The sequence below is a fragment of the Magnolia sinica genome, chromosome 16, assembly GCF_029962835.1.
Source record: "Magnolia sinica isolate HGM2019 chromosome 16, MsV1, whole genome shotgun sequence".
NCBI lineage: Eukaryota > Viridiplantae > Streptophyta > Magnoliopsida > Magnoliales > Magnoliaceae > Magnolia > Magnolia sinica.
In genome coordinates, this window is record NC_080588.1 from 6,063,367 (window position 1) to 6,135,455 (window position 72,089).

The following is a 72,089-nucleotide window of genomic DNA, read 5'->3' on the forward strand; positions in this document are numbered from 1 at the left end:
TAGGGCCCACTATAACGTTTATTTTACATCCAACCTGTTGATAAGGTCACAAGTAACTGAATGAATAGGAAAAATAAATTTCATAAGGTCATAAGTACTAAATGAAGAGGAAAAACAAATTTCATATTGATCCAAAATTTAGGTGACCCTAAAAAGGGTTTCAATGGCAGATGTTTAATCACCTACTAATTTTTGAAGTGTGGTCTAATTGATGGTTAGATCTGTCTTATTTTTTGTCTCAAGCCTTAAAATAAGCTGACCAAATGGATGGACGGTTTGGATATAACACATACCTCGTGATCAGACCCGTTACACAGGCCGTTCCAACCAATCTGCTTCCGTCAACTTCGGGTGTGACCGTCAGTAAACAAATACGCCTGCATGCACCTGCTACGAGTACGACTCTCTCTCTCTTTCTCTTTCTTTCGAATTAAACTATACACCATTTCTCTGTGTATATTTCTCTCCAACAGAGAAATACCATGAAGCCACAAAACTTAACAGCAAAAAAATAAGGATTTGATCTATCAAAGAACATCTAATTAGCCTTCTTCTTACTTTTTTCTTCAACAGAGACAGAGAGGCAAATATAGAGAGAGATAGACATATATAGAGATAGAGTTGGGCGGGACTTTTTGGCACCAAACAAAAAGCCTGGGTGATGAAATTTTTGTTTAGAGATATATTTACATCTGGGTCGGGTCGGTTCAGACTATTTCGGTTCGAGTTTTCGGATCGGTTCTATCTGGATACACCTCTATCCAAACCCGACCCGAAAATGATCGGATCTGGATTGGCAACCTCGATCAGGGCCGATCTAGGCCGTCGGTTCTGTTCGGAACGATACCAAGTCGGGTCGGATCGGGTCGGATCCACCGGATCGGGTCCAACATGCCCACCTCTACCAATGACGCATGCGACTGTTGGAAAGATTTTAGGGCGTGTTTGGGCGGTGGGATTAGAAGGGATTAGGTGAGATGGGATTCACCTGGTCCTGTGCCAATTCCCCTCCATGTTTGGGTAGAATGGAAAAGCTTGGATTTAGAGCAGATGGAATTGCATTGGGTTCCGTGACAATTTCACTCAATATTAGCAAGTAGTGTAGATCCCACCATGATGTGTGGGCTATATCCACACCGTCCACACATTTTTTGAGATTATTTTAGACCATGGGCTAAAAAATCAGGTAAATTTAAAGCTCAAGCGGACCCCACCATAGAAAGCAACCAGGATTGAATACTTCCTGTTGAAAACTTCTTTGGGGCTACATTAATTTTGGATCTACCTCATTTTTAGGCCCTTACCATAGAATGAGGTAACAAAACAAATGAACTATCTAGGTATAACACATGTGTGTTATTCTCAATAATTTCAAATGATGGTGCATATATTCTTCAATGTACCACTGTATTAGCAGCAAAGCATGGCATTAAACAGGGGACAATCCCTATCATGGGTAATAATTATGTTTTTTGAATCCCACCCCACCTAAGCTCTTCTCATCCCACCGCCCAAACACGCCCTAACTTCGACCTTGAATTTAAAACCCACTTTGTGCCAAACATATTAGGGAATTAAAAACCCCCCAAATCCCATCAATTCTCCCAAAACCACGGTGGCTAACGGCCCAAGGTGCCAGGGGACCCATAACATGCCATTAGCTGAGTTATCATATGCTTTTCTCGTACTGAGTAAACTCTGCCACTGACACACTGGAATGTATGTGGTTTATCCACGCCGTCCATCCTGGAGCTGGATCCAAAATTGAAGCATATCCAAATGATTTCCACGTTAAAATCATCGTACGGCCCACAATGATGTTTATTTGTTATTCAATGTGCCCCTGCGATTATCCTGTAGAATTGAGCCAGCTTTATTCGAGACTTGTACCATTGCGACCGCATCATCACTGTGGTTCCAACGCCGTGACTCGTGCACCGATCCGATACCCTGGCAGGGAGATGTGGGCCGGCGTTTATTTCGAGAAAACACCGCGCGTTTGTAATCCCAAGAGAATCTCTACGACATGTCAAATCAATCCCATCAATCACCTCATGTCAAGTACAAGAGCACCCATGCTTTCTTTCTCCACAAGTTAAGCAACCACCAAAGTCAACCAATCCATCACCTCACCCATCACTCACATCCATCACCCATCTCCCATCACTTCTCTCCTTACAACTCTCTCTCTCTCCCTCATTTCCCAAGCAACAAATCCCAAGCAAAAGAGCCTCACACGTCCAAGCTCTTCCATGAGAGAAAGTGAGTTGTGTGGCCCACTTTTCCATCCCAAAATTCCTCATCCTAGCCATCCATTTCCCATCTTCCACCGTTAAAGTGAAGCACAAGGAGATCAGCTTTCCAACGGACTGACAAGATCGAACGGTGGATGCTCATTAGGCTAGATTTTTCATGTTTTGATGATGGGCCAAGTGAGGCCTACCGATTGATAGTATGGATCTCACTTTGGACCCTAGGTGTGGCCGACCCACCTGATGCTCATGATCAATCTATGATAGGGCCATTCTCCATGGACCCCATCATGATGTTTATTTTCCTTGCATGAAAAGAGGTCATCTAGACTGTCCATTTTGGGTGGAGAAGGGATCTCCACCGTTGATCCTTGATTTGATGGGCCCACGTGTAATGGGATCCACTTGATGTATGATTGATTTCAAAGGAGGGCCCATAGTGTCGGGGTCCCTCCATCATCGCGTGTATCCCTCTCTATCTCTTTCTCTCCCTCTCTCTCTTTTTGTTAATGTGATGAAATGGCCTGTGGCCCACCCAGATGGACCCCACCATAAGGTATGTATTTTATCCAAGTCACCTATAGGTGGGGCCCACTTTATAAGTGTGATATCCACACCAATCCATCATTTGGTGGCCCACCTGAGCAGGGCCCACCTTACATATATGTTTATGCCAAGCCGTCCAGTGTCTCTGGATGTTGGACGTGAAAAAAAAAAAAGAAGAAGAAGGGAGATTTCTCTTAGTTTTGGGGTGGACCGCTCCCACAGGCTCCACCTTGATGTATGTTTTAAATCCAAGCCGTCCATTTCATATTCTTTAGATCATTTTAGGCGTTGAGCCGAAAAATGAAGTGGATCCGAATTTCTGGTGGGCCATAGCATAGCAAACTGTGACTTTTACCGTTGAAAAATCACCTGATGATTTTATATGAAAAAACGCCTCGAATATTGGGCTTGTTTGGCTTGTTTTGAGCCATGGGAACCAATGGATGGGGTGGATTCTCATGATGCGGGCCCTACCATAGAAAAACCTCAGGAAAACCATGATTAAAAAAAAAAAAACCAAAACAAAAAAAAACTAAGAAGGCAGCCCTTGCCGCCATTGTCAGAGCAGCAGGCGCTGGGCGGTCCCTGGTCGACTGTGGACCCCAAAAAAAAAGTGGGCCGCACTGTGATGTGTTTATGTATCCACACCACCCATTTCGTAGGCCCTTAGGGAAGTGGGCCACCCTCCAAATTCCAGCCGTATATGTGGCTCAGGTGGCCCACATCATAGGAAGCAATGGTGATTGAATGGCTACCATGGAATCCTTTTTTTGGGTTCACAGAAGTTTTGGGTCATATGGAAATGCTTTTCCTCTTCGTTCAGGTCATGCGTGACCTTATCAACAGGTTGGACGGCAAATAAGCATTATGGTGGGCCCCACGTGGGACCCACAGTGATGCATATGTTTCATTCTCACCGTCCACTGACGAGAGAGATAGACATATATAGAGATAGAGTTGGGCTGGACTTTTTGGCACCAAACAAAAAGCCTGGGTGATGAAATTTTTGTTTAGAGATATATTTACATCTGGGTCGGGTCGGTTCAGACTATTTCGGTTCGAGTTTTCGGATCGGTTCTATCTGGATACACCTCTATCCAAACCCGACCCGAAAATGATCGGATCTGGATTGGCAACCTCGATCAGGGCCGATCTAGGCCGTCGGTTCTGTTCGGAACGATACCAAGTCGGGTCGGATCGGGTCGGATCCACCGGATCGGGTCCAACATGCCCACCTCTACCAATGACGCATGCGACTGTTGGAAAGATTTTAGGGCGTGTTTGGGCGGTGGGATTAGAAGGGATTAGGTGAGATGGGATTCACCTGGTCCTGTGCCAATTCCCCTCCATGTTTGGGTAGAATGGAAAAGCTTGGATTTAGAGCAGATGGAATTGCATTGGGTTCCGTGACAATTTCACTCAATATTAGCAAGTAGTGTAGATCCCACCATGATGTGTGGGCTATATCCACACCGTTCACCCATTTTTTGAGATTATTTTAGAGCATGGGCCAAAAAATCAAGTAAATCTAAAGCTCAAGTGGACTCCACCATAGAAAGCAATGAGGGTTGAATACTTACAGTTGAAAACTTCTTTGGGGCCACATGAGTTTTGGATCTACCTTATTTTTAAGCCCATGCCATAAAATTAGGTTACAAAACAAATGAACGGCCTACATATAACACATGTATGTTATTCTCAATAATTTCAAATGATGGTGGGTATATCCATTCAATGTACCACCATATTACCAGTAAAGCATGGCATTAATCTGATCCCGTGGCAGCAGGAGACGATCCTGCCATAGGTAATAAATATGTTTTTGGAATCCCAGCCTACCTAACCCCTTATAATCCCACCGCCGAAACACGAGTCCTGACTTCGACCTTGAATTTAAAACCCACTTTGTGCCAAACATATTAGGGAATTAAAAACCCCCCAAATCCCATCAATTCTCCCAAAACCACGGTGGCTAACGGCCCAAGGTGCCAGGGGACCCATAACATGCCATTAGCTGAGTTATCATATGCTTTTCTCGTACTGAGTAAACTCTGCCACTGACACACTGGAATGTATGTGGTTTATCCACGCCGTCCATCCTGGAGCTGGATCCAAAATTGAAGCATATCCAAATGATTTCCACGTTAAAATCATCGTACGGCCCACAATGATGTTTATTTGTTATTCAATGTGCCCCTGCGATCACAAAGACAGGAGGTGAAGAGAAAACACAAATATCATCTTGATCCAAAACTTTTGTGGCCCTAATTTTTTTTTTTTCCAATGGTAAACATTTAATTTACACTGTTTTTTAGTGTAGTCCACTTGAGCTGTGTATGTGCTTTATTTTTTTGGATCAAGCTATAAAATTATCTGATAAAATGGATGGATGGAGTGGATTTCACGGAAGGGGATTGGCTAGTGTACGACACGACCTGGCTGGTGTGTTGACGCCTCAGATCCATCATGAGATATGTACTATATCCGAACCGTCCGTGCATTTGGTGAGCTCATCACAAGGCTTGATTTGGAATATAAGACAGATCCAAAAAGATCAAGTGGACCACACTGCAAAGAACGGTGGGGGATTGAACGTCTGCCATAAAACTCTTATGGGTCACAGAAGTTTTGGATTAATATGATATTTGTTTTTCCTCGAACACAGGTGACCTTATGAACACATTGGATGGAAAATAAATCTTACGGTGACCCTTTGAATATTTTAACAGTGAGAATCATTTTCCCACTGCTATTTGTGGTGTGGTCAACTTAAGCTTTGCATATGACTCATTTTTGGGATTATGCACTATAATGATCTTGCCAAATGATTGAACGGTATAGATATAATAAATACATCATTGTGGGGCCATGTGACTTTGATCTACTTTGAACCGTTCGTACAAAGGAGGGACAGGGCTCGTCTTTGCGGACCGCCAAGGAAAGGTACAAAATATATGGGGCTCACTATGAGGTACGTGGCTTATCCACACCGTTCACCCCTTATGCCATCTGATTTTAGGTTATGGCCCCAAAATCAGGCAGATCCAAATCTCAAGTGAACCACACCGTAGGGAAATGTAGAAATTGGATGCTTACTGGAAAAAAAATTGTGTGGCCCTCAGAAAGTTTTGGAAGAAGCTGATATTTGTGTTTATCCCTTGTAAATATTTCTGTGACATCGCGTGAACAGATTAGATGAAAAATAAACATCAATGAGGCCCTCAATGAACGCAATAACTTTCAATGGTAGATGTTTAAGGCCATTGTTTCCTAAAGTATGGGCACTTGAGTGTTGGATCTGACTCATTCTCACCGTCCACTGACCGTGGACGGTGGAACTCACCATGATTTACGTGTTCTATTCGGCACCGTCCATAGTACTGGATGGTGGGACCCACCCCACGTGTGGGGCCTGCACCTGCACCTGGTGTGCTGTGTGTGTGTGTGTGTGTGTGTGTGTGTATATATATATTATATTGTATATATTAATATATATCTGATGGTGGGCCCTTCGTGGAAACCACCCGTTTCATCCATGCCATCCGTCTATATGGGACCTACCATGATGCATGTGTTGCATCCAAGCCATTCAACCTTTTGGGCAAGCTCATTTTAAGGCTTGAAACAAAATAAGATAGATCTATAGTTCAAGTGGACCCCACCTTGGCATGTGCATGAGGCCCATCTTGATTTATTTATGGCCGTCCATTAAGGCCCACCTTGGTATATGTATGAGGCCCATTTTGATTTATTTGTGGCCGTCCGTTGAGGCCCACCTTGGTGTATATATAAGGCCCAAGTGATTAGGCTCATCTTGTCATATTTATAGCCGTGGTTGAGGCCCACCTTTATGTACTTTGTGGCCCATCCATTAGGCCCACTTTGATGTATTTCGTGGCCTAATCAAGAGGCCCACTTTGATATACATGTGACTCATCAGGATGTATCTTTGACCCATGACTGGGGCCCACCTGTTGTGTGTTTTGAGGCCCAGGTGCAGGGCCCACCTGTTATGTATTCGAGGCCCGTGTATTGAGGCCCAAGGGTCGAGGCCCATTGTGATGTATTAGGGCTCATGGGTTGAGGTCCATTGTGATGTATTAGGGCCCATGGGTTGAGGCCCATTGTGATGTATTTGGGGCCCATGGGTTGAGGCCCATTGTGATGTATTTGGGCCCCATGGGTTGAGGCCCATTGTGATGTATTTGGGGCCCATGGGTTGAGGCCCATTGGGATGTGATTCTGGCTCATATGTTGTGGCCCATTGTGATATATTTTCAGCCCATGTGATGAGGCCCATCTTGATTTATTTGTGGCCCGCATGGCTAGGCTCGATGTGGTGTACATGTGGCTCAATGCGAGGAATGTGCACCCGATGAAATGTGTGATTTCAATATAATGCAGGTAATAATATCTATGGCAGGCCGTGCTTAGGGAACAATGATGGTTTAACGTCCACATTGTAAGTGCAATGTTGGTTAAATGTCCACATTGTAACTCTCCCTAAGGCCCATTGATAGGCCCATACTTGTTGATAATTCATCACTTTATAGCATGCTTAGTATAGCTCCATGATTCATGCCCATGCGCATCATATGTATGCTTGATATGAGGAATGTTTGATCATAGCATAAGTCATTGGGCTGAAACATTTATGGGACTCCTTATGAGGCGGAGTGCCCCACATGATCGCGTGGTACATGCATGATTGCTGCATGATTGTACAGTGTGACTCATGCATCTCGCATATATGTGACTTGATCATTGTACGCCCTATCGACATCAAGGCCGTGGCCTCCACAGGCACATCGTGGATGGCTAGATGGGACACCAAAAATATTTGGTTCTAGCACTATGGGTACTTAGGATGTCCTTGGGTGAAAATTCCAGAACCTCCGTGACTAGGAGTAGCCCCAACGTCTAGACCGAGTGGAACATAAGCGCCCGAGTACCGAATACCAGTAGGTCGTGTCTCCCACTGTGTCGTGGTCGGTTGGGAGGGGGTGTGACCTTATCCGCACGAGTGAGGTGGCTATAAGCTAGGCTGAGTATGACCAGCTAATAAATAGGTCCGCTATCAACGAGTCGGGTAGGTATTAGCAGACTACTGGTCAGGCGGATAGTGAGGTCTATTCCGCTCGCTGGGCTGTGCAGCTAGGGAGGAGGTAGTCGGTGTCGAATGTAATAGACCCCGGTGATTTTCCCAGAGAGCAACCATATTGATATGTGGACTTATTGAGCAAGAATTGCATATCCATTCATTTATTCATTCACTATCCACTCGGGCTAGTGGTACGTAACTATTTGTTACGTGTACCATTGCATGGCCAGAATTTCGGTTGGGCGCGCGACTAACCTGAGATCATGAGTTTACCACTTGTGTCTGACTATCCAAATTTAGGTATGAGACTGGTTTGGATAGAAGTCCCTCGTAATGGACCCCATAGCCTGTGATACTTCGTACTATCATCCCGACTTCACATTCCAGCATGGTCATTTCATTCGCACTGCATATCACATTACATCTGTAGTACTTAGCATTTTGGGTTACTGTGTTTTTGCACTTTTACGGCCTAGATGAGGTTGATGGTATTCGTAACTCGTCAGGATTTGCATGCTGCATTGCATCCTCAGCATCTATTATTGTCTTATTATGTTTTGCATCGCATGGCCTTGGTATGACTGATAGCACTCATAGACTTAGCAGTATATTTCCGCTTACTCTGATATCGTATGATTCATGTCTTGCCAGTATTTCCACTTATTCCGATGATGTATGATTTATGGGCTTTATGGTATACTTGACACTTATCTTGTGCACACACTTTCACTACCCTCTAAGCTTTTGTAAGCTTATGCACGATAGATGCGTGCAGGTGGCGTTAGGTTGCAGCAGTGTTGAGTCTGGAGTGTGCAGCTGTCCTCTAGAGCTTTGATTTCGATATATGTATTTCCCTTTGAGTATTATATTCAAATGTTTATATTAATGGATATGTGGTGATAATGTTGCCTTTATGATTTGGGTATACTTATGGTTATGCTTCTTATGAGATCAATGTACGTTGGAAAATCCTCCTTGTAGGATCCCAAAATCGGAATCTGGCATATGAGTGTCGGAATCCGAGAATGGGGCACTATGGAGGCTGTCAGTGCCGGATTCGGCGATCGAGAATTTTGTGAGCCCAGTTTCCGAGTTTAGGACGTAACACGTATTGAGTAAACTCTGCCACTGACACACTGGAATGTATGTGGTTTATCCATGCCGTCCATCCTGGAGCTGGATCCAAAATTGAAGCATATCCACAGGAAACCGTGTGAACAATGATTTCCACGTTAAAATCATCATACGGCCCACAATGATATTTATTTGTTATTCAATCTGTCCCTATGATCACGAAGATGGAGGTAAAGAGAAAACACAAATATCAGCTTGATCCAAAACTTTTGTGGCTCTAATTTTTTTTTTTTCAATGGTAGACATTTAATTTACACTTGTTTTTTGTGTGGTCCACTTGAGTTGTGTATGTGCTTTATTTTTTGGATCAAGCCATAAAATTATCTGATAAAATAGATGGATGGAGTGGATTTCACGGAAGGGGATTGGCTAGTGTACCACACACCACCGACCTGGCTGGTGTGTTGACGCCTCAGTTCCATCACGAGATATGTACTATATCCGAACCGTCCGTGCATTTGGTGAGCTCGTCGCGAGGGTTGATTTGGAATATAAGACAGATCCAAAAAGATCAAGTGGACCACACTGCAAAGAGCGGTGGAGGATTGAACGTCCGCCATAAAACTCTTTTGGGTCACAGAAGTTTTGGATTAATATGATATTTGTTTTTCCTCTTTACACAGGTGAGCTTATGAACACATTGGATGGAAAATAAATCTTATGATTTTCCCACTGCTATTTGTGGTGTGGTCAACTTGAGCTTTGAATATGACTCATTTTTGGGATCATATCTTGCCAAATGATTGAACGGTATAGATATAATAAATACATCATTGTGGGGCCATGTGACTTTGATCTACTTTGAACCGTTCGTACAAAGGAGGGACAGTGCTCGTCTTCGCGGACCGCCAAAGAAAGGTACAAAATATATGTGGGGCTCACTATGAGGTACGTGGCTTATCCACACCGTTCACCCCTTATGCCATCTGATTTTAGGGTATGGGCCCAAAAATCAGGCAGATCCAAATCTCAAGTGAACCACACCGCAGGGAATTGATCTCAAGTGAACCACACCGCAGGGAATTGTAGAAATTGGATGCTTACTGTTAAAAAAAATTGTGTGGCCCTCAGAAAGTTTTGGAAGAAGCTGATATTTGTGTTTATCCCTTGTAAATGTTTTTGTGACTTCGCGTGAACAGATTAGATGAAAAATAAACATCAATGAGGCCCTCAATGAATGCAATAGCTTTCAATGGTAGACGTTTAAGGCCATTGTTTCCTAAAGTATGGGCCACTTGAGTGTTGAATCTGCCTCATTTTTTAACTTAAGCTTTAAAATTTCATGATAAAACAGATGGACGGTGTGGATATATCATGCACATCAAAATGGGGTCCATAAATTTAAGTCAGTTATTATTATTATTATTATTTATTTTTTATTTAACGATTTTTCAAATTTCAAAAACACTTAAAAATTAGTAACGATCTTTTTGCCAGGTATTTCGCTGATAAAAGAAAATTCAAATAATATCTAATGCAACCATGGTCCACTTGAGCGTTGTATCTGCCTCATTTTAGTAAACGTATCTTTAAAATGATAAGAGAGAAGAGATGGATGGCGTGGATAAATAGATACATCACAGTAGGCCCGCTACAGAACGGACCGTTCGTGGCTAGAGACCGCCGGCGGCGGGTGCGGATCAGGTACTACCCCGTACGTTCCAATCTCGGGACAAGCGGAGGCTTGATTGACCATGGACTTGCACCATGATGTATGACTTTTATCTACACCGTCCATCAATTTTTTCATATCATTTTAGTTTATTAATCCCCAAAAAATAAGGGAGATCTAAGGCTCAAATGGGCCACACCACATGAAAAAGCGGTGCAATGGATGCCTACCATGGTAAGCTTCTTAGGACCCACCGGAATATTTATTTGCCATCCAACGTGTTGATATGGTCTTATACACATGAATGAAGTGAACAAACGAATGTGATCTTAATCCAAAACTTTCTCGGTCCCGAGTTTAATCCCTTATGTGTGGTCCACCTGGATCGTTGGATGTTTCTTATTTTTGGTATCATAATCTATATTCATCTGGAAAAATGAATGGACGGTGTGGATGGAATCCATACATCACGCCATACCCTCGGAGCAGTCAGGGGTGGTACCTAACCCGCGCCCATCAAAATGGGGAAACGGATTGGCTACTCCCCCTGCCACGATCCGGTGTCTGGTGGTCGTTGCTCCGTGGGCCCCACAATGATGTATGTGTTTCATCCATTCCGTTCATCCATTTTTACAGATCATTTTAAGCCTTATTACAAAAAATAGAGGGATATAAATCTGACGTGGACCACACCACAGGAAAAAAATAGTGATTGGATATTCACCATTAATATCCTCCTAAGGCCCACTGTAAATTTTATTTGACATCCAATCTGTTAATTAGGTCATAAAGATACAGATGAAGGGAAAAACAAATATCATCTTGATCCAAAAATTTTATGGCCCCAAAAAGTTTTTAATGGTTGACGTTCATTCAACACTGTTTCATGTAATGTGGTCCACTTGAGATGATATGTATCTAATTTTTGGTCTCATACTATAAAATGATCTATAGAAATATATGGACGGCATGGATGAAACACATACGTCATGGTGGGCCCACGAAGAACCGACCAGCAGCCATTGGCTGGTGGCAGGGGGAAGTGGCCAATCCGTTTGATGTCCACATCAGATTAGTCTTTTGGCTGTACCCCATCCACAGCGGATCCCATGATTTGGACGGCTGGATTTAGGTATGCGTGCAGTGGAACGCGTGCATGAGTACGATATCCCATATGTCAGCAGTGCATGTTATAATATGCCACGGGTAGTTTTCTCCTTCTGCCTGGGAAGTCCGCAAAGCGGTTGGAATGCTTACGATCTTCTTCTGTTTTGGCCTTTTGGGTGTTTCCTTGAAAGGAGTTGTGCTTCTGCCCTGTAGCCATTGAATTCCATGACCATCTGATCTCATCGGATTCGTCTTCTGCTCAATCCAGTTCTTCCATTGAAGTAGACGAATTGGGTAAAGCTTAACTTTCTTTTCTTCTTCTTTTCTTTTAGAGTTTTTGAAGAGAATTATATTTTTATTTATTTATTTATTTTTATAGCAGAATCTTCTTTTGCTATTGTCTCTTAGGGCCTGTTTGGATACGATATTTTCAAAGGAAAATCAATTGAAAAACGTAATTTATGTATTATAGCAGCATTTGGATTCTAGCACTACAAGCTTCTTCTTTTTTTTTAAAAAATAAATTATTTTTTCTCTACTGACCGCGACTGCAGCAGCTGTCAGAGGAAAATCCTGTAAGAGGATACGAATCCACCGCTGGATTCGGACGTCCTTCACCAGAAGAGGAGATGACCCTTTGACTGTCACCATATCATGCTACCCTACCATATGATATTCACCCTCGCCTTCCATATAACCGCATAGAGGGATTTCTCTCAAGAAAAGTCCCCTTCTTCCATTTCATCTCCTCTCCAACTCCATTTACTCCGCCGTGGTTCATCCTCTGTAGAAACGCAGCGGGATGGAGGTTTCCGCATCTCCGCTGGGAATTCTCGAAGGCTAGGATGCGTAACTGGTAGATGGGTTTATTCTCCTTCAAAACTATAATTTGGAGATGTCATCTTGCCTTCCATGCTTAATGCTACGCTTTTTGGATATCACTTTTGCCCAAAATTTCGCCTTGGCCACTCTATCCAACCATCCACATTGTGCCACGTGACGCTCCCATTCCAGCAGCCAATCCCAGCCCTTAGAGCCCTTTTTACCCCTAGACTTCAAAGGAACTACAAAAAGACAATCCAAAGCACCTATAAATTCCCCTCTCCCTTGTTATTTCAAATCATCTTCATATCTCTCACTTCCCATCTTTCACCACTCACATTTTTTATTTTAATTTTAATTTTATTTTGTTTATGACAACAGGGTGTCCCCACCCCTTTTTAAGGCGAGACTAATCCTTGCAGATGCACACAATCACCTCATTCACCACTCACTTTTTTTTGAAAGGCAACTGAATTTTATTAACAGAAGAAAAGAAAAACAAGGCAAAGCAAAGCGAGACGCCGAGACGATGAATCAGCTACAGCCCCAGACACTCCATATTACACCCTTTAGCTTAGAAGCTAAAATAGTCCACTCTATAACTACAAATCTAATTCTTTAGGAGATAGAAGCTGCTGCCTTATAGGAGTTATTAAAACACATTCCGTTCCTTTCTTTCCCAACTGGCCACCAAACCACCGAAATAGATAATCTCCAAAGAGCAGTCTTCTGGCAGCTAAGACTGACCCCATGCCAGGCTACCAACCATTGATCCACTGATTCAGGGTGGCACCACCTAACTTGGAAGCGCTCAAAGATATCACAGTGCATATCACATTTAGTCAAGGGCAATGTAGGAAGAGGTGATCGACCGACTCTTCGTTTTGTATGCACAAGAAGCATACATTCGAGATCACCATACCCCTTTTGCGAAGATTGCCCACCGTAAGAACTTTCTTCCTACCCACGAGTCACCCGAATGCTTGAAACTTCGGAGGAGCGGGATAAGACCTAAGGAATTGGGTACGCAAACATCTCCCTGAGAGTTGGCACTTCGAAGAAGAGAATAAAAGGATTTTACCGAAAAGGAGCTGGTCTTTTCAAATCTCCACACCATTTTATCTGGATTGTTAACAACGGGCTCCTCTCCCTGTAAACGCTCCAAAAGATTCGCGTAGGCTTCAACCTCCTCGTCCCGAAGAGGACGTCTACAAGGGGGTTCCCAAACAATGGCCCCACCAATCCAAGAAAAACAATTAGCCACCAACATTGACGAGTCCGGTGCAAGACTATAAATATAAGGAAACTCACGTTTTAGAGTTACACCCTCTGCCAACAAATCTTCCCAATATTTGATTCTCTCAAATTTCCCTACAACAAACCCGACACCTTGCAAGAAGCTTGCTTTGACCGAGCAAACTCCTTTCTATAAGGCAGAAGCTCTATAGAACACCGAATCTCTAGTCCCCTAACCCCTTGTTTTTGCTCTTCAGGACCCTTTTCCATAAAACCCCATCATCTTCCCCAAGGCACCAAAACCACTTCCCCAAAAGCGCAATGTTCATGGACTTGAGATCCTTAATTGCTGCACCACCCTCTTCATATTCTTTACAAACCTCTTTTCAGTTGAGGTGGTGGAATCGCTTCTTCTCCTTTGCACCTTGCCAAAAGGAAGTCCCTTCTCAGCTTATCGAGCCTAGATAAAACATTTGTCAGGCATTTAAAGAGGGACATGAAGTATAGGGGGAGACTTGAAAGAACCGCCTTGATAAGAGTGATGAGACCCTGAATAGAGAGGTAGTGACCTTTCCAACGAGCAAGCATCCTTTCTACCCTTGCAATCACCTTATCCCAAAGCCGCTTTGGCGGCTTACCAATACACAATGGTAGCGCCACAAACGTCATCAGAAGAGAATCCACCTCATACCTAAACACCCCAGTCAAGTCCTTCACTTCATGAGCCTCCAACCTAACCCCAACCAGCTTGCCCTTACGCAAATTAACTTTAAAACACGACCTCGAAACATTTGACAATGGTTCTCAACCTGTCCACCATGGCCGTGGAAGCTTCACAAAAGATGAAAGTATCATTCGCAAATTGAAGATGAGAAACGAGTTGGGATAATCTACTAATTGGAAAGCCACGGAAGAATCCCTCTGCTTGAGCCCTTCCCAACATCGCACCGAGTGCCTCAACCACAAATAGAAAGAGAAACGGAGAAAAAGGGTCCCCTTGGCGAAGGCCTCTAGAACTTTTGAAAAAGCCGTGAGGGGAGCCGTTGATGAGAAGCGAGCTGAGCTAACAAATTCTTGGATCCAACGCCTCCACTTCAAATTGCATCCCATCCGAATAAGCATGTAGCCAAGGAAATTACAATCGATGTGGTCATAAACCTTTTCAATATCTAGTTTGCAAACCACCCCTTTCAAGCCGTCTTTATATCTGAAATCAAGGCATTCATGGGCAATGAGCGCACTGTTAAGAATCTGTCTTCTGGGGATAAAAACTGCTTGGCTGTCAGAAATGACATTCTTGGCGAAATTGCATAACCGAGCTCCTGGGACTTTATCTAAGATCTTATAGGGCCCTCTTATTAAACTGATCAGGTGGAAATCTCTCAAAGTTTTGGCTCTTGACACTTTCGGGATAATGGTTATGAAGGAAGCACCCATCTCTGGAGATAGCTGACCTTTGTTATGGAATTTAGACAAGAAGTTTATAATGTCACCTTTCATAGCTGAAATTGCGTGGATTGTCTACCATGACGCGTGCGGAAGTTTGGCAGAGCTTAGAATTACGACTAAGACCTAGAGGAGGGGTGAATAGGACCACTTTAAAATTCTTTGCCTAATTAATATAGTTTACCAATTAAAATTAACAAGGTAAAGTAACACTCAGGCTTCCAAGCCAAAGTGAGTCCAATCATATAGACTACAAAAGCTATAATAATGAAGCAACTAGTCTATAAGAATAGTGAGCTTGTGTGTGCTTACAAGTTCAGTGCCTAGCTTATAATCTAATTCAAGTATTCATATGATTTATCTAATCAAACACATAAGCATGAATAGAAATGTGCTCAAATGACAATCACAAACACAAGCATATATACTGGTTCGGTTTCCCTACTCCACTCTCGGCGGACACACTCTTCTCGAGTGTATTGGTATTCACTATCTTAGGAATTTTCAATAGGTTCACCCATAATCTTTACAATGGTTTCTCCTAGGCTAACTACTAACTTACACGTACACTCTCGTGTTGGAGGAACACGTTTCCACTTGTGTCGGTGGCTCCCGCAACCGCAAAAGACTTTAATTGATTTTCTATCGGTTAACCAACAACCAAGGCGCGCCTAATCCAAGGCCCTACGTACACTCCCATCGGAGGCTCCATATAGAGACTAACACGTACATACCCGTGTCTGGTGAATATGGTCCTAATCCAAGGTCCTACGTACACTCTCGCTGGAGGCTCCCCATGGAGACTAACACATAAGCACCCGTGTCCAGTGAATTTGGCCCTACACAAGAGCTTATGTCCTACACAAGAACCTATTCGAGTTTGGGTCACAAACTCTGCACTCTAACCTACATAAGGAAAGAGTATGAATAGACTCTACAATTGACAACTTACTTGTCAGATTGAGCCCCTTTTGTAACGCCTTCTTGAAATGCTTCTTCAATGCTCTCTCGTGCTTGAATCTACTTCTCGATTTCTCCCTACATTTGCTAATGCCGATGACTCAACTCGATGAACAAACACCTTGAATGTGATGCTCCAATGAGGTGACCAAGGTGATGAGAGGATGGTGGAATCTCTTACAAGTAATGGATAGTTGATTTCCAAAGGGAATTCACTTAAATGGGTCTTCCAGAAGATGTAAATAAGGATATACCCAGTGTTCGAGTTGTCGGTATCGCTACAAGTTTCGCTGGCCGGAGATAAAGATATAATATCGTTATCGCCGATAATATCGCCGATAACTGGAAATGCAGGGAAAAAGGGGGAAACATGGAGAAAATGGTGGATTTTTTCAGTGAAACTTCAGGACATGCTTAGATACACATATTTACATATTCAGGAATGAAAAATTTGCAAAAAGAATGCATTAAATTAGAAGTTTCCATTTAATAGGGGCCAAAAGGCATGCGTTGTTGCAAGAAATCACTCAAGTAGTAACTAAAATGAGTTTATATAATACAAATGCAACTATAGTACAATAATTAAGATTTGTAAAATTAAATGAACTCACAAAGCATACCTTTTTTGCCATCCCTCATCCCTACATGGAGTGATGAGGTGTCTTGTAGTCATGGTCTAAATCTTGATTGTTGGACCCACCTCAATGTATGCATTGTATATCCATGACGTTCATCTATTTTGCCGGCTTATTTTAGGGTGTGGACTCAAAAATAAAGTAGATACAAATTTTATGTGGATCACGCCATAGGAAACATTGGTTAATGACCACTAAAAGCCTTTTGTGGGCCATATAAGTTTTGGATCAAGCTGATATTTGCGTGTTTTTTTTTTTGTCCTTTTCATTCAGGTCTGTTTGACCTTATCAACAGGTTAGATGGTTAAAAAATATTACCGTGGACCTTAGGAAAATTTTAATGGTCGGCATTCAACCACTATTTCCTATAGTATGGAAGTCCTGTAATTTATATCTTCTTAATTTTTTTTTATCACGCCTTAACAAGTGGGCCCTACAGGCACCCACGCCACCGGTTCTGGGGTTACACCCAAGTCACGCTCTAATGAGGATTAGGTGCAAACTCACACAAGATGGTGTAACCCTTAGTGCGGGGCCTACCTTGATGTATGTCTTCTATATCCATGCTGTCCATCCAATTTTTAAGATATTTTAGGGTATGACCCCAAAAAATGAAGTAGATCCAATTCTCAGTTAGACCCTACCTTAGGAAAAAGTGGCGATTGTCTGTCAATGGGCCACAAAAGTTTTGAATCAAGCTGATATTTATTTATTTTCCTTCATCTATGGTCACGTGACCTTATCAAAATGTTGGATGTCAAATAAACATCACAAAAACATTATGGTGGGCCCAAGGATCACGTGACCTTATCAACCACTGTTTACCTTATCAACACGTTGGATGTCAAATAAACATCATGTGACCTTATCAACAGTTGTGTACCTTGTCTACGTGTTGTATGTCAAATAAACATCACGTGACCTTATCAACAGTTGTGTATCTATATTGTCCATTCATTTTGGCAGATCACAGAGCAACGAGCACTTCACGTCTCACGTGCGGTCATCCCGTAAAAGGGAGCTTTGAATGCAGGAAACCATTTTGGGGAAACCATCTTCCGAAGCCCTCGAATCTCTCAAATCCCTGAAATTTCTCAAATTCTCTCCAAAATTTAGGAAATATCCACCCATCTATGCAAGATTCTTTGTCGAAATTGCCGCTCCTTTGAAATCTTTCATTTATTTGAAGAAAAAAAAAGGAAAAATCGAGGTTTTTTCTTTACATATGGAAGAACAACGCTCGGATTTTGACGATCGATCGACTAGTGTGCTACCTCCAAATTCTGAATCCTCTTTTAAAGGTATCGAAAATATCCCCTTACATGGATCGGAATGATTTTTCATTTTCTTCATTTTTTTTTTCAATTTTTTTTCATATTTACGCACTCCCGAAATTTTCAGTGGGTTAGCTACAACAAATTTATTGCCGATAACTTTATTTATCGTTGATAACTTTATTTATTGCAGAAAAATCGCCGACAATTAGAAGAGATACGAAACTAGGGGGTTTCGGTATCGCCGGCTTGGCGACACCGATAATATCGGCGATATTATCGATTTTTCGCCGACAATTTGAACATTGGATATACCTATAGGCTTAATGTCTAATATCTACCCGATCCCTCCTTCAATCATCTCTATTCCCCAGAGACAGCCACTTGAAAGAGTGGAGATCAAGATCATCTTCACAATGGAGGTTGGAATTCTCATTAGAGTGGTAAGCTGAAGAAAATTACTTAGATCTCATTGGTTTAGACACTTAGGATGAGGGATATGAGTGGAGAATCACCTAGGCTTCTATTGCACCAAAAACCTGTGAAAATGCTCAAATGCCGTATGCCCTTTATAAAGGAAACAAGTTCCAGCGATAAAAAAACAAGCAGAAAAATGGCTCCTTCGATTGATCGAGCTATGCCTTTGATTGTTACCTTTACGATACGGATCATAACAGTTGTTACGGGCCCCGTAACGACCGTTACGGTCTCTCTCTCTCTCTCTCTCTCTCTCTCTCTCTCTCTCTTTAATTAATTAAATTGAAAGAAAAAAACCCAAAAAACCTGTATCTGGCCTGTAATGTTGAAAAAAATCCGAAAAACCTATATTTGCACCATAACAGACCATTACGGGGCTGTTATGACCTTTATAAGGGGCTTAACATGCCATTAATGATGGTTACAAGTCATTTTTTTTTCCCATAATGGTTGTTACAACCATGTAACGTGTAATGGTTGCTAGCATTACCTTTACATAATGGCCTTTACGGTTCTATAATGGCCTTTATGGCACACTATGTTTGAGAGACAACTGGAAACAAATCTAGCCAATTTGTGGAGACGAGGAATCTATCGATACTAGTCATGATTGGTTGGGCTTGACCATTCGACCAAGTGAGTTTCCTGCCTTCTAGAGGAAGGTCGACCAACTCCAACGATTCAATCCAATCCAAGAAGGCTCATATGCTGTTGGAAGTTTTTCCCCTGCTTGACTTCTCCGAGGGATACTAAACTATATTAAAATCACCCCCCTATACACAAAGGGCCACCGAACCTTGCCCGACAAGAGAAAGCTCGTCCCACATCTTGGATCTTCAGTCTTCCTGATTCGACCTATGACAGATGTGAACAACCAAACCGATCTCGAGGAAATGCCTAGTAGCATTACCGAAACATAAAAGGAGCCACACCAACAATCTACCTTCAACCAGAGCGAGGAATCCCATGCCACCACAACTCCTGATCTACCTGAAGCATCCAAAGACACCCAATTTGCTGATTTAACCCCCTAAACTGAAGACAAAAGATTCTTATCGAACACAGGAACCTTCGTCTCTTGAAGAGTGATCAGTTGCGGCCTATATCTTTTACAAATGTCCTTAATTTGGAGTCTTTCTCCTTATTACCAAGGCCCTTGACATTCCAAGATAAGGACATGATCTGCCACTTTTCCCATTCATTATAACCTCTTCTGTGGAGCCCGAAGCCGAAGGAATTAGCAAGGAAGATAAGCTAGCCAATTCTTTGCAACTTTTGGGGGATCGGGTAGAAGGCTTGGGAGAGAAGAAGGGGTCCCTCAGCCTACCCCTCTCCTCCACCACCCGAAATAGAGCACGATAATCTTCGGGACGAACTCCAAAGTGCATATCGATCAATCTGCGAAATGGCCTAATGCTTCCCGAATCCAACACTTCTCTTTCACAACCTCCACCATGGTAGCCCATTTTGGTTTTGGCCCTTGAGCTAACAAGAGAGGATTATTATGCTTCGTTGCTGCTACAACCTGAAGAGGGGGAATTAGAAGGAAGTCTTTGGCACTAATAATCTCCCCTCCACACGCAAGTGAGAGGTTGCGATCTGTCTCTTGGAATAGACCCACCATCACTTGCATATCAGTGGACTCCCGCTTGCTCGTCTCAGAGACCTATTTTGACTACAAATCTAGCTCACAATTGTCGAGCGGAGAGAGACCATCTTCAAAGGACGCATCTACCGACTATAGCAACTCTGTGAATAGGAGTTCCTCTTTAGGGATAGAAAATGGGATACTTATCGAGGGAGGGAAAAAGTCGTCGCACAGGCCGGAGCTAAAAACATAGGGCACACGCTTTAGGCTAAATGGATCAACGGCAGGCATCTTAGCTCCACACGAGAAACGAACAAGGAGCGTGGGGGTTGTAGAAACCAATAGCTGAAGCTGGCCCGGAGCACGTGGCGACGTATGAGCAACAAGTTAGGGGGCTAGCTTGGACCCAGGAGGCAATGCGAACCCGAAGCAGGATGCGTGTCCACAACATCAGGCTCCAACAGGCGCGGAACCTTAGGCTCAGACCTGATCGAGGGACCTAAGCCTACTTGAAGACTCCGAAGTGGGGATGGTGCGCCAGAAAGCCCTAAATATGGGATAGTTGTCGCATGCAAATTTCCTAAGGTGTCTATAGTGTACAAGAGCCATCGATCGCTCTGCCGAAGACGAGTCCTCTGTAGACCACGCATTCACTACACGTACCTTGCACGTGCTCGGAAGACACGTGCCCTACTTGTTGAAGCGTGGTTCGCTAGAGCAGAAAAACTGTACACCTTCCCTGAGGACACCTAGGATCCCTCTCGTAGCCTTATTAGAATCCATGCCCTGAACTGGCTCTAAGACCTCCTTCAGGATTCTAACAAGTAACAACTATCTTTTCATCTCCGACTGTGAGCGTTACCCTTTCCGGAGGGAGCTTCCTCTGGCACCTTCGAATGTAGACCCCACCCCACCTCAGATCTGCCTTAGAAATGGTCTTGGGATCAATGAAAATCACTTCTCCAAGGCATTCGCCAATGAGGGCAAAGGTTTCTCCTAGCCCAAGCTCTAGAGGCACCCCTACAACCTGGAAGGCCGAAACCAAGAGGTTTCCTTTGCAAAAGGGGAGGCCTCCAACCATCTCTTCAGATCAAGCATTGGTCTGCCTACGGCTGTAGCATCAGGGGACAATAAGAAGGAGACGTCCACTTTCGAACACAGGGGCAACCATAGGGAGTCAGGGGAGAGGGGCTTCAAATCCTCAAAATGCAGACCCGCCACACCCGGTTGGAGGAACCACCTAGAAACATCGGACAAGGTTGCACCCCTACAAACCCTGATGATGACGCTGTTCTTGAGCTCTAATTGTGCTCGATCTAGAATGGAGGGGTAAGACTAATCCTTGTAGATGCACACAATCACCTCATTCACCATTCACTTAAATCCCACAAGGAGAGGAAGAGTGCAAGAGGGGAAGCCCTTCTAGCCTTAGGTTAGCGTAACCAAGTCCTAATCTTAGCCACCTAAGTTGTCGAAAGGCTAATCCAACCCACTCAAGTCAATCCTTGCGACAACCCGTTCACCCACTTACCTAACTCTGTTCAACTTCATTCATATTCGCATTAGCGTCTTGCATCATCATCTCCACTCCCAACCCACCTGCTCGTCTAGTTGGTTTGAGTGTATGCTTTGTGGCTCGCTGGTATACCTGATCTTGCCGATTAAAAACTTAGATCAACTAGGCTGTTGACCGCTTCTCCAAGTGGGTGAGTCCGGGTGGAGACTTGTCTGACCTTCCATTGCTTGCAGTAGGCACCACATGGCCACACTACATTTCACACACATTTGCATCATCTGTATACAAGAACTAAGTTAATCCATAATATTTTGTCTTCTTGTGAAGTAGAGACAATATTCTTGTATGGGCTGAGAGTGTGCTTAACACCTTCCCTCTTTGTCACTGTGGTCCCTTATCCAGAATTTCCGGCCGCAGATTAGGAGTCATTTTAAAACAGGGAATCCTCCAATTCCCTCTCTTAAGGTTTCTAAAGGGTCTAGCTAATTGTGGAAATCTTAGTAATTGGTTAGCGACGACTCCAAGTCAAACATACGATAACTCGAGTCACAAATACACCATGAAAGCCCGGCACCCGTGAGCGTGATCCGCCCGCGATCCATCATCCATAGTTAGGTTGTATCCCTCGCATGAAGAACCCTTGATTGCTTGGTCAGCCTTCCAAGGGTCATATGTTGTTCCACGTGCAAGTACGAGTGTGGTGCTTCATCACGCTCTACACTGCGTTTGTGGTGATAAAGCTATCCAACCAGACTTGTGCACGAACAATTAATTGGAGAATGCTTGTTGTAGTTGGTATTCTTGTTAGTTTATTTGTTGTCATTGTTTAGCATATTTCATAATGAATACATGAAAGTTGTGCAACACTACTGATGCAGGACACATGATTTAATGCTAGCAAGCAATGTGGAGATTATGAAAGCGTCAATAAAGTAATTCCATTAACAAAAGATGCTAACCCACCAAGTAATTAAGAGTAAACAATAGGAAATAAAATCTGATTTAACCTAAATCACATGCCCACATGCTAAGAAATCACATAAGTCAATTAAAACTAGGGCCAATGGAAGGATAGAACTTCCAACTTAGCATAGTCACGTTCCGCACTCAAGGGACAGATTTGTAGGTTTTATAATTAGGGTTAAGAAATGAAAAATCTGAAATTTGAAAAATTAGGGTTCATGGGAATTGACAATTTTGGAATTAGTTTTTTATTATTATTATTATTTAAATTAGAGAAAATAGGAAATTGAAGATCTAGGGTTTAGAAGGTTGTAATGGAAGGGAAAAGAGGAAGATAAGAAGAAGAAAAATACCTTTCGAATAAGAGAAAGAGGAAAGATGTACCTTGGGTAATCCACCACCAAATGAGCTTCTACCCTTTCACAATTTAATTGGAAGGGATGGTTTTTTAAAAAATCCTAGAAAATAAAGAGGAAAATTTCTTCACACAAGAGATCTTCTCTCTTCATCTTTTTTCTTATCAAATCTCCACTAGGGTTGGAACTCCACCCCCCTGGGCTTTTATAATTAAAAATTCAGCATAATTACAACTATGCCACTCACTCAAGTGAAGTGAGCCATCATCTAAAATAAGAAAACTAAAATATTTATGATTAATCTCAGTTATCAAATAACTCCTAAAAATAACAAAAACCTAAAGAAAGTAAGATCAGAGTCCAAGGGGCTCAGATCTAAATGATCTGGTGTCCTGATGGCCCGATCGACAAGATCCAACGGTTGGATCGATACGAAATAGAAATCCTATGACTAAAATGATTTCCTAAGCATCCCACATGCATCATCCCAGAATGGGGTCTTCAAAATGGCCCGGCGGGCCCCATCTAGAACTCGTCTCCCATCCACAGAAAGTTGCGTTGATGTGGGTGGTTGTCTTCGTCTCTAGTACACCCGAGTAGGTCCTCTAATGTCCCCATCAACTACCTTTTATGTATTCTCTTAGCCTTTAAATCATCATCAACATCTTAGCCTTTCTCTAATTTGGGGTTGGCTTTCTAATGGTAGATTATCAAATGTTCTATGACAGGCTGCTCACTAGACAATCAAACTCCTTAACCTTGGACTTTGGAATTGGGGATGGCAGAGGTTCATATTGACACCATCCACATTCCAACACAGACCCACCTAATAGCAATCCAAAGCTCAATTATTATGTGCATGCCCAAATGGTGAGCAAGCAAGTAGGGTTATGGAGGTGTAGTAGTCATGGAGGGGTAGTTGTCAGGCATATCTTTAAGCATCAAGTAGCTAGGCATATGAATGTTCAAGTAGTTGGTTGCTCAAAACAGCAGGGAACCCACCGATGGATGATTACTAGGCCTTACAATGGGTGGGCCTTGGGCCTATATTTTTAATAGGTCGGGCTTGGCCTATTAAAAGTATTGATTTTGCCCAGCCCAGGTCCCGGCCCGGCCCGTTGGCAGCCCTAACATGACTCACATGACAACATGGCCATGCGCCATATTTCACCTTACTACGATTATTGCACGCAAGCTAAAAGGAATTTGTGGAAGTTTACTGTCTAAGGCACACCAATGTACTACCATCAGACCAAATGGAAAGGGCACATCCAATTAGTTGCATGAAAGAATTGTAGGGAGGCCACTGATGCATGTTTACCAAGTACGCCAATCACATGCCAACATAATCATGTCCAACAACCATTGCGCATTATCCAGCAATGGATATTTGCAAGTAGTTAAGGTCTTCAGCATGCAATCCCAACACAGACACAAATGATATGTATGTATATGAGAAACTCGCATCCAACTCATTGGACACGTAAGTTGCAATCTAATGAGTGAATAGAGTGCCGTTAAGTCATATGCGTACAACATCCATCATGTCTAAAATGTTAGCCCCACCGCAAAGATCACTTGATGCAAAAGTTAGCCCAATCAATTACTAAGGTGGGCCACACCGCCACTTTGGATTAGATTGGTGGCTGTCATTGTTTTCTTTGATGTTGCCTACCTAACAAAGGTTGATATCTGCACTGGATGTTCTTCATGGTGGGCCAATCTTTCCACAGGCTGGATGTTGTACAAAATTGATATGTTGGCATTTAACTGCCAGTTGGACACTAACTTATCATCCAACTACTTGCGTGTGAGCATCTCTCAACTTCTAGTGTTTTAAATAGTGAATAGTGTGTAGCGTCGCATTCACCCCTCTACGGTGTGAGGCGTAAGAGGGGTTAAGCATAAGCTATGTTACACGCTACTTCTAGATTTTTAATCAAGGTTGCACTTGGTTGCACCAATTTCACGATATTCCCCAAATTAGACTGATTAATAATGAAGCTCAACAAAATTTCACAATATTCAGTGCAACCAAATGCAACCTAAAGCAATCATTAAGTATAAACGTAAAGAAAGAGCAATGAAATTGATTTAATACTATTACTTATATTAATTTTACCAAAAGCATTGAAAAGATTAACTAATTTTTATTGAAAATAGAAAAATGTAATATGTCATTGAAAACATCAATTGATTTTAATATTATAGTGAAAAATATCTTGTAATGTGAGCTTCATATAGTGTAATGTAGTCTATGTAGCCTGTAGTGTATGAAATTTATCATGTAGCGTATTTTCATGAGCTACATAGGGTTAAGGCTAAGCTATACTACGTAGTGTAAGCTAGACACTTCATAGCATAGCTATTTAAAACATTGCTTCTATCTTTATATTTATCTATATCTTTAGTTGCATGTGCACAACTAAAGAAAAACTAATTAAAATCATTTAATTCTTAGATATACTACTTACGCCTAAGGGCCTGTTTGTTTTTTCAAAGCAAACGTAAATACCGTGGAAATGGTAATTATTACCATTTCACAGCGTTTGAAAATTCATAGGAATTTGTGCATTTGAAATCGGTTTAAAAGAGATAGTTTTAATTTTTGAACCACACAGTAATGTATATGATATAGGCGTTCCGTCCATCCGTTTTACAACAGAATTTTGAGATATGAGCCAAAAATTGAGGAAGATCCAACACTCAAGTGGCCCACACCAAAAGAAATAGTGGCTCAAAAAAATTTTAACGACTAGTGTTTGATTCCCTTTTTCCTGTGGCGTGGTCCACCTAACCTTTGGATATGCTTCATTTTTTGGCTCATGCCATAAATTCAGCTAGCATAATGGATGAACGGTGTGGATAAGCGACACACATCACGGTGGGACCCACAAATATTTTGCAGCCTTCTCGAATTTTGTGTTAAAAAAAGTAGAATGTCAAATCAAGTACAGGAAAATATGTAGGGAAATAATCAATACCAATTTACTAGGCATTTACCAATGAACTAGAAAATCAAACACGCCCTAAAACTATAAGGAAAAATACTACCCCAAAAATCTCTATGCTCTTGGCACACCTAAACTACCCTAGCTAAAAGCAAAGAAAATACCAGGAATGCCTGAATACAAAATTCACATAAAATGCATGTTAACCTCACTACAACTACTTTCGTTAAGGAAATATAAAACTAAGAAGCAATAACACAATTCAATATTCACAATATAAACAAATTTCCATGGTTTTTAGTGAAAACATTGCGGGAATTTAGTTGGGTAATTTTACTAAAATTATATATATTGAATCTCTATGCTATTGGAACACCCAAAGTACCCTAGCTAAAAGCAAAGAAAATACCAGGAATGCCTGAATATAAAATTCACATAAAATGCATGTTAACCTCACTACAACTACTTTCGTAAAGGAAATATAAAACTAAGAAGCAATAACACAATTCAATATTCACAATATAAACAAATTTTCATGGTTTTTAGTGAAAACATCGTGGGAATTTAGTTGTGTAATTTTACTAAAATTATTTATATTGACTTATGGAATCACAATAGATGAATCTCTCTATTTTCAGGTTTTAGGGGTTGAAGAAGGTGGCCTTTCAGCCATGTTCAAGTCATTCTGGTAATTGATTTCATCTTCTCCTCTTTCTTATTTATTGTCTTTTTCCTTAAATATCAGACGTGATCATGTTAAGGTTTTCAATATGTAAATTCCAAGTTTTCTGTTGAATAGGGATGATGCAGATAGCTTTTTCTAGGGCAAAAATCTGTGGATGGATTGATTTCATGGCATAAGCATAAAAACCTTCATTTCCTTTTCATGTTTATTATTTTCTTTCTTGGTTCTTTTATTTGTACTGTTTGTCGTTGGGACTGAGACTTATAGGAAGCGTTTGCTATGGTTAAACATGCAAGTGGTTTCTTACATTGGAAGTCTCAACTTAAGAAGTTTCATGTGTTGCTCTCATCGTCCAAACATGGTGCCTTATCCTTTGCATTAAATGCATATGTTGCCAAAATTCATACTTTATGCATTTTCTCTTAGTTTTAGGTTTTGATTAATATATGTATGCTTTTCTAATGAATCACTAGAGATTTTATTAAAAGGTAAATACCGACAAGAGAATACAACAACAACAACGGAATTGCACAGACTCCTAACAGACATGGAACCAAATTATACCCCATCTGAATCTGATCCCTGGATGTCCCCTCCTTAGCTAACTGATCTGCCTCTGTATTGGCTACTTGATGCACATGTAAAAACAGCACAATGATGGACGTGCATGCCCCTGGCTTCCTCAGTAAGGTTTGCAATACCCCATGGATAAAAACCAGTTATGATCCAACTGATTGCATTGCCTGACTCGCCTTCAATGAAGATTGGACTAAAATTGCGAGTTATGGCCAGTCTGATCCCTTGGAGAAGGGCAGCAGCTCTGGTGGAATTTGATGTTCCTCAGTTCTCACACCCAAATGACTGGGAATCTTTTCAAAAAAAAAAAAGAAAAAGAAAAAAGAAGAAGAAGACTGGGAATTGCACCAAAATTTCACCCCCTACTATTTCTGATTAAACTGTCAACCGTAAGTGGGCCCAGGTTCCCCATCGAGCTGCCATCAAAATTGAACTTGAAATGCCTGTCAGGAGGGCAACACCATTCTTCTCTAATGGACTCTGGATTCCAGCCGCACTAGTCGACTCTGCTCAATTGGATCTTAGTAAAAATGGGTTGGATACCTCTCATTTTCTTGTTAAGCTTGCACCAATCAAATAATTTATTACATATTGTATTCTCTGACTTGATCTCCCTCTGAAAATTCTACTGCTTTCCAGCTAAACAACCCAAATTGCAGTCTTGCTATAATTGATTTCCACAAAGCTTGACCAGCACATGTCTAACATGACCACCAAAACTATTCTAATGGTCTTTAAGTTGTCTGCCTACAATTGGGTCATGGACTCGCATCACCAATCCATTATATTTGAATTTCAAACAGATGCTATGTATGCTAGCTAGTTTGATGGGGTTAATTTGAAGACAATGGTTGAAGATTCTGAAGACGATAATGGCTGGTTCCTGGTTAAGAAGAGCAGAGACGAAGGAATGAATGGGCTGTTCAAGGTATTCGACTCAATCCATATGAGCTCGACAAGATATTTGTTGACTTTTGGAAACATATAAGATGTATTAATTCCTAAGGACAAGAAACTTGGTAGAAACATGGGACTTGCATTCATGAGATTTTGGTACATTGATGAAGCTCAGAAGGCAATTCAGGTAATGGATGCCAGAAAGATGGAGTGAACAGTGGTGCAGGTTAGTGTGCCAAAGGATGATCCTGCCAGTGAGAGAGGCCTAATCAGACATGTGGAGACAGTCAAAATCCATGCTGAGTATTCATCAATCTAGACCTGCATCAGGATCGAGTATGGGTAGGGAAGGCTCTTATTGTGATGCCTTGCGGAATACCCTTTGCAGAAGCCTCAAATACATATATAATGTGCCTGAAAAACAAAGCAAGAGAACTAAAAGAATAAAAATTGTTCTGATAATACATACATAATTGATTATTCTGTTGTATGTATACATGTATAGAGTCATGGTTACAAGGAGAATACAAGTTGATGAAGGCTCTAAAAAGGCAAGGGGAAGGTCCAAAAGGATGTGGGTGGAGGTAGTAAGAAAAGACTTGATGATCTATGGTTAAACTGAAGTTATGGCCATTGATAGAGTGGAAAGGCCTTGTACAAAATCAAGGGTGGGCATCCCCAACTGTTTCCCTTGGTGTGACCCACCTGAATCATGGAGGGCCTGATTTTTGGGTCCTGCTCCTAATGTGAATTGACACACCTGATGGTCAGATTGGATGTCATGTAAGTAGCATGGTGGGCTCTATACAAACTTAGGAGTGGATGCCATATACTTGATTCTCCTCTATATCGTGATGGATTGTCCTAGTCAGTGATCATACATATTCCAATATGATCCATCAGGACGAACCGTTGTTTTGGCCAGTGATCAACAATTGCTTGTCTTGTTAATTGGATTATGGGTGATGGTTGATTAAAGTTGGGTCTGACATTACGTAGACATTATGGCTAACCAATGACAAATTTTCCTGAGGAAAAACCATTGTTTGAACCAAACAAAACCTAACTTCTCTTGAGGACTCCTAGGAAATCCCAGTGTGTCAACCAAATGGAATTTAGACTTTCCCAGGCAACACTAAGCCCATTTTAAATTTCCCCAGGTTACAGAAAAACCAGGAAGGTCATTCCCCGACAACCAAATAGCCCCAAGCCATTTTAAAAACTTCAGATCATGGCAACAACTTTTAACATCCACTAGCACCATTAATTTTGATTGGAAAAAGAAAAAAAAAAATCACAATGCATTTAGATGTGATTTTAATGTCTATCCTTGACAGGCTCTAATGGAGATGGTGTTTTATGGATTTTTAGCATACATGGTAGAGTAGAAGAGAGCCAGCAATTCATTGCCTGTACATAATCTCCAAATATCAATGCATTTATTTGCATGACCATGCAGAAAAATTAGTCATGAGCAGATGAACTTGTCCTGCTTATATGTTTCATCTTTGCATTTGAGTGATGTTGGTCTGTCTAGCAGGTTATGCATGCATTAATTTGTATAAGGATGCAATTGTGCTGAAAAAATCATCTTAATCCATGTGTAGATTTGCAAATGAATTTCATCATTGCAGTCAAGTGAAGTTGTACTGCTATGTATTTATTCTCTGATGCTCAAACCTTGATGTACATATAGGGATTCACAAGAGCGACAAGAAAGTCCCTCCACACCAAATAGTTCTTCCGGACTCGGCACAAAAAGAACTTCAGATCATCCATGGTCTTCCTCTCATGTGCGTTGCACGCCTGCTGAAGCAGAAGGAATAGTTTCTAGCTTGAAGAATATTAAAAAGTCAGTTTATCTAAATAAGGCTTTAACACATGGTATTCTTAAAGGGCAATTTATCTAAATAAGTCTTTAACACGTGGTATTCTGAAGAATTGTTGATGGCATCAACTATTTGTGACTTGTATGTTCGAGTCCTAAATTATATGCATGCACAAGTTTTAATCCTCGAAGAGGCTTAAACACTTGAAGCTGGAGAAGTAGGGTCCATTTGGTTGCAATTCCTCAAAGGGGGGTTTATGAAAAAGGAGGTTCCAAGCCTGCTTTTTTGGTGGATAAAAACAGCATTTAGGCCTCAAATGCCCTTTCAGAGGGTGCGTTCAAATGGGCCCTTAATGGATTGTGCATGTATACATATGGACTTTGAATACATTTGGCTAGAGTCTACCCTGTCTTTAGTTTGTTTTATTAAATAATTTCTATCTAGAGTCTTAGGTTTCACTAGGATTATTTAAAAAATTATGCAGTTGGTTGTCTTTAGGACATGTTAATGGTAGAGGTTTAGGCTTAGTTTATATGTTAAATGGCATGTTCTCTTTTCCTATGCGTTGAGAGCTGTTGGCCTGTATATCTAGTGGTGTGACTAAAGATGTGTTTGCTCAATATAAATATTTCTGAAGTGTTTCACCTTGATATTTCTAAGTGTTTTCACCTTTTATATTTTGGGGAAAGTGTGTGTGCACAGAATGTACTGAGAATCATTGGTATGTATCTCCCGCCATCCAATAATTGTAGGTGGGAATCTGCATGCATTTTAAAAACTGGGCTATTGAATTCTGCATTTTGAAATTCTATCTAGAGTCATGACAACCATCTTCAAAAGGTGGAAGGTACTTGCCTCTCAAGAGGTGTTGCACACTGCGCGTTGACATTGACACCCCTTAATGTTAGTGGTGGCCAATCAGCAACATGACTGTTTCTACATTTAGCAAACATTTCCTCACAATATTGGTAGATTTTAATATTTGGCAGAAGGCTAAAACCTTTCGACATCCCATCTTCTACTCAAACATCTTTGCAACATGCTGTTTCTGCATTTGGAAAACGTTTCCTCTCAATATTGGCAGATTTTAATATTTGGCAGAAGGCTAAGGGGTCATTTGGCACCATGGATTTGGGGGGATTTCAAATCCCGTCTGTTTGGCACCATAAAGTAACTGTGGATTTCAAATCCCCTCAAAGAGAGGGTTTGAAATCTAAGGTGGAAGCTAGGATTTCATCTAAAATTCTCCCATGGGTCACATGTGCAACGTGTGTGTAATGCAGGGGCATTTTCACACTAGGCTCGAGTGGGGTGGCTTGTGGGATGCAGGGGCACACTCGGGGTGGGTAGCCCGTGTGAAGCGGGTGGCTCGTGTGAGGCGGAACCCATGTGATGTGGGGCCCACGAGGGGGGTTCAGCCGAGGTCCTAACTCCTAACCCATGGGGTGTGAGGCCCACGAGGGGGGTTCGGCTGAGGTCCTAACCCATGGGATGTGGGTTTGGGCTATGAGATAAGTAAAGGGATTGATTCGCCATGCTCTATCAGCTTGAGCTTTTAGAGCAAGTGGTTAATTGTCCTGCATCAAGGTGGTATTAGAGTGGAAGGTCTTGTGTTCAAGACTCCTCACCGGGGGTAATTAATGCAGAGGTATTTTCACATCGGGCTCGAGTGGGGTGGCCTGTGGGATGCAAGGGCACACTCAGGGTGGGCGTCCCATGTGAGGTGGGTGGCTCATGTGAGGTAGAACCCATGCGATGTGGGGCTCAAGAGAGGGGTTTAGCCGAGGTTGATGCAGGGTATGAAATTCAAATATGATGTGCGAGATTTTAGGCTTAAGATGACGTTAGTTCAGAAACAATTACACAAATTCCATATCCCACGCAAAAAACTCAAACATTCAAGTAAAGGGGAATCTATGCGGATCTAGGCCTACACAGGCTAGAACTGGATCAATAAAATTATGGACCAAACGATGCTCAAAGGGAAATATAAATCAGCCACACATGCATAGTATCAGTCCCTAATCCAAGGGATTCTTCAATTTCAATTTAAGGAATCCTAGGATGAGAAAATGGGCAAATCAACTAGGGATAATGCAATCTAGGGTGAGGGTTATGAAAACAGGTATGGAAAGGGGAAAATAAAGAGGAAACCTGAGCCTGTGATAGTCCGCACGTGCAGACAGCGGGCCTGGGCTAGGCGCACATGCTCAAGAGCCTGGCCGCATGTGCGAGCGTGGCCTGATTTCCCGAACCGACTTCTTGGGTCTGGTCGGCCAGGGGAGGACTCCAAAACTCTTGATTTTCAACTCGATCTGAGATGCGGTCTGTGTGTGGTGCTCCACCAAAGTTTCAACCCTCCTGCAGGACCAGATTCTGAAATTCTACTGTGGGAGAGGAATTGCTGCAAGAGATGGCTAATTCGAAGTATAGATGATGGGGTGAGATGAGGAGAAGGGATGGTAGAAGATGGGGAATAGAGATGGCGATGGATGGGGGCGAATCGGGATATATGTGGCTTCGCACCACGGTAGTTAGCCCTTCGAAAAGGGAGGGCTTCGCACCTAATTGGATTTCCACAACTCGAGAGCTCAGAGTAGGAAAAACTCATAATTTTTATTAAACTTCAATGAATCAAAAGAACTACAAGGGGTGCCTATTTATAGGAAAACCCTATACTCCAAAACTCGCGCCATGTGTGCAACCTATTACTTGGCGATTAAGTAAACCAAAATAAAAATTAATCAAAGAAATCTAAAGCATTCATGATATTCTAAATAACATAAATAATCAAAACCTAAAATATGAAATCAATCCGACTAGTGGGCCTCGATCATGAGCATGATGGGCTTTACTTGATTATCGGGCCCACTCTAATGAACCAAAACTCCGTCTTCTAATTAGGAGGCCCTCCCTGGACGTCGTCATCGAGCCAGATCGATGGTGGGGCCCTCCCTCTCTTTCCGTACGTGCGTAGGGGCGGCGCGTGTGCGCGTGATGTCCCCATCAATTCTCCCCAATTGTGAAGATTTCACCACTGGCGAAATAAAACTCTCGAACCGCTCCAGGATGTCAGGATCAAGTCTCTGAAGTTCCTCCTTAGTGAGCCACGTGCTGTCTGAAGCTGGGCGTGACTTCTATTTAACAAGGTACTTCTGAAATCCACTGTCCGACGTGGATATTATCTGATGGTCCATAATATACTCTATTTCCTCTCTGAGTGTGGGAACGGTAGGTATGGGAGGTAGAGGCAGGGAAGATGCGTCGAGATGGGTAGGTATGGGAGGTTGACGTTGGGATAATGGGTCGGGACGGGTAGGTATGAGAGGTAGAGGCTTAGAAAATGGGTCAGGAAGGGTAGGTATAGGAGGTAGAGGCTGGGAGAATCAGTCGGGACGGGTAGGTATGGGACGTAGTGGTTGGGAAGATGGGTCGGGAAGGGGCCATGGATTAAGGGAAAGGTCTGGGGAATCAGGATGGTTAGGTGATAGGCTGGACAATGTATTAGTGGTCTCCTGAAATACAACTAGATCTTCCACATTGAATGTGGAATTAATTCGGATGGAAGGTGGAAGATCTACCTCATGCGCATTGAGACCCTTTTGTTTTATAATTTTGAATAGTCCAGCGTTACGCACGTGTAATTTATGAACGGCTCCCTGAGAGTACCGCTCTGGCCTAATGCGGACCATCACAGAGTCCCTTACATTGAATTTCTTGAAATGTTTATGTTGGTCTGCAGAAAGTGAGTAATGTTCATTACTAGTCATGATCTCCTGTCCGATTTCTTGATGCGATGAATGGATGTGATGTGCAAAAGACTCTGCAGACTCTGACGGCCCATGAGACAATGACATAGGGACAAGATCAATAGGTTTCCAAGGTCTATAACCAGTAGCGTCTTCAAAAGGACTTAGACCTGTGGACCTATCGACAAAACTAATAGATGCAAACTCGACTATAGGTAGTACGGTGTCTCACATCCTGGTGTGTTGTATATCCCTTATAGGGGAAAACTCATCTGTAACGTCCCGACTTTTCAGGACTTGAATATGCGACTCGTTTCCCGAAAACTCGAGTGTTAACTTATAAAGAGTTAAAGTCCACACACACACACACACATATATTTATCGCATTCAGAGTAAGCAGATGAGTGTATAATGGACAAATCAACATAAGGAAAAATTTCAATTACATTTAAAATATACAAGAGAGTGCCCATAATGACTTATACAAACCAATGTCCCCATTCTTACAATACAAAATGAATTAACATTACATGTGAAACAAGGTAAATTGCAACAATCTTGAGCAGTGAAATCTTGTAGCAGCCCTTAACAAATACAATCATGCACCCTTGTCAACCATAGTCAGCTCCTCACCAATATGAATGTGAACATCATCTGGGCCACTTGTGCTACCTATACTGTTGTATATTTGATGGATGAGTGGCCAACTCAGTGTGAAATTCCCTTAAGATTGCACACCGTTGCATTAGGTAAGTATAGTTATAAAATAAAACATACAAAACAATGCATGATGCAGGTTTTATTAGATGCATGGATGCCTGAATGTAGTCATGCCTCGAGGATGCTCATCCATGCGGAATTTGGGCTCGTCACCCATGCAAATACGTAATCAATGCCCCAGGGATCAACCATGCGGAATGCAATCATCGACCTGGGAAAAATATCCAGTTGGACAGAAGCTAGTCGTCAGCGAAAGCATACTAAGTGTGGCGTAACGACTGCCTATTGTACATCACGTACGTTAGCGATAGACGCTGGTATGTGCCATGTATGCATGATTAGCCAAACCATTATCAGTCTAGTTACAACCAGCCAATTTTACATAAGCTCAAAGTCACTACGAGGGCTCGTCACCAGCGTAGGCCGACAGCTCGGGCATAGGTCCCATACCACCATCCCCGGCTCATGAGACTACCATCTTAGGATATTTAATGGAAACCCGTCGACTAGTGGCCAATCATATTACAGTATATGGGGCTTACCATCGCGTGGTTGCACAGTATAAAACATCGAACCCATAAAGGGAAATACCAGAACAAAGCCACATAGGGCGATATCAAAGCAAGCCACATAGGGCAATTATCAAAATAGGCCACATAGGGCAAGTATCAAAACCATGCGATAAAAGACCATCCTTGAAAACCACTTAGACACAACAACCCTGGATGGTCGGCCCACATCAATGGTCAATTAAAACCATATTTCAATAACCACTAAGCCGAAGGTCCATTATAATCACAACTAGTCGGGTTACATCCCAAGTATGGGTGTACATTTATAGGTGGGGGTTTCCCACTGATGTACCAGTTAAGTTCCATAAACAATCCACAAATAATTTACAAGCATAAATAAATATGCAGGATAAACATTTAAGCATGTAATGTAGTAGTTCAATTCCAACAATTAACACACGTGGCTATGAAATGGAGATATCAATTACAAATTAAAATAAAAACTATAACTCTAATGGAAAAATGGAAAGCTCAAGGGGAAAAATCATCACCCTATTTTTTTGAATTGCCAACTGATGTTGCTAGGAAGCGCGTTCCCTTAAAATCAAACCCTACCATAAGTCAGAAGCTTGTACGATTAGATCCAAGTCCTACAAACTACCTAGGGTTTAAGATAATAGCCTAGGGTTTTAATTACTTTATCTTTAGGGTTTTAGCGTAGACCTAGGGTTTTCATCATAGGGTTTAGTCCTAGACTTAAATTTTAGGATTTGAACGTTAATCGAAGTACAATCGCAACATAACCATTATCCTCAATGACATGGTTAAGGTTAGTTATGCGACGTTAATAATCCTTGCGATGCAGTAAATAGTATGCTCTACTATGGTTGCACGTAAGATTGATAAATAAAATACTAGTATTTAGTAGCATTGATCTTTATTTGTAACAACAACTATTTGCATGGATAACCTACTAACGATTAGGATCATAGCTTATGTTTTAGATTACTTAGGTCTAGGCTAGATTTAGGGTTTGGACTTTTGTTGGTATGCAATTAATCTTAATGTTAATTTAGTAATTATAAAGTATTTATTAGTATTAGCGTTATATCTTATATTAGCTAACATTTTAATAATGATGGTGCACAAGTCCATACATATACCGATATTATCTATTATTCTTATAATGACTAATAATCTACTAAATAATGCAAGTAATAATAATACGATAATATAATAAGGACTAACACTAATAATCATATTAACAAGGATTAGTCCCATAAGGAGGACGATGGTGTTTCCTAAGTCATAACTACCCATAATGAACCTAGTCTTGATGATAGATACAATGATCCACCATGAATCATGAATTTCTACAATTAGGTCCAAACCTAACGTACTATCTACGTTTAGGGTATTGGCTTAGAGTTTAAAATCAAATTCCTATAATTAATTCAAAATAATATTATAAGTGGAGTAATGATAAACGATGATTATCAGTTAATACTATCAATACTAATCTTATAATAAACAATCTACTAATGACCACATAAGAAAAATATTATTAATAATAATGCGAATATCTAACACTAACAATCAAGTAGTAGGATTAGTAACGTCCATTAATAATTCCTAACAATAATGATAATTTAATTCTGACAATTCAAATGTACAAAGATGGGAGGTGGGCATACCTGAGTTGAACGGATCAGGAGGCTTGGTCCCAACCGAGTTAACTCGGCAGTGACTCGGGACTCAACTCCCTCTCCTGCTTCTTCTTCTTCTTCTATTCTCTCCCATCAGTTGGAACTTCAGCCGGCCTGAACCCAAGCCCAGCTCATTTATTATTATTATTATTATTTTGGGGCCACTTCCTGACTCGGTAGCGAGTCGACTCGGTTTGGGCCAGGCAGCCATGCTCCTTCTCCTCTCTTTTCTTCTTGATTCTTCTTTCTTTCTCCCTTTCTTTTCTTCCATTCCTCCCTCTCTTTTCTTCTCCTACTATGCTGGAACATCCGGCAATACTCGAACTAGGCCCCACCTTCGTTGCTTATTCCTTCAAAACGTTGTCTTCGGGAGGGTCGGACTGGTCCACGGGAGCTTAAGGAGGTGGTTTTTCGAAGCTTCAGGGAGGATTAGGCGGTGGGTTCGAAGATAGGAGAGAACGGCTGGTTCCTTCTCTTTCTTTAACAACAGACCCAATCCATGTGAATCAGTAGTGGATGGCCAAGATTTTGGTTGTTTGGACGACCCAGATCATGCCAAACGCACCACACACGGATTGCCAACCTGTTGCACGGAGACATGTTTCCGTTTTTGGAAAGCATGTGCTTTCAGGTCGCACTTGTGTCTGTTCTCGTGTGCAGGTGGGTGCACTCTGGCAATTGAAACCACATAGGGTTTGTTCAGAACCCTCCTCTGGCCACGATGAACTGTTCAAATCCTTGGGAAGGGGCCAGATGGTGGGCTGTGACCAAAAACAGGGGACGCATCTCCCACTGCTACAAACGTCGAAAGAAAGGGGAACTTCTCCTTTTCTAGAGAAGCACAGGTCAGCCCGTGCTGACCAGGATGGCATGACCGGTGTACGGTGAGTGTGCACCGCTTGCTAAGTGGGGTCCACCGTGATGTCTATGAGAAATCCACCCCGTCCATGCTATTTGCAAGCCCTAACTTGGGGTCCTGGAGCCGTCGATCAGGCTGACCCAAAGTCTGGGTGGGCCATATAATCTGATTTTGAGTCAATCTATTGACATTTATTAATCCAATGGTCGGATTGATTTCAATCCGCATCCCAATGGCCGAAAGGGTCTTAGGAATTGGTTTAGGTGGTTAGGACGCTTATTTTATGGGTTTTCCTAATAAATTCCTTTATTATTGCATCTTTTATAATATAAATTATTATCGTTGTTATTATCTAAATCTTGAAATCATAGTGCCTGCTTCTAAATAGATTTGCCTTTATGGTAGCTCGATCCTTATGAGTCAGGTGCCTAACCCTTAACTGACCTTAAGTGTTAAGTGGCATCCACTACATTGATGTCTAATTACTAATATCCAACATCCCGACCATTCAACCAATCCAACTGTTGGATCGATCCATGTCTAATTATCAATAACCATGGGTTCTTAAAGAGTGTCTAGGTGAAATCTAGGGGTTGATTATGAGGCCAATTAATCTAACTTATGTTCCCAAAGGATGGATCATCTAACACGACGTTATAAACCTAGTGTATGGTAGATTTTTATGATTCGAGCCCTAAAATGTTGAGGCACTGTTTTATTTAACTAACAGGGTGATCGAAATCTTAAAAATAGACTTCTTTGGTGAAGTGATGGTCCATCTTACCGGTCAATGGATGGATGACTCGATTTTTAGATGCAGTTTCCTTCAAATGGTCAGATTTATTCCAAATCTGACCCACACTGAAACAAAAGGTTGCCTGACTTGTTTAAAAGGGCAATGAATGGTAGTTTTAGGTGGTAGGATAATTTAATCATCATAAACAATGATGGATTGCCTATAGCATTTGTAGACCAGCTTATTTGTGGATCTGAGTTACAGTGACTAACCCACGGTTTCCTAAGGGTCCCATTAGTGTGATCAAGTGACACGTCAAGAGACAAGACGTCATGGTCCTGATGTTTCAAACTTCAATGCCTAAGATGTATGATTAGGTTTAGACTAATACGAGTGTGAATGTTCAATGAACTAGGTCTATATTACCAAGTTTTAGATCTTCACGATTACACTCAAGTACCGAAAAGTACGGGGCGTTACATCATCTGGTAGATCATCAGGAAAGATATCATGAAACTCATCCACTACCGGTATGTCCTCAATGGGTAACTCTACACTAGCCTCTTGACCACCTGCTTGAGATTGGGCATCTTTCCCAATGGTGGGGTTTGCCCTGGCGATGGTCTTTAGTCGGGTAATGCGCGCATCAAGCTGTTCAAAGCATTGGTCCATTTCCAAGCGCTTACCCAAAGACTCAACTGTTGAGTCAGCCTGTTTATTGACTCTTGCAATTGCTCCATGTTTAGTGTAGGGTGCAAACCAAAATTCAGCAATATAGTTGTCAAAATATAAGAAAGTTTTTTTTTTTTTTTTTAATTTAAATTTTTTTAAGAAACAACCTAATTTCTAAAAACGAAAAAGGAAAGTTTCTGAAAACAAATTAGGAAAGTTTCTAAAAAAGCAACCTAGTTTCTAAAAACGAAAAAAGGAAAGTTTCTAAAAACAAATTAGGAAAGTTTCTAAAAAAACAAATTAGGAAAGTTTCTAAAAAAGCAACCTAGTTTCTAAAAACGAAAAAAAAAGGAAAGTTTCTAAAAAAAAAAACAAATTAGGAAAGTTTCTATTAAAAAAAACAACCTAGTTTCTAAAAAAAAGAAAAAGGAAAGTTTCTAAAAAAAAAAACAAATTAGGAAAGTTTCTATTAAAAAAAACAACCTAGTTTCTAAAAAAAAGAAAAAGGAAAGTTTCTAAAAATAGAAAGTAAGTTTCTAAAAAAGAAAAAGGAAAGTAAACTAGTTTCTAAAAAGAAAAAGGAAAGGAAATTAGTTTCTAAAAATAGATTAAGAAAGTTTCTAAAAATTTAGTTCCTAAAAATAGAAAAGGAAAGTTTCTAAACCTAGAAATAGAAAGCTAAGTTAATTTCTAAAATAATTCAAATAAGGGGATAATAAAAAATTTTAGCAGCTTAGGTCAGGGTTTATGGACCTCTAAACAGTCATATATGATAAGAATTGATGCGTAATGGACATAAACAACTAAACCTAAACATGTAATGCATTCCCCTATAAGAACCCTAAGCTCTGATACCAAATTTGATGCAGGACATGAAATTCAAATATGATGTGCAAGATTTCAAGCTTAAGATCACGTTAGTTCAAAAACAATTACACAAATTCCATATCCCACACAAAAAGCTCAAACATTCAAGTAAAGGGGAATCTATGCGGTCCAGGCCCTACACAGGCTAGGACTGAATCAATAAAATTATGGACCAAACGATGCTAAAAGGGAAATAGAAATCAGCCACACATGCATAGTAATCAGTCCCTAATCCAAGGGATTCCCCAATTTCAATTCAAAGAACCCTAGGGGTGAGAAAGGGGGCAAATCAATTAGGGATAATGCAATCTAGAGTTAGAGTTATGAAAACAGGTATGGAAAGGGGAAAATAAAGAGGAAACCTGAGCTTGTGATAGTCCGTGCGTGCAGACAGCGAGCCTAGGCCGAGCGCATGTGCGCAAGAGCCTGGCCGCATGTGCGAGCGTGGCCCGATTTTCCAAACCAACTTCTTGGGTCTGGTCGGCCAGGGGAGGACTCCAAAATCCTTGATTTTTAGTTCGATCCGAGATGCAGTCTATGTGTGGTGCTCTACCAAAGTTTCAGCCCTTCTGCAGGGCTAGATTCTGAAATTCTGCTGTGGGAGAGGAATTGCTGCAAGAGATGGTTGATTCGAAGTGTAGATGATGGGGTGAGATAAGAAGAAGGGATGGTAAAAGATGGGGAATAGAGATGACGATGGATGGGGGTTAATCAGGATAGATGTGGCTTCACACCACGGTAGTTAGCCCTTCGAAAAGGGAGGGCTTCACACCCAATTGGATTTCCACAACTCGAGAACTCAGAGGAGTGGGAAAAACGCAGAATTTTTATTAAACTTCAATGAATCAAAAAAACTACAGGGGGTGCCTATTTATAGGAAAACTCTATACCCTAAAACTCGCACCATCTGTGCAACCTATTACTTGGCGATTAAGTAAACCAAAATAAAAACTAATCAAAGAAATCTAAAGCGTTCATGATATTCTAAATAACATAAATAATCAAAACCTAAAATATGAAATCAATCAGACTAGTGGGCCCCGATCATGAGATCCCATGATGGGCTTTACTTGATTATCGGGCCCACTCTAATGAACCAAAACTCCGTCTTCTAACTAGGAGGCCCTCCCTGGACGTCGTCATCGAGCCAGATTGACGGAGGGGCCCTCCCTCTCCTTCCGTACGTGTGTAGGGGCGGCATGTGCGCGTAATATCCCCATCAGAGGTCCTAACCAATGGGATGTGGGGTTTGGACTATGAGATAGATAAAGGGATTGATTCACCATGCTCTCTTGGTTCGAGCTTTTAGAGCAAGTGGTTAATTGTCCTGCATCAGTGTGTCGCTAGGCTACTAATCTATTAGGCACGTGGCCCACTGATGATATCCCAAAACAGTCATATTATCAACTGTATCATTAAGATTACTTTAATAGGATGATCTGCATAGTCCAAACATTGTCCATGTAAATCAACGGTTGTTGTTTAGTCGCTTGGATGTGATCCTATGCTTGTGGCCCATCCAAGACTTGGAATTTCATCATTTGTGGCCAAAGTATATACTTCAATGGGCTTATTATGATTATTATGTCAAACATTACATAGTACACTAATTAGGGATATTAAAGTTGATTTAGTAATTAAATTCAAACCCCTGTAAGTATATTATGCATAGCTACTTTTGGATTACAAGGGATTTTGTATCCAGGGTTCCAAACGTAACCAGAGGATTCCAAATCTAGGGTATTTCAAATCGAGGGGATTTCTAATACAAGGTATTTCAAATCCACGGTGCCAAATGAGGTCTAATACCTTTTGACATCCCATCTTCTACTTAAACATCTCCTCAGCTTTGTTTTTGAATAAGGTCATATTGTTTTAACTTTTAGACAAGAGGTGCTTCTCTTGATTTACATTATTCTTCTACTACTTTCCTCCATAAACGTTTAAAACAATTAATAAATTGCTTAAGAGGGCATATAATGTTTGTCTCATGCCTTATTTGGTGTTTCTTCAACACTTGATAGTAAGTTAATGTTGTTCGCCATTTCTCTGATGCTGTGTAGCGCCAATGACTTTCAGAAGCTTCTAAATGACAAGGATGTGTACAATGCCTTCCTTCTTTCAATTGATCAATTGAAAATTCAAAACAATGTAAGTTGCAACAAAAGTTAGTGTCAATCCATGTTTTTTTTTCTTCCTTTTTTTCTGTTCCTTCTTACTTGATTTTTAAACAGCTTTTGTTAGATCACTAGATAATGTGACTTGATGTTGGTTTCAGAACACCTATAAAAGTATCTAGAAGCGCTTTGTTGGTATTCAGTCCCAATTGAAATGTGCCTATATCAAAGTTGTAGTTAGTGTTTTTTAATTCAATGTAACATGCATTTAAACATTCAAAATTCGGTATGCAACATGTATGATATTTATTCCTAGGAGGTCACCTCTAGGGTTAACATGCATATAAGTTTTCTCAAAGTTTGGATGGGTGGAATCCTTTGTAAAAATGTGTAAATGAAATCGATTTCCCTCGATGTGACGTTTTCCCCTATTAGTGAAAAGAAATTTACTTGTGAAAATCGATTTCCTTTTCCACGGGTTTCCTTTAAAAACGGAGATTTCCATTTCCTCAAAAGACCAGTTAAATCTAGATTCTGCAGTTATAAGATTCAAGTAGATAGAGAGGGAGAAAGGTAGAGAGAAAAGAAAGAGGGAAGGGGAAATGGAGAGGAAAGAAAGAAGAAGAGGAGAAGGGAAAGGTTAGAGCAACAAATATTGTGTTAGTTATAGTGATTTGCCACACTTCTTTTAATAAAAGTATGGAGTGTGGTACTCAGGAGTTGGGATGTAGCCCAATCATGATGCGCTAAACACATCTAGCAATTCAAATTGAGTAGTGGGAGGCTCAATCAAGGGTTTTTATTAAGGCAATCCTTATTATGCATATGGTGATGTTTGCTTGATCCTTCAAGATCTAACATGTTTAATACCATGAATCTAGTTCGAGTTGCATTCTAAGGCTTCACAAATATCGGAAGATGTCCAAGTTATATTCAAATAGACATATTGTGGTCGCCCATATGATTAAGATACGTGCTGCTTTTATACATTATGATGTGAATATGTTACCTCTCTATTTTGGGTGAGCATTGGCAGCACAACCTTGGTGCACACTTCTGAAATTCCCAAATCCTAGGATGTGCATCGATGCTCTAGCTTAGTGTGCATTCCATGGTGTGCCGTAAAGGTAAAGGTAGCATCCGTTACCCGTTACGGGGTCGTAATATTCGTAATAGCCGTTATGGAAAAAATGACTTGTAACCATCATTAACAACTCATTACTCTCCCTATAAAAGCCATAACATTCCCGTAATGGTTTGTTATGGTGTAAATACAAATTTCTTGGATTGTTTTTTCAACATTATGGGGCAAATATAGGTTTTTGGGGGTTTTCCTTTTGATGAAAAAGAGACCATAATAGCTGTTTCAAGGGCTATAATAGCCGTTACGACCCGTATTGTAAAGGTAACAGTGATGGCTGTTATGGCCACCGTTACTATTACGGAATACCTTGGTGCACTCATGTTTATTAGCTACTTGTTGGCAGTGAGAGTAGATAGGTCGAGGGGACTCATCTATCACGCTCAAGTACCAAGACTAAAATTATTCCCTAGCATGAGGTACGTTATATTCCCTTACATTGATTAACATTCATGTGTATGCATATTCTTATGAGTGAAAGTCTGCTTGTTGATCCCTAGTGATAGTATGAGCCGTCCAAGATACCTTGCCGTGAAAGTAATCCAAGGGGTATTGAGCCTATATAGATGCATGATTGCCTTGCTCGTGGCAACGATTTTTATTTGTGTGGGATGAACTACGTCTCCATGACTCCATGATATATAATTCCTGGTGCATCGACGTAGGAGTAATCATACATATTAATGTGGGGGCATCTTGGTGTGATTCCAATGATGCATTGTATCTCCACGTTAGGGTGGGGTGGCCGACGAGGTGGGGCCCATTGTGGGATCGTGCAATTCGGGGACCAATGGGAAGTGGGGGAGGGGGAGGTCTCGCTTAGGCTTGCCTGGCAAGGCCTGCATGTGGGGATAAACCGATCCTTCCCCATCAGCTTTGGAGCTTTTGGTGCACTGGTCGGTTGTTCGCTATCAAAATGGTATTAGAGAAGGAGCCCAGTGTTTTGAGTCTCCTCACTGGCGTGGGTGGATGATGTGGGCATATCTTGGTGTAATTTCAATGATGCACTGTATCTCCATGCTGGGGTGGGGTGACCCACGAGTTGGGGTCTGTGAGATGCAAGAATGGCCACGAGGTGGGGCCCACTGTGGGACCGTGCAATTCGAGGACCCATGCGCAGCGAGGGTTGCCCATGGGGAGGTCTTACTTGGGTTTGCCTGGATGGCCTGCATATAGAGATAAATCGATCGTTCCTCTTCAGCTCTAAAGCTTTTAATGCACTGGTTGGTTGTCTGCTATCAAAATGGTATCAGAGCGGGAGCCCAGTGTTCAAGTCTCCTCATTGGCGTTGGTGGATGATGCAGGGGCATCTTGGTGTGATTCTAATGATGCACCATATCTCCACGCTAGGGTGGGGTGGCCCACGTGGTGGGGCCCACTGTGGGACCGTTCGATTCGAAGACCCTTGCGAAGCGGGGATTGCCCACGAGGAGGTCTTGCCTGGGTTTGCTTGGGAGGACCTGCATATAAGGATAAATCGGTCATTGTCCATCAACTTTGGAGCTTTTGGTGTGGTGGTTGTTCGCTATCAAAATGTTATCAGAGCAGGAGCCCAATATTCGAGTCTCTTTACCGGCGTGGTTGGGTGATGCTGGGGCATCTTGGTGCGATTTCAATGATGCACTGTACCTCCACGCTAGGGTGGGGTGGCCCACGAGGTGGGGTCTGTGAGATGCAGGAATGGCCACGAGGTAGTCCCCACTGTGGGATCATGCGATTCGGGGACCCATGCGAAGCGGGGGTTGCCCGCGGGGAGGTCTCACCTGGGTTTGCTTGGAAAGGCTTGCATATAGAGGGGTAAACTGGTCCTTCCCCATAAGCTCTTGAGCTTTTGGTGTGCCGGTTGGTTGTCCGCTATCACATATTTGCAGCTAAGTTTAGGTAGCCATGGGAAGACAAGACATATATATACATGGGGGTATGAGAATAGAATTGGAGTAGATATTGTGGAGAGGGTGGTTCTTAAATTGGGTGGAAATAAAAGAATAATACTCCATTAGTGTGTCTATAGACCTACCATTAGGAAACCTGATCTATATATCTAAGATTGATTGATCAGGGATACACCTTCATGTTCAGGACTATGGTTTAAATGCAACATGAAAATAAGGTGATAGCATTTGGTGTGCTAATGGATGAATTGTATATCATTTCTACCCTCCCGATCACCTCAAATTAGCATGAAATACATAATGCCATAAGCCCATAGCAGAAGGATCTAGGAAAGGAGCACACGAGGACATTTCCTCTAGCTTGGTTGATGTAGAGCAGGTCGCTGACACTTTCATGTCCAAGATGGACCAGAGAAGGCCCGATCGGAGGCGGAAGTGATCCAGACCGTCAGAACCTTAAAATAGGCGTATCTCGTAAACCGGAATGAGTTATTCGCTGTACCATAAATGATTTTGGGGTAGGAGAAGCTACTTTAGCCAACCAACCCTGTTACGTCGGGTTGCCCACATTGAATTTACGAGATTCCATCCGATCGACGGTCAAAAATCCATTTTATTTTCGTTTTTACTATTTATAGTTAGTTTTAGTTTGATTATAACTCTTCATCCTTTGAGCTTTAGGAGTTGTGTCCAACATGAAAAGCGCTTAGAAAAATTAGGAGAATAACGCGGTTAAGCCAAATAGGACACTTACTATTTTTGGCTGAAAACCATGAGGTCTAATGGAAATCAGCACCGTCTATAAATAGTATGTTTACTATTTATAGTAAGTCACGAATTTTAGGGAGTTTGATTCCGAAACTTCTTCCAAAACTTGGTATCACTATTTAAAGGGTTGTAAATTCGTTTTTATCATCTATCAATCAATTTTTGAATTTGTAGAATTTATTTCTATTTTCTTATTTTCCTCGTAGATTCTAGGTATCTCTGTGAGGAGTCTAGAGAAGCTCTGTAGATTCGGAGCAGTTATCCCCTTGAGGAAGACGGTGATCAACCTCATCGTCTATCCCTGCGTCAATTGGTATCAGAGCGAGGACTTCCCTTAGACCGATGGAAAATAACGAAGGTACGGACCAAAATCCTATAAACGGTGATCCATGGATTCGTTATTTTTTGGAAAGAATGGAAGCTTTCCACCGGGAAAGTCAGGTGACCATTAGACAACCCTCGACCATCTTACGAATACGCTAATTCTGCATTAAGCCCAAGGCGATGCTCAACCGCCCGTGGTTGCTGCACGGCATAAACCCAATTTTCGTAGAGCACTACCAGTGGTGAATCGTAGGGCTATCCCAGATGATTCGAGCTCTAGTGACGAGGACCTCGATGACGGCTTTGCCCAACAACCAGTCCATGGGGTCGATCGTCTAGATCGTGCTGAAAGAGACTATCGAGGTAAGGCTGAACTTCCCAGTTTTAATAATTTATTACGTATAGAAGATTTCCTCAACTAGCTACCCAAAGTAGAACGATATTTTGATTACATGGACATGCCGAAACATAAAAAGTTAAAATTAGTACCGTTCAAATTAAAATCTGGTGCTTCTGCATGGTGGGAGTGATGGGGACATTACGCGCACACACACGCCCCCCCTACGCATGTACGTAAGGAGGAGGAGGGTCCCACCATCGATCTGTATCAATGACGACATCTAGGGAGGGCTTCCTAATTAGAGGACTGCGTTTTAGTTCGTTGGAGTGGACCAGATAGTCATGTAAAGCCCACCATAGGTTCTCATGATCATGGCCCACTATTCTAATTAATCTAGTATTTTAGGTTTTGCTTATTATTGTTACTAAGAATATCATGTACGGTTTAGATTGCTTCGATTAGTTGTTATTTTTTATTACTTCATCGCCAAGTAATAGGTTGCGGACATGGTGCGTGTTTTGGGGCATAGGGTTTTATTATAAATAGGCACCCCTTGCAGTATTTTTGATTCAATAATGATTAATAAAATTGCTCCGTTTTTCTGCTCCTCTAAATTTCTGAGTTGTGGAGATTCAATTGGGTGCGAAACCCTTCCTTCCTCGAAGGGCTGACTATCGTGGTGCGAAGCCACACCTATCCCGATTCGTCCCCACCTTCTTCCATCCATATTTCTCTTCTCCTGCAATCATCTACGTTTCAAATCCATCCTCTATTGCAGCCATTTTTCTTTCTACACCAGATTTCCAGAATCTGGCCCTGCAGGAAGGCTGAAACTTCGGTGGAACACTACGCACAAACCGTGCTTAGGATCGAGCTGAGATTTTGGAATTTTGGAGCCCATCCCTGGCCGACCAGGGTAAGGTGGCCTTTTTTGAATAGTGGGCCCCACACACGTGCGGCTAAGATCACATGCACGTGTGTCTGAGTCATTGCTGCTGTCCACATGTGCGGTACTTCTCTGGTTCTTTTTCTCCTCTCTTTCACTCCTTTTTCACCCAAAATCCCTAGACCTAACCCTAAATTACTCAAATCCCTAATTTTATGCCCTTTCTTCAACCTTAGCGTTCCCCTAATTGAAATTTCTAAATCCCTTGGATTGGGGGAATTATTTCTGTGCATGTGTGGATGAATTTACCCTTCTTTGATTCTTTTTTGGTCTATAATTTTGATTGATCCGGCCCTAGAATGTGTAGACCTAGACCCATATAAGATTCCCCTTGACTGAGTGTTTGAACTTTTGTGTGGGATGTGGAATTTTGTGTAATTGTTTCTAAACTAGTGTGATCTAATGCCTAAAAATCTTGCACATCATACTTGAATTTCATGTCCTGCATCAGGGAGCAATTACAACTCTCATGTGCCTCACAGAACAAGGCGCCCATCTCATTATGGCCACGGATGAGACGCCTTCTTCGATCACGATTCCTCCCTAGTGATTACGAGTAAGTATTGTTCCAACAATACCGAAATTGTTGGCAAGGAAATCAAACCATCACAGATTACATCGAAGAATTCTAGCGATTGGCGATGCAAAATGATCTGTCAGAAACCGAATCACAGAAGGTAGCACGATTCATAGGTGGGTTTCGATCGGCGATTCAGGACTGAGTTCAGATGCACCGTTTGAGACCGTGGATGAAGTGGTTCAATTGGCAAGTAGGGCGGAAACGCTGCTTACAAGAGTCCCTGCTCGGCCTTATCCTTCAACTCGGCCCCCCATGATGGGTCCCACACAGGATTCAATGTTGGCACAAGGAAAAGAACCAATAGGAGGACGTCCTCAACCTCTTGCAACCGTAAACCATGACACGGGGAGGGGCCCATCTAGGCCTCAACGTGTAGCACCCACAAAATGGCCCCGAGTAAGATTCCAAATCCTTGTGGTTGGCCAAGGCAGAACACTTGTTACCACTGTGGCCAACCGAGTCACTTATTAAATACGTACCCTCAATGCCCCGCAACCCTCTTGATCATTAACGAAGGGGGCACTGAAGGTGATGCAGCAGAAGAAGACCCTGACGTTAATGAAGATGAACAAGCCGTTGAGGAAGGAGCTAGTGACGAACAATGGACGATCGAGGATCATGGCGAATCCTTAGTCGTGAGGTGATTACTGTACACCCCATGGAAGGAGTTGCATTCACAACGGCACAATATATTCCGTACATGGTGTACCGTCAACGGCACTGTCTGTGATGTAATCATAGACAATGGTAGTAGCGAGAACATCATTTCGAAAGTGATTGTGGACAAGTTGCTGCTACCTACGACAAAACATCCTTCCCCTTGACTGGCTACATAAAAAATGCGAATGAGACCAAGGTAACCGAACAATGCACTATCTCATTTTCAATTAGTAAAAAACTATAAGGATCAAGTATTTTGTGTCGTGGTCAACATGGAAGCATGTTATATGTTACTCGGTCGACCATGACAGTCAGATTGTTATGCGATCCACCAAGGACGAGACAATGTTTACGTTTTCATCAAGGACAGTCGAAAGATGGTCGTTGCCCCTATGACACCAGAGAACCACCCTAAAGCTTCTAACGTGGAGGGAAGTTCCCTCCTGACCATTCGGGATTCCATAGAGGAAAGGAAACCGGCGAGGTATACACCGTAGTGGTAAAGGGCGAAGAATCAGAGCTCTTAAACATTCCCTAAAGTTTAAAGCCATTACTGAATGAATTCAAGAAAATCTGGCTTGAAGAGTTACCTGATGGATTGCCCCCCATGCGGGATATCCAACATTACATAGACCTCAGCCCTGGGGCTAGCTTGCCTAACCACCCTCACTATCAGATGCGTCCAAAAAAGTATGAGATACTTCAGAGGCAGGTGGAGGAATTGATCCATAAGGGTCTTTTGAGAGAGAGCATGAGCCCATGTGTTAAGAAAGATGGGAGCTGACACATGTGTGTCGACAGCCAGACAATTAACAAGATAACCATCAAATATCGGTTCCCAATACCACGGTTGGACGACATGCTCGATATGTTAGAAGGTACCAATGTGTTCTCTAAACTAGATTTGAGGAGCGGGTACCATCAGATTTGTATCTGGCTCGGTGATAAGTGGAAAATGACATTCAAGACTAAGGAATAGTCGTATGAGTTGTTGGTCATGCCCTTCAGTCTATCGAACACACCAAGCACTTTTATGTGTATGATGAATCAAGTGCTGAAGCCGTTCATTGGCCAATTTGTGGTAATATATTTTAATGACATCCTGATATATAGCCAGGATGAGACGGAGCACAGGGAACATCTTAGGCAGGTGCTACAGGTCTTGCAAGTTAACAAATTGTACCTCAACTTGAAGAAATGCAGTTTTTTAATAGACAGTGTTGTTCTTAGAATTTGTTGTGACGTTTACCAACACCCGTGTGGATAATGAAAAGGTGCGAGCAATCAGGGAATGGCCGATCCCGACGAACATTCATGAAGTGAGGAGTTTCTACGGGTTGGCAGCCTTCTATCGTCGATTCGTACAGAATTTCATTACGATAGTCGCACCTATTACAAATCGCATGAAAAATGAGTCGTTTTAGTAGACCGATGAGGCTGACAAGAGCTTTGTTGAATCAAGTATCGGTTGTCCACAATATCGGTCTTGGTTCTTCCTAGTTTCGACAAGTTGTTTGAGGCTGGGTGTGACGCCTCGTATGTCGGAATTGGAGGAGTCTTATCACAGGAAGGCAGGCCGATAGCCTTTTACAGCAATAAGATCAGCGAAGTTCGAAAGAAGTGGTTGACATATGAGCTTGAGCTGTACGTAGTTGTTCAAGCGCTGCGACACTGGCGACATTATCTGATTCAGAGAGAGTTTGTTCTTTACATTGATCATCAAGACTTATTAATTATCAGGCTAACGTGAATCGTGTGCATGCTAGATGGGTTGCATTTTTGCAGGAATTTACATTCGTTCTGAAGCACAAGTCAGGGCAGCAAAACAAGGTGGCTAATGCACTTAGCCGCCATGCATCACTACTTATTACAATGAGCAATGGGGTGGTCAGCTTTGACTGTCTTAAGGAGCTGTATGCTGAGGACGAATACTTCAAGGATTCGTGGATGATGTGCCAAGAAGGTCATCTTAGTGACCTATATATGCAAGACAATTACCTCTTCAAAGGGAATTGATTGTGCATCCCCCAAAGTTTTCTAAGGGAGCAGATTATTCAGGAGCTACATGGAGTGGCCTTGGTGGGCACCTTGGGCGAGACAAGACACAGGCTCTTGTGGAGGAGCGGTATTACTAGCCGCAATTAGTACGTGATGTGGGAAAAGCAGTGCAATGTTGTCATGTTTGTCAGACCTCCAAGGGGCAGTCTCAGATTACAAGCCTCTACACCCTGTTACTTGTGCCTGACGGCCCTTGGGAGGATTTATTTACGGACTTCATGCTTGGTCTCCCACGAACACAGCGTGACATGGATTCAACGTTCATGGTGGTATATCGTTTCTCAAAGATGGCGCATTTTATCCCATGCAAGAAGACCCTCGATGAAACACACGTGGTGATCCTATTCTTTAGAAAGGTCATGCAGCTACAAAGGGTTACCAAGATCATTATTTCTGACCGTGACACGAAGTTCATTTGCCAATTCTGGCGGACTTTGTGGAGTCGGTTTGGTACACAATTTCAGTTCAGCAATGCCTACCACCCACAGACTAATGGGCAGATTGAAGTCGTGAATCGCATATTGAGAAACCTTATTCGATGTATTTTAGGTGAAAAACCGAAGCATTGGGATTTGACCTTATCTCAAGTGAAGTTTGCATTCAACAACATGGTGAATCGCTCAACAGAGAAGTTTCCGTTCAAGATTGTTTATGGTCGAGTGTCTCGCCACACACTTGATCTGGTCCCTTTGCCCAAGCTTCCGAGCATGAGCATTGCAGCAGAAAACATGGCGGACCGAATCGTGGGCATTCATGCAGAGGTGTAAGCTAAATTGCATGCCTCGAATGACAAATATAATGAGCAAGCCAACAAGCATCGGTGACAAAAGGTGTTCGAAGTGGGCGACCAAATTATGGTCCATCCACGCAAGGAGATATTTCTGACCAGGACTTGCAACAAGTTGAAAAACAAGAAGATTGGACTGGTACCAATACTCCGAAAGATCGATGACAACACTTATGTTGTCGATCTTCTGGATGACATGGAGATCTCGCGTGCTTTCAATGTTGCATACCTGACTGAGTATCATGAACCGAAGCGGGACAAGAACTCGAGGACGAGTTCTTTTGAAGTGGAGGGGATTGATGTAGAGCGTGTCACGGACACTTTCATGTCCAAGATGGACTAAAGAAGGCCTGATCGTAGGCGAAAATGATCCGGACCGTCAGAACCTTAAAATGGGTGTATCTCGCAAACCAGATGAGTTATTCGACATACCTTGTACGATCTTGGGGTAGGAGAAGCTACTTTAGCCAACCAACCCGCTGCGCTGGGTTGCCCACACCGAATTTGCGAGATTCCATCTGATCGACGGTCAAAAATCCATTTTATTTTCGTTTTTACTATTTATAGTAAGTTTTAGTTTGATTATAACTCTTCATCCCTTGAGCTTTAGGAGTTGTGTCCAACATGAAAAGTTCTTAGAAAAATTAGTAGAATAACATCGTAAAGCCAAATAGGATACTTACTATTTTTGGCCGAAAACCATGAGGTTTACTGGAAATCAAGACTGTCTATAAATAGTAAGTTTACTATTTAAGCCACGAATTTTAGGGAGTTTGAGTTGGAGTTTGATTCCGAAACTTCTTCCAAGATTTGGTATCACTATTTAAAGGGTTTTAAATTCATTTTTATTATCTATCAATCAATTTTCGAATTTGTAGAATTTATTTCTATTTTCGTATTTTCCTCATGGATTCAAGGTATCTCTGTGAGGAGTCCAAAGAAGCTCCATGGATTCGGAGCAGTTATCCCCTTGAGGAAGACGGTGATCGACCTCATCACGTCCATCCCTGCGTCATTAGTCATCCCAACAAGGACAAGCTCAAGAGGTTAGTGAATGATAGGATCGTTCCTAATGTCCAAAAGGAATCTCTGCCTATATGCATAGCCCATCTGCATGGGAAGCTTACGAGAAAGCACTTACCAAAGGGAAGCAAGGACAAAACCACTCAACTCCTTGAGATAGTGCACACTGATGCGTGTGGCTCGTTCAATATCAAAATAAGGGGAGGATTTGAGTAAATTTTCACATTCATTGACGATTACTCACAATTCAGCCATCTCTACCCGATATATAATAAATCAGATGTCGTAGAGACATTTAAAAGATACAAGGCCTTGTTGAGAGCCACTAGAAAGGAGCATCAAGGTTCTGAGGTCAGATTGAGGGGCGAAGAGTATCAATTGAATGAGTTTGAAGACTTCTTGAACAGAGAGGGAATTGTCAATCAATGGACCATGGCTTATACTCAACCAAACAAGGGATATTAAGGTCTCTGCTGATCAAGATCATTTGTTCCCAGGGTCATGAATTCGTCGAGTGATTAGGTCTATGAAAGCTTTATAATCCTTTCAATGTCCTTGTTCCATAATTATCACTTTCTGATCAGGGTCGTATTCACGTTAATGTTCTGCCATTTTTTTTCCTTATGTCTGGGTTTTTTAACCAGAGCATTCATTTGCTCACCTTGAAAGTTTTTCACGTAGGTTTGGCCAGCATAAAGAATATTAAAAAAAAGAAGAAAAAAGGTGCTCCAATTCTCTCAGAGCACTCATTATTGTTCACTTAGACAGTCCAGTCCATTGATCTAGATTGTTCATTAGGTCCAACTCACATTCAAGGCTCCAGTCAACAATTTGATCCATCTATTTGTTAGAACCCATCACGTATTGCTTGTGATTCTAAAGAATCACTTTTGTTAGGCAACTGTAACCATCTCATCCATGGCTTGAAAAAAGGATTGCTATAGAAAATAAGACCAGATCGAGGATGGATTGAATCACCCTTATCATTGCAATGTTTGCATGGTAGCTTACAAAATGTGTCCTGAACTTAATGCACAGTTCAAATCTACTGATTGCACTGTCCAAGAATCAGGTTGATACAGTGATCAGGTGAGCCACAGTTAGCAAAACAAATGTACGATTCTGAAAAACTCGGCTGAAGTTTTCTAACTGACCCACCTGTTTTCAATATCAGGGCCAACCTGATGGATGGATTGAATCTCACACCTGTGCCATGCTAGCACATGTGTGGTGTGTACATGAGGTTTATTGCACTTGCATGTGCGCTTAGCAAAGTTCATATGAATCTTATAAAATATTGAATTGGTGATGTTGCTAAGTTCATGAATTTCAGTTTGACATTCGTACTGACGCTTAAACCTCTCTCCTGTCATCAGCAATGGGATGAACTTAGAAAGGAGACCACACAGCTTGCGAGTGAGTATATCTTGCCCGCTCCATTCTTTCTGTGCTTGTTTGTTATTGTCTAGGTAGTAGGGCTGCGACTTTTGTTTGGGTCAACCCATACCCAATTGACCCAACCCGAGTTTCAGGTCGGATTGTGGGTTGGAAAACTCTAACCCGATTTGAAATCAGGTTGGGTTGGGAATAATTACATGTATTTTGGGTCGGTTTCAGGTTGACCTTTAACCCGACGCAATCTGCCCAAGTTGCAGCCCTTCTAGGCAGATCCCTCTAGATGCTAAATGCTGATAAAACTGTTGTACAGGGGAGAATTTAGAGAAAGAACCTCAAATTTTGGAGCTTAGAACTCAGGTGAGCCTTTGAGCAGAACTCTTTTCTCATTTGGAAAGGACTGAAAATCGCAATCTTGACTGCCTCGCTTGTTTTATTCTCTTTGTTTGATCTTTGCAGTGTAGGATCATCAGGACAACTGAGCTTGCTGCTGCGCAAGAGAAGCTAAATGAACTGGAGAGGCAAAAGGATGAATACCTGAGGTTCTATTCCCCCTCGATGCTCCTCCAGAGGATGCAAGGTGAAGAAGAATATGCAATGATTTTAAGACGGATGAATCTGTGTGACTTGTCCAAGTTGACTTGGACCTGGTTCGACACCATGGGTCACCCGGACGAGCCAGGCCGATCCACCCCTGACTCAGGTGAGCCACGACTCGACCTGAGAACTAGTCAGTGTCTTTTAACCATTGAATACGTGTCCTCCACACACATACACTTGCCTTTGGTGCCACCAAGGTTGGCAAACTTGGGACTCATACTTGACTCCGTTCACCTACAAAATTTGACTTGGCTGAGTCAACACGGTGGCTCGGGCAAGTCATGTTCTATAGGATTGGGGCCATCATTCCATCTCTCTCATTCACACTATTGATACTGTGTCCATTGTCATCCATGCCATTAATACGATGGGTTTCGTGATGGCACATGCACAATATCCCATGTTGATGGGAGTGATGGTTAATACTCAGGCCATATACCTGTGGCATATGAGTAATTAAATTAATGTCCAAATAGTGGGCCCCATTTAATGGATGGGTGAAATGGAATGTCATAGTGTATGTGGGCCAACAAATGTCCATTAATAAGAGGTTATATATAACTGGTGGATAAACCTGCTCTTGAAATGTTGACTATCTACATTCCATTTAATTTAATTTAATTTAATTATTTATTTAATGCATGCCACATATACAATATCTAGGGCTAGACTCCTATGAAGTTCACCACCATTTTGAAAATGTTGACGACTCATTCTCATGTTTGGCGCACATGTATAGCTATCCGGGCCATCTAAATCATGGGCCATATCATGCAACGGAATATATCCCTAAAATCAAACTAATCAAGAAATCCTAACCATCCAACAATGTTTACCAAATGGATGGTTAAAGACAAATACGTAGTTGTCCAAATCGCAAGGTAAGAATCAGATGGGTTGTATCATATTGTAAGTATAGTTTTTGGGTTATGATGCATTAACAAGTGGACAACAATTTGAATTGTCCAAATTACCGTGCAAGTACACCATGTGTACAATTTGAGAGTGACCATAATCTTTTAAATGGTGGTGAACCATCACTGGAGCCTAACCCCAGTTTCAAAAGAGACCTTGATATTCTGGCAGTGTGGTTTTGACAAGCATGTACTTTTAGATTACTAAACAATTTCGGTTCCAAAAAAAATAAAAAAATCAAAAACTTAAAGATTGTATATTCGGCAAATTAATAATTCAAATCAAACCATTCAAATTATGTGTATGATTTTAGATGTATTATGAACAAAAAACCACAGTTTATATGATTATCTAAATATGAGATTGGGTGAGACTTATTGGACGATTAAAATGGAAAAATATCCAATGCTCTTATTTCAAGATACAAGTATCCACCAATTAGAGGTTATGCTTGTTCAAACAATCTGATCTTTGGAGTGCAACTTAGCAGCTGCAGGTTCTCCAATTTAGTTGGTTTAACTTGAGTTATCCCACTAAGTCCATGCTACTTTTGACTTAGTGTGGCCTAAAAACTCAGTTGAGTTGGGCGAATCCCAAGTCATCTCACCAATTCCGCCAACCTTGGCTGCCTACCCTTGAGAGAGACTGGACTTAAAGCATAACTGTTTAGGGTTTACAGTCTTTTGACTACACTAAAACCATGTCTTGTTCTTTGAGTTGCAAATTCTAGATTTACAAAACATAGATTTGTGGAGAATTCTGTGTTCTGTTTCAAAATGGATTTCGAGTCCCTAGAATGATCTAGTCGGTCAAAGGACCTATAATCCCCAAAAGCGGGGAATCAGAACAACTGAAAAAAGGAGGGTTGGATCTACAACTGCACCAGCTGAAGCACCCTCCCCATAGGAAATGTCTACCTGCAGTCTGATTACTATATGGTGGGCACCTTGTGGGGTCGCTGTTATGTCTATAATTTATATGCTTTGCCACATGTCTGGTCCTCAAATCTGACAACTAATGCAGGGGCATTTTCACTTCGGGCTCGAGTGGGGTTGCTTGTGGGATGCAGGGGCACAGTCAGGGTGAGCAGGGCCCACGAGGGAGGTCTCGTGTTCGAGACTCCTCATCGGGTGTGATTAATGCGCATTTCACACCGGGTTCGAGTGGGGTAGCCTGTGGGATGTGAGGACACACTCGGGGTGGGTGGCTTGTGTGAGGCGGTACCCATGTGATTTGGGGCCCACGAGGGGGGTTCGGCCGAGGTCTTAACCCATGAGATGTGGGGCCTGGGCTATGAGATAAAGGGATTAATTCGCCATGCTCTAATAGTTCAAGCTTTTAGAGCAAGTGGTTAATTGTCCTATATCAAATTGGTATCAGAGTGGGAGGTCTCGTGTTCGAGACTCCTCACCGAGTGTGATTATTGCAGGGGCATTTTCACATCGGACTCGAGTGGGGTTGCCTGTGGGAAGCATGGGCACACTCGGGGTGGGCGGGGCCCACAAGGGAAGTCTCGTGTTCGAGACTCCTCTCCGGGGGTGATTAATGTGCATTTTACACCGGGCTCGAGTGGGGTAGCCTGTGGGATGCGGGGACACACGCTTTTAGAGCAAGTGGTTAATTGTCCTGCATCAACAACCAAACAACAAATATACTAATTCTAGGATTTATGAAATCCGGTCCTGAATATCAATCAAATAATAGATTAAAAAATTCTAGGATTTATGAGTCCCAGTTCAACAAGATTTATTGTCTCCAAAACTTACAAATCCAAGATTTAGAAGTCTTAGGACTCACAAAGTGCCCTAGATTTGTAAGTTTAGGATTCAAACAGGCCTAATATACATTGCTAGGATCATCTCTGTATAACCCCCAGTAGAACCTAGTTGTCCCATGTGTTGCAATTTTTTCTTCAAGCATGCCCCGTTGTTACTGCGACTGGACCTAAAATCGTGCTGATCCACTCATCAGATGGACCATGTGCATTAAACGTGTACTACTTTAACTGCGCATATTCTCTCATGTGCATGTGGCTCCGCAATGGAGCGGGTTTGCCTGGTTTTTAAGCCACGACACATTTGCTGGCTCGCCCGCTTGGGCAATCTGGATCTTGCACCTTTGCGTCAATGGGGTGATTGACTGATTTCTGATATATGGATAGGTCAATATCTACATGTACACAGATCCAACCCAAGAAGCATGTACAAAGCAGGAATCCATGCATGAAACAGTGTGCATATATGCTTGCATGGATATAATATGCGCTGATTTGAGCAGGCCGCCATTAAATGGATGGGGAATGATAATGAGAGTGGTGTTTGATTTGCAGATGCAATGAATAAAGCAGGAGTAGAATCTGAAATCCTTCACAGGCAGCTCATTGACAAGGAGATTGACCTTGCATCTTTTGTGGAGAAGTACAAGAAACTGCGAACGATCTACCACAGGCGGGCACTCCTCTATCTTGCTGCAAAGACATCCTCCGGATGAGCAAAGGTTACCACCAGTTCTTATGGTACATTTTCTTGTATAAAAATGGTATATTGCTGAGAAGTTTGCTCGAATACTTTCCTATGTATTACACTATGATAAGTTGGGGCTTTAGCCGTTGGAATTGGGTTTTGTTTAAATGATTAGATGTTTAGTGAATAGACTGTCGATATCATAATAAAGAAGATCCATTCATTAATCTAGACTGTGTGGGGCTCACCTTTGATTGCCTATTCCTTTCAAATTCACTCTGCTAACTGTCTGATCAATGGATATGGTATGGTGGTCCGTTTTATTATATTAGAAAAAGTCTTATCAGTGATCTAGACCATCATGTGAGGCCCTTGTTTCATTGTTTCCCTACCAAAAAATCGTTTTCATTGGATGCTCCATGTTGATTATAAAATGAAGTCTAAAGCATTGACTTGGACCATTTTGTAATGTGGGGCTCACCTTTGATAGCTCATCCTTAAAAATCACTTTGATTATATGGTTAGGAAAAGGAAGGGTTTGTATTGATTATGATAGAGGTCTATTATAATCCCCCTTGTGTAATTTTAACCATCCGATTAATAGATATGAAATGGATTGTCCATTTTTATTATAGTAGAAAAAATCCTATCAGTGATCTAGACCATTATGTGAGGCCCACAGTCATTGTTGATCCCTCAAAAAGAAAAGAAAAGAAAAGAAGAAAAACACACTGATGATCCTAACCATTTTATCCATTGGGGAAAACAATGATCTGTATTTACTATAGAAAATGGCTGATCAATTCCATGATGTGAGGCCCACTTTTGGTTGTCCATTTTCTCATAAATTACTTTGATTTGATGATGCTAACTAATGGGGTCAATGGTTTTATCCTTTAGTCATTTGCCATGTAGTTTTGTCCTTTAATCATTTGCCATGTTTGATTGTCCATCCTTTGATCATTTGCCATTTTTTATTGCCCATCCATCTGATCAACAGGTAGAAAAATGGACATTTTACTATGGGTATGCATCCATCCCTATTCTAATCATGAGAAACCCTTGATTTTTCAACTTTATGAACTTGGAACATTTAACAATTTTTTCTCTTTTAATTGTCTTGTTGATGTTTCATGCCCTTTTCATCAAAATAAGAAATTAGTATAGTAACCCTACTGGTGAATGTTAACAAAACATTACACAATTAGTGAATTTCCGAATTAAAAATTTGCTAAATTTCATGAATTGCTATAACAACTTTCTCTAGCCATGTAGCCCACCCAACTCGAAGATCCGAAAGTTTGGTCACGTGATGGGTAATTGCTAACTGCCAGCTTAAAGTTGCTTGACTCAAGCAAGTGACTCAGTTCAAGTCATGCTGAGTCGACTGAGTAGGCGAGTCAACTTGACAAGAGCCCGAGTCTGAATCGAGTTAGACTCCTATGGTGGCTTGGCTCAATTTTAAGTCGGGTTGAGTTGACCGGGCTGAGTTTTGAGTTGACCCACCAAGTCCTAATCAACAGTCCATCTACTTAAGATGTTTCATCGGTGATGTGATGTTTTGTGAAATCTAAGCAATATGAAGTTGGTCAAATCTGATGGACCTGTTGGCTCTTCACTGATAGCAAAGCTGCGGTTGCTCCGATGAATGATTCACAATTTCGCCCTCAATTAAAATATATTGAGATAAAGTATAATTATATCATTAACCTTGCATTTTTCATCTTTGAAATGTTTGTGAAATATTCATTCACTAAAACCTTACGAAGGATAGCCTTTGAATGACCCAAATAAGTATATTAATGGTTTCTCTAAGATTGAAAAAATCAGAGAAAAATGGAGAAAACCCAATTTGAATTGAGGTTTGACTACTTGAGAGTTACAATTGCTAGTTTACATTTGTGACTATACATGCACCCACTGCAGCCTATTTAGGCTTGATCACCTAAGATATTCTTTTCTGCTGCAAGGGGGGACGTGATGAGGTCGATCACCGTCTTGCTTAGGAGATAACTACTTCGAATTCATGAGAGATAAAAGCAGGAATAATTCCAAGATAAAAGCAGGAATAATTCCTAATAAATTCAAAACAACTTGATTAATGATATAAAAAAAATGAAATTACAACTCTAAATAAGGAGCTCAAACCTAAAATGGAGTTTTAAACATAGATTCTAACTCAAACATCCAAAAATGTGACTTACTACAAATAGTAAATTTACTATTTATGGACAACATCTATTCCTACTAGACTTCATGGTTTTCGGCCAAAAATAGTATCCAATTAAGCCCAACCATATTATTCTCCTAACTTTTTTAAGCCCTTTTTCATGTTGGGCATGACTTCTACAACTTATTATTTATAATGAAAACAAAACTAAACCGGACTTTCGACCATCCATATGATGAAATCTTGCAAATCTGGTGTGGGTAACCCAATATAGCAGGGTTGGTTGGCTTAAGTAGGTCCTCCTATACCAAAATCATATATAATATATCGAAAAACTCACAGTTTGCGAGATACAACCGATTTAAGGTTTTAATGGTCTGAATCGTTTCCACCTCCGATCGGGCCTTCTCTAGCCCATCTTTGCCACGAAAGTGTTTGCGACCCACTCACATCGCTTTCATAAGGGATGGGTAAGGATTTTGTGGAAATTTCATTCATTCTAATGTCCATCCACCTCAGGTTCCATTGGATGAATGGTTTGAATTACCCAACAATCTTAGGATCAAATGCTAAAATTCTTATTATGGTGGACTACCATTTTGAAAAGGGAATTTTACAAAAACTATCTAATTAATAAGGAATTTACATTTCTTTAAAGGTCTATTGGATGAACGCATGAGCAAATGGTTCGATTGCTTGGGTGGATTCCACAATGATGTTTATGTAAAATCCACCCTGACCATCGGCTGTTCACCTTATGTTAGGCCAAGAGCCTAAAAATTGCCCATATTTAAGTGGACTACCTGATTGAATTCTCAACCCAAGCCCAGCCCAAGCGAGCTTGGTCGGGTTGGCCGAGTTGGTCGGGTAGATATATGTTAATATTTTCATTATTACATTAGTCTATTATATTTTCAATACACGTCTGTTTTTTTTTTTTTTTTTGGTACCTATAATTTTATTAATTATATATGTAGTTATTTAAAGAAAAGAAGTTTTTTTTTTTTCCCTAAACAAACAAGCTAAAACATAGGACAACTACTCCTTTAAAAGTCATATTATATATCAAGCAATATATTTGAGAGAGAGAAATCCAATGTATCTTGTTAGCCTAAGTCATCGGAAATGACGTGGACCAATGAAACTCATTGGCATTGTAATTTTCCGTGCCTTCAACATAGAGAATCCGCACTCAATTATAATTAATTTATAAGGATATTAATCGGGTTCAGGTTGGGTTGGGCAACTCGAGACCTCAACCCAAGCTCAACCCAAGTTTTATCGGGTTGGTGTTTGTATGGCCTAAGCCTGAGACCAAACCCGATACATCCTGCCTAAGCCCAACCCAATGTCGGGTCGGTCACGGGTTTTTCGAGTTGAACCCGCCCAACTTTCAGCCCTAATGATCGCCCTCAAACTTGTTTCCATTGGTATGGCCCCACCTTAATCACATATGGGTCTAATTTTAAGCACCAGGTCTAAATTTTGGTGTGGCATTTATATAATTATTGTTATGGGCGTAGTAAACATCGAGGGTGGACATCCCTCTCCTAATTGTTTTCCTTTGCATGGCACACTTAATCACAAGTCAAACTAAATTTTTTATATCCACTCCTAAACTGGGATTATGCATTTAATGGTCTGAGTGGATTCCGCATACACATCACTATGGGCCTTGCCAAAAATCAAGTCCCACTGTCCTTTCCACCTTTACAAAGAGATGATTTAGTAAAAAGAAAAGAAATTATATTGCTGCAGCTCTTGATTTTGATGGGGCCTACTATGATGTTTACGTAAGATCTACTTTGACTATTACATAGTCTCGTATTAGGCCGGCAAAAACATGTCGACTTGTGATTTTGGTGGGCCATACCAAAGCAAACAGTTGGGAGAGAAACATCCACCCTTGGTTTTACAGGCTCACTATGATAATTAAATGAATCTTTAGATTCCACACAAAAACTTTAGTCGTCTGGTCCAAAAATCATACCCATTCCTTAATTTATGTGGGTGACACTTATAGAAACAATCTTGAGATATTTCAAATCATGTGCCCACTTGAATCATACATTAAGCTGATTTCTGGGCCCTTTGCCTAACATGAAGTGACACACATGATCTTTGGGTGGATTTTATATTAAACATTTTGGTGGGCCCACCGGAGAGAGTGACACATTCGCTGGCAGGCTGTAAGGTTGGTAGTGGAATGATAATAAGGGCCTATGTTGGCCGGCTGGATTACATGGGCTTAGGTGGGATGGAATTGCATCGGGTCCCGTGCCAATTCCACTCCGTGTTTGGGAAGAGTCGAAAAGCTTGGAAATAGGCTAGATGAAATCGTTTCGGGTCTGGTGCTAATATCACTCAATGTTAGCAAGTTATGTAGGTCCCACCATGATGTATGGGCTATATCCACACCGTCCACCCATTTTTCAAGATCATTTTAGAGCATGGGCCAAAAAAGAAAATAGATCTAAAGCTCAAGTGGACCCCACCATAGAAAGCAATGGGGATTAAATACTTACCGTTGAAAAAATTCTTTGGGGCCACATAACTTTTGGATCTACCTCATTTTTAGGCCCATGCAACAAAATGAGGTTACAAAACAAATGAACAGTTCAGATATAACACATGTATGTTATTGTCAATAATTTTAAATGATGGTGGGTATCTCCTTTCCATGTACTACCGTATTACAAACAAAAAAGGGAATTTAGCTTATCCCATGGTATCAGGGAACAGTCCCTGCCATGTGTAATAATGATGCTTTTTGAATCCCATCCCACCTAATACCGTGGGATCGGTCCGGCCAAACAGGCCCTAAGCTTTCCCAAAAAGCACCGGACTGTAAATTCTATATTAACGAGGCTTTTTTTGTAAAATTTCCTTTTCAAAAAATGGTGTCCATTCGTTCACGGAAACATGACCCGTTGTAAGACAATCCAGACATCCAAATCACTAACTGCTGGAAGGCAACCTAATTTTTGTCTCTTGAATTTAGCCCACTCACCATCATTTGATGGCCGCCAATTTGAACGGTTAAGATTTCTTCATCAGTCGAATATTCGATCTGTGCCCCATCCATTAAATTCCCTGTGGATGATCGGGATAGATGTGTGGTTGCCCCACGTGTCCTGAGGACGAGTCTTGTCCGAATATCTCCTCTCTAAGAGAAACATATATACCATACTCGTCGAGAGCATGGCACTACGCAAGCGGAATAACAGCTTAAAAGATCCAAGCCGCTCATCAGGTGGGTCACACAAAGTAGTTCAAAGGCCTCTCTCCTCATATAAAAGGCCGCACGAGTACTATGAATATGGACTGCTGGTCAATTTCCAACCATCCTTTTCTTTTCTTCATGTCTGGCCCACCTGATCAACGTTTACTATCCTGATTCTTGGCATTGAGGATCTAAATGGTGGGCCCATCTGATCAGTTGCTTGGATCTCGTATTTTGGCTTGTGGTAGAAATTACAATAGCATATCCACTTGCGATGGTGCAATCTCAGCGTTCAATCCAAAAAATGACACCGACGTATCCACTCTCACTGCTTGTCCAATGGCCATCATATTAAAAAAAAGAAAAAATCAACGGTTCAAATACAGAAAATAGGTTCATTGATTTCGGTTATACTCAATCTATATTGGATCCAATGATATGAACCGTTAGATCAAGTTAGATTCAAGCCACATATACATTAGTCGGTGTGCGTGAGTACGATATCCATAATCCCTTAGGGTACGGTATAATTTCCATCGTTTCATCTCCTCTTCGAGCTTCTTTCCCACGATATGGTATTTGTTCTCTCTCTCCTCCGATATTGATTTCCTTGGGTTTGGGAATTCCAAAAATCGCAGTTGAAGTGTGTTCGATTTTCTTCTGTTGTGGTATTCCTTTGAAAAGAGCTGGGCTTTTTTGCCCTGTAGCCGTTGAAATCCATGATCATCTGCCATGGATTCGTCTTCAGTTCAATCCGGTCCCTCCATTGAAGTAGACGAGTGGGGTAATTTTCCTTTGTATTTTTTTTTTTTTTGAATTTTCTGTTCTCAATGTCTATCTTCATTTGTGATGTTGGGTATAGGTTAGAAATTCGAAGTTGAGTAAATGTGAGGAGATTGTGATTTTGGTTTATGTGAAATATTTTATTTTGTTATTTTTTTAAGATCCTCATTTGAGTCTCTTGGAATTTGAGTAGTTTAGTAAATTCATAGATTTTGTTTGAATTTATAACAGCCCCGATTTGGGTTGTTGTGGGAGAATCTTGTTTTGGGTTAATTATTTTATTGTATTTTATTTTATTTATAAGAATCCTGATCTGGATATTGCTTAGGCTGCGTTTGTTTGCACCAAATATCAAGAAATTTCATGATCAACCATTCTAATTTGGTGCGAATTTTCATAATATTTGGAGTAACCAAACACACCCTTAGAATTTGATTAGTTTTGTGGATTTACAGAATTTGATTGAATTTAGAACAATCCCAGATTTGGGTTTTTGTTGCAGAATCTTGTTTTGGGTTTTTTTTTTTTTTAGAAGAATCCTGATCTGGGTGTTGCGTAGAATTTGAGTGGTTTTGTGAATTTATAGAATTCGATTAGATATAGAACAATAGTGCGCGTGCCTGCGTGCGTGTGTTTTGCAAAATCTTGTTTTGGGTTTATTTTTTAGAAGAGGATTTTGAGGAGTTTTCTGAATTTATGGAATTTGATTGAATGTAAAACAATCTTGATTTGGGTTTTTGTGACAGAATCTTTTTCAGAAGAATCCTGATTTGGGTATTGGTTAGAATTTGAGTAATTTGGGAATTTATTGGATTTCATTAAATGTAAACCAATCTTGACTTGGGTTTGAGGCATAATCTTTTTTGTTTTAGAAGAATCCTGATTTCGGTATTGATTAATTTTGGGCATTTATGAGAGTTTTGAGTAAATGAAGAGGATTCTGCATTTTTGGTTTTCCTTTTTAGAAGAGTCCTGATCTGTGCATTGCTTACATTTTGAGTGGATGTAGAGAAATTCTGACATTTTCTTTTTCTTTTTTGTTCATGAATCCTGTTTTGGAATTTTGGAAAAGAATCCTGATTTGGGTATTCTTAGAATTTTGTTAGTGTTGTGTGTTGCTTAGAATTTGAGTATTTGTTGGGAAATCCTGATAGAGGCTTCTGTAGTAGAATCCTGATTTGGAGATTTTCTAGAAGAATCCCAATATAGGTTTTTGTAGAAGAATCCTGATTTGGATATTTCGATTTTAGTTCTGTTGGTGTTTATGGTTTAATTTTCATAGAATTGTAATCCTAATGTTGATATTTGATTTTTTGCTCTGCTATTGTTTTTGGGGATATTATAATTTCATTGATAATGTTGGCTATTGTTGAGAAATTGAGCAGTTCAAAAGAATTTGGTGTGGGATTTTGTACAAGAATCTGAATTTGGATTTTATTTCAGTTTGAACAATGTTGATGATTTCGTTTTTCATATTTTGTGGAATTCTAAATGGACACTTGTACAGTTATGTAGCCATTCTCACCGCTCGTCCAATGACGATCATATTGAAAAAGAAAAAGAAAATCAACGGTTCAAATTCAGAAAACAGGTTCCATTGATTTTTCACTTATACTCCATCTACATTGGATTCAATGATCTGGACTGTTAGATTAAATTAGATGCAAGCCACATGTACATTAGTATGTGTGTGTGAGTACGATATCCATAATCCCTCAGGGTACAATATATTTTCCGTCGTTTTATCTTCTCTTTGAGCTTCTTTCCCATGATTTGGTTTTTTTTTTTTTCTTTTTCTTTTTCTCTCCTCTGATATTGATTTCCTTCTGTTTGGGAATTCCAAAAATCGCAGTTGAAGTGGCTTTGATTTTCTTTTGTTGTTGGTATTCCTTGAAAAGAGCAAGGGTTTTTTGCCCCATAGCCGTTGAAATCCATGATCATCTTTCATGGATTGTCTTCAGTTCAATCCAAACGAGTGGGGTAAATTTTTATTTTTATTTTTTAACTTTTGGTTTTCAATGTTGGATTGCCATTTGTGATGTTGGGTAAGTTGAAGTAGATTGGAGAAGAGATCAATAGGAGTGGAAGAGGAAGTGTAGAAAGAGAGGAGAAAAAGATGGCTAGGGCAATGGTTGTGTTGTGTATGTTAGTCTTGACTAACACAAACACAAACACACAACACAAACACATACATATATATTAACTTGAGAGAAACATACAATCCTCCACGAGTACAAAACATACATACACACGAACACAATTACATATATTTCCATATTCCTTCTCAAGCTGGAGCATGGATATCAATCATGCCCAGTTTGGAACACGTGAAGAAGATGATGACGATTAGCATGGGCCGTTGCTCCCCGTTAAACACAACATGGCAGGACACAAGATCTATGATTGTTGGTTGTCTATAGAATGTCACTTGAACTTTCTTCTTTCATTGAATCTTTAATGAGGACATTCGAGCACCAGTTAGAGTATACCAGAGGAGGATGAGAGCTCTCATTTCTTTATAGCTAGGCAATGCATACATGGGGCCCCGTGAGCCCAATTCAAGTGCCTAGCTCGTTGAAGACCCCCACATGCATGATTATGCATCTTTAATCTTTAAAGGCCTCACACTGGGAAGATGCATGTGGGCTACTTAGTTGGACCATTTCAACTGTTGGATCATCATGATTGGATATCTTGATCATGGGCCACAAAATAGTTTAGTTTATTTAGTTGTTTATATGTTTGTTATTTTTTTTGTTTAGCTTATATTTTGTCGGGTTTAGGAATTTATGAACAAATTTTAATTTATTGAGTGTCTTTTTGTGAAACTTTTTATATGAGAACGTCTTTTTGTAAAAAGTTTTTCTTAAGACTATATAAGGGTTGGACATCCCCACCCTAGCGGATTTTTTTAAGCATATGAAAAAAAAAAAAAATGTCTTTCTCTTTGCTTTGTGATGAAGTAAAACCTAGGTCTCCACTCATGGCTCAGTGGTAAACACTGAGTATTTCCACTTTGAGGTCATGGGTTCGAGAATCCATTTGGGGGGGGGGGTGGGGGTTGGTTTGTTGGGGGTTTAAAGTCACCTTAAAAAAAAAAAGATGAAGTAAAACCTCCCATGATTGGAGCAAATTGGTGTGATGCCATGGAGTGAGTCCAAGTTCTCATCTTCCATCAAAAGGTACTCTCTCTCTCTCTCTCTCTCTCTCTCTCTCTCTCTCTTTTCTTCTTCTTTGTCCAACAACAAATAATAATCTCCACCTACATCTTTTCTTCTTACTCCCAACCCATACACTCGCAACCTAACTCGTCCCTAACTCCCATCTAACCCTAGTTTCCTAAGACCCTAACTCTAAACCCTAAGTCTCAAACTCTAATTCTCAAAATCCTAATTCCCACAAACCTAATTCTCCAAAATGCTAACCACCATAACCCTAATTCCAAACCCTAATTTCCAAAATCCCCAAATCCCAAAACCCTAGTTCTTAAACCCTTTAACAAACCAAGAGATCCCCTTTAGAATCATATTAATTCCTTAAAAAAAAAGGAAGTCCTACCTTCCATAGGTCCTATCTAATCATGATTTATAAGATCTAACTGATGGGTTGTGATTTAGTGTTGAATATAAGCATAGTTAAATACTTGAATTCATTAAGCTCGTGATTGACTGGCATTATTTTGTGCTTTAAATTGTTCTAATTAATCCGTCGATGATCTCATTACATCATTCTAGGCTAGGCTATCCATCCTGCATCGAATATTGGTATTAGAGCCTAGGTCTAGAATTGGACTTTCATGTCGCATCTAGGTTAGGCTTTCATATTGCTAACGGTTTATGCCCACTCGTACTTGGCGTGGTTTTGGTTTTCACCCCACAATGAATTCGGAACAGCTTGCTGAGGCTATCAATGCCATCAATAACCGTCTTGCGGCCATCAAGGCCCAAAATAGAACCACCAGTCACCAAATGGTAGCAGGCAAACCTCGACTATGGGAAAGATCACCAATCTCAAGCGGAAGTGAAGTTGGAGGAAACCAAGTTGGAGGATGTGGAAGAGGCCGTGGCTGAGGTGTTGGTTGTGGTGGGGTGCGTACCCAATCACCCCATGGGGTGGGGTGTTGGGGGTTTAAAGTCACCTTTAAAAAAAAAAAGATGAAGTAAAACCTCCCATGATTGGAGCAAATTGGTGTGATGCCATGGAGTGAGTCCAAGTTCTCATCTTCCATCAAAAGGTATTCTCTCTCTCTCTCTCTCTCTCTCTCTCTCTCTCTCTCTCTCTCTCTCTCTCTCTTTTCTTCTTCTTTGTCCAACAACAAATAATAATCTCCACCTTCATCTTTTCTTCTTACTCCCAACCCATACACTTGCAACCTAACTCGTCCCAAACTCCCATCCAACCCTAGTTTCCTAAGACCCTAACTCTAAACCCTAAGTCTCAAACTCTAATTCCCACAAACCTAATTCTCCAAAACGCTAACTCCCATAACCCTAATTTCCAAAATCCCCAAATCACAAAACCCTAGTTCTTAAACCCTTTAACAAACCAAGAGATCCCCTTTAGAATCATATTAATTCCTATGCTAAATAGAAGTCCTACCTTCCATAGGTCCTATCTAATCGTTATTTATATGATCTAACCGATGGGTTTTGATTTAGTGTTGAATATAAGCATAGTTAAATACTTGAATTCATTAAGCTCGTGATTAATTGGCATTATTTTGTGCTTTAAATTGTTCTAGTTAATCCGTTGATGATCTCATTGCATCATTCTAGGCTAGGCTATCCATCCTGCATCAAATATTGGTATCAGAGCCTAGGTCTAGAATTGGACTTTCATGTCGCATCTAGGTTAGGCTTTCATATTGCTAACGGTTTATGCCCACTCGTACTTGGCGTGGTTTTGGTTTTCACCCCACAATGAATTCGGAACAGCTTGTTGAGGCTATCAATGCCATCAATAACCGTCTTGCGGCCGTCGAGGCCCAAAATAGAACCACCGGTCACAATTGGTAGTAGGAAAACCTCGACTATGGGAAAGATCACTAATCTCAAGCGGAAGTGAAGTTGGAGGAAACCAAGTTAGAGGATGTGGAAGAGGCCGTGGCTGAGGTGTTGGTTGTGGTGGGGTGCGTACCCAATCACCCTATGGAGAGTACCTAAATCACCATGATCTTGATGATCAGGTAATGAAGAGTGTGAAGATTAAGGCCCCAAACTATGATGGTCGCTTGGACCCCAAGGCTTTGATTGACTTGCGGATATGGACCATTATTTTGAGTGGCACGATATGTCCGATCGCCGACAGGTGAAGTTTGCCAAGATGAAGTTGGTAGGCCAGGCCAAGTTGTTTTGGACAAATGTCTAGCGGAAGATGGAGAGGTTTGAAGGTGATCTGGTCTTACTGTGGGCCGAGATGAAAGAGATCTTGAAGGAAAAGTACCTTCATCTCTCTTACCACCAGAAGTTCTTGGATCAATTGCAATCCTTTCATCAAGGATCAATGCCTATGGCTAATTACATCACCAAGTTTGATGAATACATGATGGGTTGTAACATCAAGGACCTGTTAATGACCATTTCTCGTTTAGGAATGGGCCTCTGACTAGAGCTTCAGCGCGAGCTCATTCCTCATGACGTTAGCACTATAGAGCATGCCTATCAAGTGGTGCAAGAACTTGAGCGGTGTCTAAAACCGCAATTCATGAGCCGATTTGACTCCTGTATACCAACGTCAAGGTCACTTCTTAGGGAGCTAAGCCTAATTTTGGGAGTCAATTCAAAGGTCCGACTGGTACGCAACCCAGCAATAGGGATGTGAGGGACAGAGGTCTGGTTAGTACCATTTCGAGGGGAGGTGAGCATTTGCGGTATTACAATTGCCAATGATATGATCATTTCACTTACTAGTGCCCTACAAAAAAGCGAGGTAAGGCCCTTGTAATTGGTGAGTTTGATGAGGATGCGAACGATCAAGGCGATTGTAAAGAAGAAGAATATCAGCCCGAAATTAGTGATAGTGATGAAGAAGTCGAAGGAGTTGAGACCGTGCCATTTGTAGTTGTCAGATGCGCATTAGCCTAGGCTAAAGAGAGTGATGATTAGCGCATGAATTCAATTTTTTCACTCTTACGTCAAGTGTGGTGACAAAAACTGCAAGGTGATAATTGATAGTAGTAGTTGCATCAACGTGGTCTCTACTAGCACTGTTTCGTTTGGGTTTGAAACCCATCCCTCACCCTCAGCACTATCAAGTTTCATGGGTGGATGTGTCATTTATACCGGTTTCTTAGTGGTGTTTTATTCCCATTCAGTTTGCTTCCTATAAAGATACACTGTGATGTGATGTTTTGCTTATGGATGTAGGCCACGTTATTTTAGGCAGACTTTGGTTGTACGAGTATGACGTGACACTATTTGGCCACTCGAATACGTGGTCATTTATGTATTAAGGTAAGAGCATAAAACTAAATCCTCTTCCGCCCAAGAGCACTCTGGAGAAGAAAAAGGATGTCAAGAAGGGTGATTCAATAGATATGAGGAAATCTCAACCTAAATCTCTCCACATAATAAACACCAGAGGGTTTGAAAGGGGGACTAAGGTTGATTTGATGGTGTATGCCCTCGTGGCAAGAGAGGTCACACCCAAAGTTAGTGTAGAGTTGCCACCTGAAGTGAATTTGGTGTTGGAGGAGTTTAGCGATGTTTTCCTTGAGGACCTACCGGATGAGCTTCCACCCATGTGGGACATTCTACATGCCATAGATTGTCTATCGGTCGACTCTACAAAATCATCCATACTACTGAATGAACCTTGCAGAGCATGCGGAGTTGAAGAGGCAACTTGATGAGCTTATTAACAAAGGGTTCATTCAGGAGAGTTTGGGTCTGTGTCATGGCAACCCTCCTCATGTCTAAGAAATATGGCACTTGGCGCATCTGCGTGCACAATCGGCCCATCAATAGGATCACGATCAAGTATCGGTTTCCTATACCACGTCTTGATGACATGTTGGATATAATAGCCAGTGCTACGATTTTTTTCAAGATTAACCTCAAAAGTGTGTATCATCAGATATGTATTTCCCTAGGAGATGAATGGAAGACACTTTGGCACATGATGGGTATGAGACTTCAGTTCTTGTTGGCATACCATCCTCAAACTGACGGTCAAACAGAAGTGGTCAATTGAAGCTTAGGAAACCTGTTCCGATGTCTTGTGGGTGACCATACTAGGACCTGGGATTCAGTTCTGCTTGTCGCAGAGTTTGCATATAATAGTTCCGTCAATAGGTCGATAGGCATGAGTCCTTTTGAGGTGGTACATGATTACAAGCCTAAGAAACCTATAGATCTTATTCCCATGTCAGTCGCCCATAGACCTTTAGAGTCTGCAAATGCATTCGCATGCCATTTCCATGATTTGCATAATGAGATTAAAAAACGGATTAATATGAGTAACAAAAAGTACAAGATATTTGCCGACTCTCATCGCAGGTTTAAAGAATTTCAAATAGGTGACTATGTGATGGTTCGTATAAGGCTAGAATGGTTTCCACAAGGGGCTGTTAGTAAATTACAAGCCCGTAGTGCCGGTCCTTATAAGATATCGCGAAAATTGGGCTCTAATGTGTATGTTGTAGAACTTCCACTTAGAATTTTGTTAGTGTTGTGTATTGCTTAGAATTTTTGTTGGGAAATCCTGTTAGAGGCTTTTGTAGTAGATGGTTTGGAGATTTTGTGGAAGAATCCTGATATAGGTTTTTGTAGAAGAAACCTCCATTTGGGTTTTTCGGTTTTAGTTCAGTGGTGTCTATGGTGTTATTTTCATAGAATTGAAGTCCTAATGTTGATATTTGATTTTTAGCTTTGCTATTGTTTTCAAGAATCTTATAGTTTCATTGATAATGTTGGGTATTGTTGAGAAATTGAGCACAGTTCAAAGGAATTCTGGTGTGGGGTTTTGTACAAGTCTCCTAATTGGATTTTATTTCAGTTCAGGCAATGTTGATGATTTTGTTTTTCATGTTGTGTGGAATTCTATATGGATGCTTGTATTTTAGTTTTGAGTTGTTAGATCTTCTCTTTTGTATATATATAGTTCTTTGAATGTTGGGTATTA

The 72,089-nt window shown here is 41.2% G+C and overlaps 2 protein-coding genes across 3 annotated transcripts in view; both read left to right on the top strand.

The window, feature by feature from the left end:
- Window positions 1-11,854: 11,854 nt before the first annotated feature.
- Window positions 11,855-58,019, top strand: LOC131229251 (vacuolar protein-sorting-associated protein 37 homolog 1-like). 2 transcript variants are annotated; one of them, XM_058225156.1, is made up of 8 exons: window positions 11,855-12,046; window positions 26,615-26,664; window positions 29,831-29,986; window positions 41,848-41,935; window positions 53,797-53,836; window positions 54,129-54,175; window positions 54,275-54,518; window positions 57,660-58,019. In XM_058225156.1, the coding sequence occupies exons 2-8, from the start codon at window positions 26,648-26,650 to the stop codon at window positions 57,818-57,820; spliced, it is 753 nt and encodes a 250-aa protein (XP_058081139.1). In that variant the 5' UTR covers window positions 11,855-12,046; window positions 26,615-26,647; the 3' UTR covers window positions 57,821-58,019. The 2 variants fall into 2 exon arrangements, with proteins under 2 accessions (XP_058081139.1, XP_058081140.1); XM_058225157.1 differs by having other exon boundaries at window positions 54,275-54,395.
- Window positions 58,020-63,752: 5,733 nt separating this feature from the next.
- The window catches only part of LOC131229012 (uncharacterized), a 22,095-nt gene continuing 13,758 nt past the window's right edge, over window positions 63,753-72,089 (top strand). Inside the window, exon 1 of the mRNA XM_058224863.1 lies at window positions 63,753-63,969. Coding sequence (XP_058080846.1) covers window positions 63,918-63,969 — 52 coding nt within the window. The 5' untranslated portion in view covers window positions 63,753-63,917. The remainder of the gene's footprint in view (window positions 63,970-72,089) is intronic.

Coding starts and splice junctions, on each gene's coding strand:
- LOC131229251 (XM_058225156.1), top strand. Junction 29,987..41,847: donor AGCTTGAAGAATATTAAAAA/GTCAGTTTATCT, acceptor GATGCTGTGTAG/CGCCAATGACTTTCAGAAGC. Junction 41,936..53,796: donor AATTGAAAATTCAAAACAAT/GTAAGTTGCAAC, acceptor TCCTGTCATCAG/CAATGGGATGAACTTAGAAA.